This window comes from Mercenaria mercenaria, chromosome 4, assembly GCF_021730395.1.
Source record: "Mercenaria mercenaria strain notata chromosome 4, MADL_Memer_1, whole genome shotgun sequence".
Classification (NCBI taxonomy): Eukaryota; Metazoa; Mollusca; class Bivalvia; order Venerida; family Veneridae; genus Mercenaria; species Mercenaria mercenaria.
In genome coordinates, this window is record NC_069364.1 from 58,180,040 (window position 1) to 58,252,128 (window position 72,089).

At 34.5% G+C, this 72,089-nt stretch overlaps 2 protein-coding genes across 3 annotated transcripts; one reads left to right on the forward strand and one right to left on the reverse strand.

Annotated features, from left to right (window-relative positions):
• Window positions 1–22,930: 22,930 nt before the first annotated feature.
• On the forward strand, window positions 22,931–34,044 carry LOC128556398 (uncharacterized). Its single transcript, XM_053541400.1, has 3 exons — window positions 22,931–23,077; window positions 24,957–24,985; window positions 30,758–34,044. Exons 1-3 carry the CDS (start codon window positions 23,005–23,007, stop codon window positions 31,199–31,201), a joined length of 546 nt encoding a protein of 181 aa, XP_053397375.1. The 5' UTR covers window positions 22,931–23,004; the 3' UTR covers window positions 31,202–34,044.
• Window positions 34,045–38,892: 4,848 nt separating this feature from the next.
• On the reverse strand, window positions 38,893–64,698 carry LOC123551855 (T-complex protein 1 subunit theta-like). Of its 2 annotated transcripts, none has more exons than XM_053541401.1 (14): window positions 64,578–64,698; window positions 52,409–52,499; window positions 48,160–48,371; window positions 47,764–47,833; window positions 47,180–47,308; window positions 46,571–46,632; window positions 45,847–45,984; window positions 44,940–45,011; window positions 44,406–44,579; window positions 44,056–44,143; window positions 42,701–42,981; window positions 41,273–41,344; window positions 40,839–40,958; window positions 38,893–40,147 (listed from the first exon to the last, which is right to left on the reverse strand). In XM_053541401.1, exons 1-14 carry the CDS (start codon window positions 64,635–64,637, stop codon window positions 40,079–40,081), a joined length of 1,638 nt encoding a protein of 545 aa, XP_053397376.1. In that variant the 5' UTR covers window positions 64,638–64,698; the 3' UTR covers window positions 38,893–40,078. The 2 variants fall into 2 exon arrangements, with proteins under 2 accessions (XP_053397376.1, XP_053397377.1); XM_053541402.1 differs by lacking the exon at window positions 64,578–64,698 and adding an exon at window positions 64,229–64,265.
• Between the last annotated feature and the right edge of the window lie 7,391 nt (window positions 64,699–72,089).

Here is a 72,089-nt window from a genome sequence, read left to right on the forward strand (position 1 = left end):
CTGTTAACGCTCTAGAGTTTACAATTTTGGCCAAATCGTACTGAAACTTGGTCAGAATGTTACCCCTCAATAAAACCTCGGACGAGTTCGTTACTGGGTGATCTTGGGTCAAAAACTAGGTCACTAGGTCAATTAGTAGGAAAACCTTGTTAACATTTTAGAGGCCACATTTTCTACCTCATCATCATAAAACATTGTCAGAATGTTTGTCTCTGTATAGTATAGGTCAAGTTTGAAACTGGATTAACTTAGATCTTAAACTAGCGAGGTCATAGAAAAAACATGTTAACACTAGAGACCACATTTTCTACTTGATTATCATAAATCTTTGTCAGAATGTTTGTCTGCATGAAATATAGAATGAGTTTAAAATTAGATAACCTGAGATCAAAACCTACGTCACAAATTCAAATAATAGAAAAATCTTCTTAACATTTTTAATTGATCTTCATAATACTTCGTCAGAATGGGTGTAGACCTGTGAATTCTAGGTTCAGTTTAAAACTGGTTTACCTCAGGTGACAAACTAGCCACTAGGTCATATCATGGAAAAAACAACACTGAAACACTGTTAAGGCCACATTTTCCATTTGATCTGCATAAAAAATTGTCATAGACATTTTTAACGCTCAAAATGCCACATTTTCTACCTGATCTTCATGAGACTTGGTCGGAATGTTTGTCTGTTTAAAAATTAGGATAGATTTATAACTGGGTCACTTGAGAAAAAAACTAGGTCATTAGGTCAAATCATAGAAAAACATTTTTAACACTTCAGAGGCCACTTTTTTCAACTTGATTATCATAAATCTTTGTCAAAATGTTTGTCAGTATGAAATCTAAATGAGAAAAACTTCTCCTTGGTCCAGTTTACAGTTTATTCAGTGTACTTCACAATCTTCGACATCTGTAAATGTATATAGTGTTTATTAACTTAGCATGACAATAATGATCATATAATCCTATATCTCCCCCCAAGTCGTTGGGTATGCAGTGATTCTCGGTATAGATCAAAGACTGACTAGATATTTAAGTATAGGTAAAGTTCAAAAGTGGAGTAGCTGAGGAGAAAATCTATGTGTCTAAAGTCTAAATAATGATCTAACTAGATGATTTACATTAAACATGGTCAAAATGTTTATCTCTGTGAAATCTAGGCCAGATTAGATACTAGGTTATTATCTACAAATGGTTAATATAAGTGTTATCGTAATGATAACTTTATGCATACCTCCATTTTTGTCAAAACGAACTGTGGTGATAAAATCTATGGGCGGCGGTTACCGACAAAACTAGTAAATATAAAATCCATTCATACACTAGTCAGTCAGTTCATAGCATTTCAACTCCGTCTAGTCTAAAACTCCATCCCGTAAATATAATGAATTTTACCACAAGTTCGGTTTTAGGACAAATTTTAAGATATTCTTATGTAAAACTGATCCAGAATCTATATTTATAACAGGGCAAACTTATGAACTGATAGTCTTATTAACCTTTTACAATGCACATACTTGTGCTCCAAATCACACAACACGGTTTCAGTATGCATTAGACGGTGCCAAGCTTTAATGAATCGTTTCATTTTACACTGCACGAACTCATGTTGCGTTAAACGTCTTCACATTGGACTACATGGCATCAAGTTTTTATACACCACTCTTAATTACACAAAGCGGTTTCAATATGCATTAGACAGCGTCAAGTTGTAATAAATTATTTCATTTTACACTGCACGTACTCATGTTGTGTTAAACGGCTTCACATTGAGCTGCATGGTATCATGTTTTGTTGGATGATTTCATATTACGGTGCATCGCAACAAGTTTTTCAATGCATCGTTCCAAGTTTAAATGGATGGAATTAAGTTTTGCATTAAATAGTTTCAAAATACAATGAATTGAATGCAAATATATTGGACGGGATGGAATTTTAGACTAGACGGCGTTGAAATGCACTGCACTGACTGACTTTTTTATGAATAGATTGTATATTTACTAATTTTGGCGGTTACCGCCGCCCATAGACGAACGTTTCCCGCTTTCCTCCGCACAAAGCGTCTGCCTTTTCATCCGCACAAAGCGTCTGCCTTTTCATCACATTGCAAAGTGTTTGAGGAAAGTACTGAAAAGGCAGACGCTTTGTGCGGATAAAAGCACTCATGCTGTCTTCGACGCTCTTTATCGTCAAGTAATAAGAAAAATATACGTTGATCTTTCTTAAAGGTAGATCTGATGACAACTCTTCTGTATAATCAGATTTTCAATATTGCTATTTTTTCCCCCACCAATCTATTTTTATTTGAACCAATCAGACGACTTGTTTTAACAAGCGTTTGGCTAAAAGGGACAGGACTCAGTTTTTGACTAAAATAATTTTTCTTTAGAATAAAAGTTTCATTATATTATGAACATAAGAACATAAGATTTTGTTTCTAAACATCGATGGTTAGATATAAAGCTTTATAATTAAGGCAGTTTACCTCCGGTACCCCTTACAAACGCTTTTCAATTTTGAATGGGAAAAAATATGAAAAACAACTAATTCTCATGTGTGTCTATAGAATTATATCTAAATCCGTACATCGAAAACTGGAATCCAAGGTTAAATACTTTTACTTTCACTTTCAAAATGTTGAAAACAAGGGTGAGTCTCAATAGCCTGTCGTCAGATCCAATGCGTAGCGTTAATTGGAGATTGTGTTTTCTCCGTGTGTACGAGATCCAAAAGTCACATGATCTTTAATTTCTGGTGATAAATAATTTTGGAGGTGATACCTTTCCATACTAATCTGTTTGGCGCCATACCTGTCTTAATCAAGCGTGATTTGTTGACTCACCAGTAACTCATTTGCTTTAAAAGGATATAACACGTCACTTCGTGGTTTCCCTATCGCAGGTAGGTGATGTCTTCTTTAAAATCGAAATATTTAAAAATTAAGCTTTATTTTTTTTAAAAAAAGCACAATCTGTTTGTCTTTAAATTTTCTTTGCACATGTTTAAACAAAATATATATGCAAAAATTATGTGTATTTGCAACAGTGCTTGGCCCTAGTTTAAGTCTCGGGTAATTGAAACACGTGGCTTGGATAGGGAAAATGAATGTAAGTTTTACAGTCACTTGCAAACTATAATATATATAGAAAACTTTCAAACACTACCCGCTTCATCGGTTGCCTCACGCATAATTATGTGTAAAAAGCTACCTGTGCTGATAAGCCTCCAGTAGTAAATTTCTACCTGACATTGTTAAACTTTCAAGATCAATTTGTAGCGGAATAAAAATATAGACTTAAATCTAAATAAAGTCAAAAAAACTACCGGTAAGTGCATTAAGTATCTGTTGGATACAGATTGAAATACAATGTACTAAGAAAAAAAAACGTCACGGATAGGAAAAATGTAAATAAAAAAACAACTGTAGTTACATACTATAATATAATTTTACCTAGCATTTAACGTGTTTCTGTCTTTGGAAATTTTCGGTTCTATCTCAAGAAATTTGGATGAGATGGTTTTGATGTCCTCGAGTGCATATACATTTATGAATATTTTGCTTTTTGTTGAAAATACATGCAGATGTTCTCTTTTCTAATGCTATGTTGTAAAAATGATCCAATGTCAATTTGTTACCTTCATGAAATTAAATGTTTATCATCATCATTGTCATCATAATCATTATTATTATTACTATTTCATTTTCGTTAAAGTGTACGTAAATAAACAGTTTTGAAATTAATATATCATTTCAGTTAACAATGATTTTTTTCTCTCTCTCTTACAGATATTCTTAAAATGGCGTATAAAGCAGTGGTAAGAATAGCCTTTCATTCTTTATCTGTGCTAGAAAGTTCTGGAACAACCCATAGACAGGCCCTTTATTCGTTTACCTGTCATATTTATCCAATTTTTCCCAAACGCTGTCACCAGTCAATAATACCTTTTTACCTTAACTATGGAAGGCCGGTAATTGTCAAATACTTATTATTCATGCCAAATACTAAATGCTAAAGTCAAATACTATATATATGCTAAATGGCAAAATGCTGCATGCGTAAGGCTAAATAGCTAAACGCTTATAATAAATGTCAAATATTTGATATTTAAACTGCCAAATAATGCCTGCTTCTAATTGTAATAATTCTTTAACATTATGGGTTAAGGATCTGTGTCCCTGTATGTTTAGCTTTTACAGTAAATCAATGTAACCTTCAATATTTGAATATATATTCTGTTCTACCAGACTGGTATGAAGCAATAGCATGTTCTATCGTTCATGCGAATCTAGGACCGAAAGTTGACGAAGTTATGTAACGATGTTCAATGGCTATTTCAAAGATGCATTATCTAAAACTCATACAACAATAAGCATTTGGAATTCAGGCATTGTTCCGCATTTCGGATTTTACAATTAGCAATTTTCATTTTGTAATTAGCATTTGAAAGTTGGTTTTTGACATTAAGCATTTTGGCAGTTAAAACAGACAAATAAATATGCTTTAAAGGTGGATAATCAGATTTTGGCCATGTAACGGATTTGTTTGAAACTTTAATGTCTGATCATTTACACCCATTTATGTTCTCTTAACGCTTAATACAAGTTAGATTTTCACTGGAGGTATTTTTAAAATTTAATTTTCCTATCCTGGTTGCCCAACCAAGATAGAGTTAATTTATCATAAGTATAAATTTGATAAACATACTTTGCCTAAGGAAAGGTATAAATATTAGACATATTGTAATATATTTGTAAAATATTTGCATTAACAATTATGTATTTAGTTGTTATTCATTAGAAACGCAAGTTTGAAAAAATATTATTATCTCCCTTTGTCTATCTTGGTTGCGCAACCAAGATAGATTGGAAATAAATGAATTCCGAACATACACACAGCTTTAAAGCTTGCCTTTTGGTTAGGATTGTTAAATACTTAATATGTCTATCAAATGCAAATATAAAACTAGAAATTGTATCGAAATAAGAAGAAATATCCAGCTTTTTAAATACTTTCATATTAAAGGGGAGTAATTACAAAATTTTATAAAAATTAATAAAATATACATTTCCAATAGGAATCTATCTCTATGTAATGGGTCTTTTGTTCCTTAAATAAATCTCTACCAGAATATACAAAAAGTAAAAAATGTCATAAAATGTTGTTTAAATATGATTGACCACCTTTAAGACAAGTGTTCAACTTATACTCTGCGATTTATAATCTAATGATCATAACAAATTCTGTATTTTTCGAAAATACCTTAATAAGGTTATACTTCCGGATTCATTTTCACACATTATTTTATATCGCCTGATGGTTTGCAGTTTTGATAACCCGATATCATATTTAAGGAAATAATTGATTAATGACATTCAAAATGACCCTTAATTTTTATAAATTCTGATAAATGAAGTGTCATAAACCCCAGCAATAGTAATCCAAGTAGTCACATTTTAGTGACTTTCCGTATGTTGAAATTGTTCTGCTGGAAGATCCTTTTCTCGATTTTCTCATTGAGATTCTGAAACGTATCTAGTATCATTTTATTGACAAGCTTTGCCGCCTTCCTAGAATTCTAAATCCCCATTACTGTATGTAAGCAGTGTAAGACCTCAGACTTCCATTTAATTAATCTGATAAGATATCAGTTTCAGTTTCAGTTTATTGGCAAATCAGCATTTACGCAATGCCTTTGGTGACTATATCCTTTGCCAAGCAAGAAAAAGCCAGGTTAAATTAATCTGTAAGAAGACCCTTTTGAATCAACAAAAAAAGTATTAGCAGTCTTTCTCGGTCTATTTGTGGTAATGAAAAATGCACTCCCACCCGTGCGACCTCCTCTAGTACTGACTTAAGCGGAACTCTATTATAAAATCATATTGAACAGACTTTAGATTCCCAAATGAACAGAAATAATAGTCAAGACCAAGCCCAAATATTGGGCGTCCTTTTACAGCCGCCACTCGGCACTTAAAGGGTGATGTGCTAATAAGACGATAAACGCAACCAAGCAAAATATAAGCAGAATCGGTTTGAGTCTTTCATGAGGAAACGCCTTTCACGGCGTGCTTTTTAGTTTAAACATTTTTTTTTAATTTGTAGGTATCTACAACATAATATTCAACAGTAAATAAAATGTAATTATATCTAAGAAAACACCCTTAAAGGGATAAATGCGAAATATGGCGAGGAGAATGGGGGCGGGCACTTATAATGAATTTTATTAACAGCAGAAAAGCCTGAATAAGCACGTATTTATTATTATGCGTTTAAAATAACATATCATGTTGTCAATGATTCATATTTCTTTATGTATTGTACTCCCTACCCTGTCTTTATAAAATATACACGCTTTATTATAGCAGGGTTTGGTCACATGTTACACACCTGAATTGAAAACAGTTTTGGGGCCATTTTGTCATTTCACTTAGTTTGTATAAAACCGGTTTATGTGTTCTTGTATTTTAATTAAGTTTACAGGTAAAATCTGAGAAAAAAACCCACATTGTTACACATCTTATACAATAATTGTTTGTGTAGGGTATATCGATGTAGTTGATTATTCCAGTTTTAAATAGATGTAGGTAGGTTGATTTTTTAAGTTACGATAAAAAAAAAATTCAAATCACATTATGTATACTTCATAACATAACACGCAGGTGGCGCCAATGCCCGCCAAAACGTTTGTTTATTTTACACTTCTGTTTATCATTGTTCGACACTACTTCCTGTTGTAAGATATCAAACGCTCGTGGGAAGCACAATTTCTTTTTTAAAAATCCATGATGACGGCATTTCCAAAAATAGACTGACCTCAAGATTGGACGCCATGTTATTTTTGTTATCCTAGCACCTTTTGAAACATGAAATGAATACTTTAAGATGTCCCCTACACTAAGATGTGATAGACTAGAAAATTAATGTATAATGTGATATTTTCTAATAGCAAAACAGGACGCTGACAAGCTTAATTATCTTGACATTTCAAGCGTATATATGCGCCAAATAACGGTTACGACAGAATTCCGATACTGGGGCTGTTATACTTTACATCTTCAGTAATAATCTTTTCGGAGATAATTATGTTAAGTATAGGGGAAGCCACTATTTAAAAAAACAACAAAAAAAAAAACAACAAAAAACGATACTACTTTTAATAGAGCTGTTTGGGATGTTTATGATGGAGAACTATATAAAAGTCGACAATAAAACGAACTTTTCAATAGAATGGATTGTATTCCACAATCGTTTACTGAGCTGACAACGTGTCCGAAGGCCTAAAACGAGAACGGCATACGACAAAATATGGAGTGGAGTCTTGGAGTGGAATCTGGAGTGAGATCTTGGAGTGACCCTGGAGTCTAATTTTGGAGTGAGATTTTGGAGTCAATTTAATTGTGGTTTTTCATTCAAAGTTTGAAAAGTTATTAAGATTAAAATTAGTGGTGTTATTTAACGAAACACAATAATGATTAATGTATGTTGCTGTTGCAAACAATAATAAGAATTATGATTTTTGGTATATGAAGAATCAATTTTTTTTTTGTATATGAAGAATCAAATTCAATATAATGTGAGACTGGTAATTATACTTTTGATTATGGGAATGATGATGATTTGTTTTATATGATTATGTTAACAACAAAAACTATTGATTAATGTTTGTGTCTTAAAGATGAAAATGTATATCAACAATTATGTTACGGTCATCATTATCGTCATCATTAATATCCTGAAAACCAATTTATCACCCTTGACAGACAAAATCATCGTACACTCTTAAGGAAAAGAATTGTCTAAATTTCAATCATCATTTTTAGTAACAACAATACAAAAACCTCTATCACTATAGACATCATCAGCAACAATAACAACAACAAACAGTTATCTTCCGATCAAAACTGTTTTTCATCTTGTTCATCAGCAAAAAACATCAGTAAAACTAATGATGATGTAATGACAGATGATGATGATGATGACGATGACGACAGTGATGATTGTTATGATGATGTTAATGATGATTATGATGGTAATGTAACGATGATTATGTGGAGGTGTTGTTGTTAGTAATGATAATGATGGTGACGATGATGGTGGTGATGATGATGTTGATGATAGTGGTGCTGCTGGTGAGGATTGTGTTTGTAATGATGACAATTGTCGTTATGGCTGTGATGATAGTGGTGATGATGATGATAGTTGTGGTGGTGATAAATTTGTAGATGATGATGATTGTTGAGGTGGTTGTGATGATAGTGGTGGTGATGATGATGATAATAATGATGATGACATTAATTAGAATAACGTTATTCAAGTTTCTGTGACACCCCAATTCGTCAAAGCATAAAGGATTACATATGAGTGGATTTTATAAGGCACATACTAAAGAAACAATTTGCAGGTGTAATAACTGAAACATGTGGGAAGTGACAAAACAATTAACCTTAAAACCTTCTAATGGTCCTTTTTTCACATCAAGAGCAAATTTTATTTATTATTGCCTGTTATCTTTCAAAAAAAATTCCCTGATCAGAAAACATGGTAATTAGATCGGTGATAAAGGAGTAACCAAGCACGCAGTAGTGGAATAATGCCGTGACTTGCACTGATAAGGCTAGTGAGTCCGATGTAGAATATAAACAAGGTTAATGTTTTCATACCTCCAAATTGGCAAGATGTTTTTCTTTCTTTGGTTGAGAAATTCAAATCTGATATTAAAATAATTTGAAAAATTCAAAAGTTCCAATTATGAGCTTTCCAGTTCAATATTGCTAAAAAGACCATGAGGATTTTTCTGATCCTGATGTTAGTGATGATGATGATTTAAAAATTAAAACCTAATATACAGTTATTTCATTTAATTGAAGTATCACTTCAAAACAAATGACAACAATATAAATCATCATCATTATCATATACATGCCATTCTTATTTCACTGACAGCATTAAAATGAAAAATCTTCTTCGCCATCAACATAATCAAAAACATCCTGTCATCTAAATCATCATCATCATCACCATCATTATCATCATCACTAGCAGCAGCAATAAAAAATCAAAACAAAACCATCATAAAGAAGCGGCATAATAACATATAATTCTTTTCCCTCATTTTCTCAATTTAACAAAATAACAACAACATCATCATCAGTGCTGTTAACATCATCAGCTGCATTTTCATCATCAGCATTGTAAAAAAAACATCGACAAAGGTATACTTCGCATAAAAATCATCATCATACAACGATGCAAAAATTATCATCACCATCATCATTATCAGTAGCTGCTCTATTTTGAACAGCATTCTCGTTCCACCACTTTCCATCTTTATATGACCTTCATCATGTAATCAATATATCTGATATGAAAAAAAAACCCATATGATTTTGACTCCAAAATCTCACTCCAATTTTACACTCCAAAATCTCACTCCAGACTCCACTCCAAGACTCCACTCCATGACTCCACTCCATGACTCCACTACAAGACTCCACTCCATTTTTTTCGTATGCCAACGAGAACGGTATTTAATACATTATTGATAAAATCAAACTTGAAAAAGCAAGACAGGTTTAATATTCAGTCAAACGTTTTTTTGTTTGTTTTTTTTTTTCTCAGAGTAAACCAAAGATGTTATTCAAAACCTAATAAGTAAGATAAAGAAATACGTCTGTATTGAGTGATTTGTTTTAATAAGTACAATTAAGAAGAGCAGTTTGTATGGAACGCCGCAGCTGTCTTATGTCGGGACATTTCATGTTATCATGTCAGAGTGTGGTATTAACTTGTCAAACAGTGTATTAGCAATAATTTAGCAGGTTAAAAAACCTTATTATCATGTCAAAGTATGGTGTTAACTTGTTAAAACAGTGTCTTATTATGTTAACTAGTCATGTTATCTTCTCAATGTGTGGTGTTAACCTCTCAAACAGTGTCTTATTATGTTAAAAAGCTATGATATCATGTCAAAGTGAGATGTTAACTTGTCCAAATAGTGTCTTATTATGTCAAAAAGCTATGTAAATATGGCAAAATACAGTGTGATCTTGTCTATATAGCGTGTTATTATGTTAAAAAAAGCTAGACAAGATCAAATGATACTTTAACAAGATAACACAGCTTTTTAACATAATAGCATGCTCGGTAGACAAGACCACACGGTACTTGACATGATAACGTGACATTTGTACCTAATAACACGCTCTGTAGACAAGTTAACATGATACTTTGACATAATAACATAATGCACTTACCATAATAAGACACTGTTTCGACAAGTTAACACCACATTTTGACATGATAACATTGCATTTTGACATGATAACATAGCATTTTAACATAATAAGACACTGTTTTGACAAGTTAACACCACACTTTGACAAGATAACATAGCTTTTTAACATAATAGCACGCTCGGTAGACAAAATCACAAGGTACTTTAACAAGGTAACATAAATTTTTAACATAATAACACGCTCTGCAAACAAGATCATACTTTGACATAATAACATGGCCAGTTAACATAATAAGACACTCTTTGGACAAGTTAACATTACAACTTGACATGATAGCATAGCTTTGCAACATAATAAAACGCTGTGTCAACAAGTTAACACCACGCATTGACAAGATAACATGGCTAGTTAATATACATGTAGATAGATAGGTACTTTTATTTCCTCCATAATATGAAGAGCACAACATACATTACATATTATACACAGACAAACAAATGAATTAAACATTAAATTCACAATACAATACATGTATACTAAAATACTACATGTATATACAAAGAAGTACCCATCCACAGTGAAAGCACCTATTTCATATATTTAAATAATATTGCTTCAATCATTCCTACATCTGTAATGGTAATGACAGATATGTGAGACTGTATCTATAATCTGGTTGCTGATCAATCATTTCAAGAGGTATAAGGTTTAGTAAAACGTTGTTAAATTACCGAACGATACTCGAAATTTCGAAAGTGATCGACAGTAGTTCTTAACCAAGGGAAACTGATCGATTTGAGTCCCTTAGAATTATTGAGAAAAAAAAACTACAACAAAAAACCATACAACCCAAAGTAGCATAAGCTTGTGTACAGCAACCTTAACCCGAAACGAAATGGTAAGGCTCCTACAAGCTTGCGATGAAGATTATCAAAACCTCGCCTTGAAGTGACAAAACAAATATTATATCATTACTATCGATATTTTCGAGCATTAATCGGAAAACATTTTACAAAACAGTTTTAGCAATGAGATATGCCGTAATTGACCACTGAGCTCGCCTAGAGTGCATAAATTAATAAATGCCACGAGCTGTATTCGTGGAGGTTTGCCCACAATATCATTGTATGCCTCTATACCAGCCCAATCTATCATACACGACCATAGTTCACGTCTCAGCGTATCCGTAGAATGGCAAAAACACAGTGCATGACTTATAACATCTTCAGTAAGTAATTCACAATTTTGACATGATAACATGAAATTTCCCACCATAAGACAGGTGCGGCGTTCCCATAAGTTTGACTCAAATTTTACTTCCTAATTTTGAGCCCAGTCATAAGCAAAATTGTAAAAGATCTGCTATTTATGTACATATATATATTAACTATATATTTGATACCTGAGCCATAAGGGGCATAGCCAGCCAAAAATGTATGTTGAGGGATAAATTAGGGTGGGTTCGGGTGAATGCTTCCCCGGAAAAAAAACTGAACTGTACATGTAGCTCTGAAAATAATGTGCAAGCCCAAGCCTTTAGACCTGATAGATAATTATGCTTTTAGCTACTCTATACAAACCTGTATGGCGCATCTGATGTAAATTCAAGCAAAAATGTCTGATAAAGTTCACCTATATTTTTAATGATTGCTTGAAGGTAAAACAAGGGTCATAACTATTTAGACTTAATGCAAGGTATAAGCGGTCTGGTGGGTAGGGAAAGGAAGAAGAAGCAAACTTTCTTGTATAACTAAGAGACAGGGGGTCTCCTGGACTTCTGCTTAATATAAAACCACTGATACCAGGTTTGCGAGCGTAGTGAGCAGCAAATTTCTTTTAAAATGTTCCGAGGTCTTTCAAAATAAATGCTTGCCTTTTGTAGGTTGGTGCGTTGGGTGCACCCCTCAATCAGATAGTGTGTACACAGTATTCCTGGGTGTAGGAGTTTCTTCAAAGTTTGTTGACCAGGGTGGAGAAGATTGCGTAAGGGGGAATCCCGTCCTTCAAAATTCTAATATTTCAAACGCTCAATCCTGCATCCTGTGTGTTTTAAGAGAAAGAAATGTCTGTCATCAAATGTTTTTAACAGAAGAAAAGTTTGTAGTTTAGCTGATTTTTATTATAAAGACATAAATATTGTTCATTCAGTTTTTCGGTCTATCTGTTTGAGAACTGTTTCCAATAAAATGGTCATCTTATTTTGAAAAAAAAGTGTTGCAAACTTTCTGACATCTGTATGAGGCGGGGGTGGGGTCCTCCCCTAGAAATTTTTTGAACTTTGTCCATGTCAAATCCTGAATTCTAAGAGGATTTCAACACTGAAAATATGGTTTAAGTTATTTCATGACCAATTATCCTTGAAAAAAAAATTTGAGTAGTAATTTTTATTAGGGTGCTATATAGGAAGCGGTACGATTAATGATTGTTTCAAAAGTCAAATGCAGAATTCTAGTGAGCTTTAAGGATAAAATTATCTGTAAATTCTTATAAATAATACACTCAAAGGTGGTGCTCTCCTCCCCCACCTCCATGCTCTTATACCTACTACATTGAAATGATGCAGCCAAAACTATATACCCTTTCAATTAATTTCGCGCTCTTCTGCAACAGTTTGATATCTAAACGTTGGTGTAAATGCTGTTCTTCATTAATAATGAAGAAAGAGTGTTGTGTAATATTATACTAACCTTGTAATTATAACGTATTAAAGCTAAAAGCGATTCAGAAAGCAAAGAATATGGAGTAATGGAAATGATTTATTTTTAAAAAATCTGACCTGGAGCCAGAAATGCTTTTTTTCAGTGATATGAGAGTCAGAATGTGTTTTTCTGAATATTTTGAAGCAAGAAATTTTTCTCAAGCAAATCCAAAGTGAGAATTTTCTTTTAAAAAATCCCAAACATGCCCCCCCCCCCCACCACACACAGGGAATATCAAATTGTCGAAACTTTAGATATTTTTATGAAACCTTTTACAGACGGCATTGAATACAGCATAAAACTACAACATCAGAATGCGACTGTCATAAATACTCACATATACTTAACCGCTAAATTACCAACCTCCGCGCAGGAATATAACATTGTGTTTGGAGTTTGCTAAACTTGATTGCATGGCCGTTTCACTATTTATTCAGCGACCACAGGAAATACTTAAAATACAGAGATATCTTTTTAAGGTTTAAGGTATTAGGCCCCTAATAGTAATGTTTAAAAAATGGCATTTGCTGGGTATATTCTTACAGTTGACCATGCTTCGCACATAGTTGCAAATTTTAAAAAAAACTTTTACCGTGCCGTTTTTATAAATTTTGTGTAATTTATGGTATTTCCTCAAGCTCAAGTAGAGATAAATTCAAATGTGGTGGCCTTTATCCAAAACGTTTGCAGAGAATTCATTATACCATTACTTTTTATGAAAGAAACATCAAACTATTGGTAAACAATTATAAAACTTAAAATAAAAACTGTCAATATCATTTTTGCTAGAGTGCCTCGAGTAAACGGATTTAAGGAGACAGAATTTTAACTCCAACATTGAAAAATTAAGGTCAAATCCTGCGGGTTTGTTTTGAATTTTGCTCACTTCATTCAAAAATAACCTTGGGGCAGAAGTAAAACCTACCTACATTTCTTCCACAATATGTAATCTAAAGAATGAAGGCAAAATTGAGAACTTTTACCGTATGTAACTCAGTATTTTTAGAGATGTCTAACTCTACCCCTTCTGTTTCAGAGGTAAATTCACTTTGAACAGCAAGAAATCGCTTAAAAAATCATTTTTTTTCCATTTTTGTAAAATAAATCAATAACAAGTATTGAAAGAAGTAAAAACTTACTAGAAAAAAAGAAAATAAGGGGGAAAAAATTGCTCCCAGTGGGGGTTTAAACTACGCCCCCCCCCCCCCCCCCCCCCACCTGAAAATTGGAGTCAAAGTAGGCTTATGATAGGAATTGAATACTCTTCAAAAAGGAGGTACTCTATTATGGGCCTAATACCTTAAGATAAAGAAACGTTTTTTCAACTTCAAGATATAGCACAACATATTTCAGAGATTGCATTACAGTCTCAGAATGCGTTGTCTCTTACAGATTGGGCGTATAGAAAACTGGAGTGAGTGGGTTCCGATTATGGCGCCAACTTCGAAAAGAGGGTTTCGAAGCCGAGGTAATCATCCTGGCTATAGGAATAATGCTCTCAACGATTTCTGGCCAGACCAATGTGGTATTTATGAATTGGCATTAGGAACAAATTTGGCTGAATCAGCTACTGTCTATATTGGAAGTACATGCCGCAGTAAAGAGGGCATGATATTGGCAAGAATCAAAGAGTATTGCAGCAATGGATCTCATATAGCGGAATGCATTGATGACGCATTGAAGTATGAGTACACTATCTATGCACGGTTCAGAACATCGCATCCAGTTAGAAAAGAGCAAGCAGAAAATGACGAGAATAATTTACTGAGACTGTTTGACTACCCATGGAATCAAAGGCTTAATGGTGGCAAGATAAGAATGATTCATCCATAAATCAGTTATAAATATCCGCCGGCCATTAGTTATGCATGGATGTTGTCATTTTAATATTCTAGCATTTGTCACTGTTCTTTGGTTTAAAATAAGCATTCTTGTCACCAAGGGACTGGCTGCCAAAATCAAAACGAAAACATTTTACACTTCTCGGTGTATTTTTCTGGTCACCTTTACTTTATTTGTAAGACACAGCAGATAGATTATAGGTTATAGTTTATATAATTCAAATTATCATTATACGATGTAACATAATGCAGTCAAAATTACATACTTTGAACTTCTTCAGTAATGTTTAATATTAAAACATGGATGGAAATAGTGTTCTTTCTTAATAACGACCAATGAGTGTTAGGTTATGATATACAATGTACATTATTGCAATACATTTCATGTTACAAACAGAATATTTATGAAATGTTTCACATGTTTAGAACAATATGTTTTTGATAAAATATTGAAATTGCAACGAAATTGAAAAAGGCTATGTTATCTTTTCATTTATTTAGAAACCCCAACCCATTTTTACAACATCAAGAAAATACATATTAAAGTCTATACAATATAATAAATCAGCGTAGATCATGATCAGAACATGATCTGCACTGTTCGCCATTCAGTCAGCATCTTTTTGGTGAGCACCCCTTTTAACAGTTAATGGTACTGTCCAAGTTGAAAGATTGACAAGTTCATTATAGAAATTTAGCAGGGTAAGGGTTAACGAGTGGTAAAAACTTTCAAGAACAGAAACCATACAGACCCTGACACTGCCTGGAATACCTTTCGGGACAAAACAAATGAACAGTGTTTCATATTCATCCTGTCAAAGACTTCCAAATTGAGAAGCCACCTTCCTTGGATAACTCCTGACATACTATATACAAAATGTTTGTTTTTAATTTAGCGCCATTTTCACAATAGTATTTCAGTTGTGTTAACCTAACCAGTGTAACCTCTGTTCCTGGATTCTATACCATTTTGAACATGTTCCCAAGTAACTGCCAAATTCTCCACATGAATAAGTGGTGGAGAACGAAATGAATGAATCAAATTTTCACGGAAAACTTACGGGGATCGAACTTGCGCCTTCGCGATCCGTAGATGTGCGATCTCCCTTTTGAGCTAAGCGAACGGGCTACTTACAATAAGACGACGGGACAAATTGTATTTTAAAATATAAAACAACAGGTCAGATCTAAAGTCACGATTCTTTCTAAAAAATCTTTAAATGCGTCCATACAGAAAAACAAGCAATCTTATTAAAAGATGGTCGGCGCAATTCGAAGCGAGGAAAGATGTTGCAAAGTCTCAAGATTTCTGTCGTGCATATGTACAAAGACACATTAAAAAAAAGTACATGGAAATTCTTATTGCTATATTGCTCGCTGTCCACGCACGTTTTAAGAAATCGCTCCTTTTGTGATACTTTATGAGATTATGAGCAGGTGCCCCCTCGTGATGAAATAATGCACGGAGGGGTACCTAGGGTCTTCCTCCACCATCAAAGCTGGAAAGTCGCCATATGACCTATAATTGTGTCGGTGCGACGTTAAATTCAACAACAACAAAAAAAGAAAAGAAAAATAAAGTTGTTTGTTCTTATAGATGTTCTCCACAGAATCCTCAACTCTTACCATGCTGGACACGATTGGTTCTGCCTTTGCGGCCAGTGTAGATCATGATCTGCAACTTCGCTATTCAGTCAGTATCTTTTTGGTAAGCACCTCTTTTAACAGTTAATGATACTGTTGTCCAAACTGGAAGATGGACAAGTTCATTATAGAAATTTAGCATGGTAAGGGTTAACTTAACCCCGCGCTTCTGACACGTGTTGTGTAAAGCGGCAGAGGAAATGAACAGAAGAAAAGTTCAGAATATTTTCTATATATGGACTGTAAAAATGACCTATTTAACGATTTTAAGAACGACAAGTTCCATATCAACTAACTCATAAATCAGGATTCCGAAACTAATTAAATGGCACTCGATAAATATATACTGGATGTAGCCTCACACTGGAATGCATTTTATTTTTGAAAACACGCTACGTCTACAGACAAAAGATGTGTATTGATTTATACAACGAACAATGAATATATTCGGTTTTAAAATGCAGTCGAATACCGTTACCTCGATATTCAAGGGACTGTAAAAACTGCATCGACGTATCCGAAGTTCGTCGCAACGATATCGACTATCTGGGACTACTTTGTACTTGTGTCGGACGTCTATATTGTCATTATATCCAACGCTTTGTTTCAGAGGGTTTGAAAGGGGAAAGAAATAATATAAAACGTAAATACGATTTTAATTTTATTGACAAATAAATCGTCTTAATTAAATACATACCTACAACGTTTTAATTTTTTAAAAGATACATTTAAACATTAGCATTTTATTATTTCTTCTGGAAACAAGTCTGAATGCAGCAGTAATGTGCCTAGTTGGGTAGTCATTTTGACTGTGCTTCGATAACGAAAATTTGCCAGTTGAATACGCATATTGTTACTCAGTCCTAAATGACAGATTTTCACTCCGTCAAACAGAAAATGTTTAATCAAAATTAGTTGTTATATTGGAAAACAGCTTTGCTGCTTGCACACTGTTTTATAAGACTAATTATTGAGAATTAAATGCAAACTCGCTAACATTTAAACTGGAATAAAGACTAAATAACAAACAAAACAAACAAGCCTGATTATAATAAATACATCAACGGACAACAATATGTTGATTTTCACACCTTACCAATAACATGGATATTTTTTGACAAGCTATGATATAGAAGAAACCAGGTGTAAAAACAGTAAGGTAAATTGACGGGACTGGAAAATCTCATCGAGCTAAACAAATATCCAGCTAATCATATCGGGCTAATGATAAATAATTACATTAAGATAAATAGGGAAAAATCGGGACCGACTCAAACACATCGTGCTAACCGGAGTATCGAGCCAACCGATATCGAGGTAACGATATTCAACTGTATATGTAACTTTTAGCCAAATAGTTGTATAACCACTCTGGCCTAATGTACTGCCTGCTTTTGTCTCTAATGGTCTCCAGTTGTGTTTTGCCACTGCCTGTTCAAAGGTGGTTCCCTATTACATTGTATGTTCCTTCTTTATGTTTTTTATCTATGTTATTATTGCATCTATTTGTTTTAAAGTGTTCATGTCCTTAGCCATTTCGTACGTGTTTACGGTTGCACATAACGATACGTCCGTGGGCGGCTGTTCTCTTCCTGTTTGGCTTTTGTCCTTGTTTTTAGTACTTTGTCAAGTGCTTACGTCCACGAAAATTACAGAAATTGGGGAAACCATCTTAAGCTCGTAACAATGGCTTTCAAGTCAGCCGAACATGAGGTAACTGGTGCAAGTCCGAACAGAATGATGCTCACTCCCCATAAAATACCATCCTGTTAAACACAGATTACCCGTATTTTCCTCCTCTCCTATGAGGGCTTATATGTATATCCTAGAGAGATTCAGTTAAATAAGGCCTACAATGATGATACAATTGCTTCTTTTTAGATTTACATCTGTCTATTGATAGTGGTATTATAACTACGAAATTATATGATAAGAGAGATGACTGTCATTTTGATATTGTCAATTTCCCTCTCCTAAATGGAGATGAACCCCGTGCAACATTTTATGGGGTTTATGTATCACAGCTAATAAAATTTGCCAGACAGAGCCTCTTATCATGTTGAGTGTTAATGCCAGTTAGCTTCCTAAATCGCAAATCGTTTGCTTAACACCATAATTAGGAATAGGGACTGAATTCAAAAGTAATCTAAAGACAGTCTCTTCTGCGACAGCTCAGGTTAAGGTCAAAGTCGATGACCTCTAGACTGAAAATTGTTTATTTCCAAACCATTGGAGAATGCTTTAGCCTAGGATTAATGGTTTTCAAGGCTGTATTCAGTGGAAAATTGTTTTTGTTTTGTGGGTCAGTAGGTCATGACATTGAGACTAAACGTAGTTTCATATAAATAGATGAAAAATACGTTTGCCTATGATTGTCTATAGTCAGAACATGGTGTCTATCGATTAGGAGTAAGAATGTCAAAGGTCAACGTCGAAGTGATCTTGAATTGAAAAATGTTTTAAGATGTATAGCCGGGGAATGCATATGGTTAACAAACGTCTATAGTCAGTTTATGACCCGTATTGTTTGAGGATGAGTCAGTTCAGGGTCAAGATTAGGGCATACTCGAGAATAAAAACTACAAATGGAGTTTGATCCAGCAGGTCATCATGGGGAGCAGATTAAAAAAGCAGGAACATTTTTGTCCTACAGAAACATTTCTATATTGGTCGATAATGTAGCAGCTTGGGATTTTATGGCTACAAAAAGAATAAATATTTCTTGTTACTATGAATATCACAGAGAAAATGTACGTTACATTCCAATATATCCATGACATAATATGAAAATAAAATGAGGAAAAGGAACTGAAACTGTTATGTTATGTGTAACTGAGTGATTTCATAATTTTAAAGGTCGAAACATAAATAAAAAAAAATGTTTTACAGTTTTGCTTATGCATACTTTAGTTAAAGTGCAATCAAGCATTCAGGCAAGGATTCTTCACTCCAGATATGTGAACATCTATCAAATTATACATGATAAGAATAAGTCATTTAAATGTTTCTTTTCTTCTGTTTTAGTCCTGGCAGTCCCTTCTCTTATCTCCCAACACAGTTCAGTCAAGAGAACTATTAGAACATACTGGGGGAAGGGCCTATTAATGATATTACAGACCACTTTTGGTGAAAAATCATCAAGTATTTTATGTTTAGAGGATTTCCAAAAGGGTTTGCTACATTATACTCCAGCAGCCTTTAGGTGCAAGCAAAGCAGAAGCATTTGAACAAACTTGAGACAGATCAATCAAGATTTACCAAGCTGTTCATGAGAAAAATTGTTTGAAGATGTTTCTTCTTTAATTCTTGAAGTGCCTAAATGTGGTAAAGCAGATTCTTTTGAATACATTTGATGAAGGTCAGTACAATCATGCTTCTAAACAAGTTTGATGAACAAGAGGTTTATGAGAAGAAGTTGTTTAAAGTTTTTTTTCTAATTTGATGTTTGGCAGTTACAGGGTGTAGTCAAACGTATCTATTTCAATATAAATTAGGAATGGTCCAGTTAAAGAAGCTAAAGACCAAGTTTGGTTAAGATATATCAAACGGTTCATGAAAAGAAGGAATTTAAGTTGTTTTTTTTTAGCTCTTATAGCCCTAAAATATAGTAACGTAAATTCATTTAAACAAACTTGATATAGGTTTTGTTTGCAAGAATTCTTCTTGCCAAGTTTGATGTTTTATGTAGCCCTAAATCAATCACCACAAACCTTTAGGGAATAAGTTATATGCACAAACTTGCAAGCATAATTTTCATGCCTCGGGCTTATTAAAAGAGGCACAACGCCGAGTTCTGTCATACGACTCACTATTACCGTACTAAACAAACGCCAACATTACATCGCCTCTATTGGATGTACGCACGTATTGAGTGCACAATATACTGACTGGGGGTTAGGGTTAGGTTTAACATAGGTTTAATAGTGTACATTCAATGCGTGTGTACTCTCAATGCGGGAGAATTAATGCCGACCACTAAACAAACTAAAGGTTACATTGCAGTAAACATCCGAAATCTTACCATAAAAATGTTTATGGCTATAGTTCTATTCGCATTCAATGCTTTCATCCGATACAACGAAATAGCTTTATCAAATCTTTTACAATTGGTGGATATCAGGTTAACCTATAAAGAAAATAAATCGAGAACAATCAAAGTTACTTTTCCACATGTACTTTCATTTTCACATGGGTAATACAAATATTTCATCACTTGTGGCACTGCAAATTTAGGACAAGACGACCGTCTGTTCGTTAAAATTACCTTCAGGTTCACCAGTCCCGCGAAAGAAGCTTGCATTGAGTTTAAAAGTTTGCGGCTTTCGTAGCAAGAAGTACAAATCCATCAGCTTCAGAATAGGAAAGGCGGCTGACTGTACCAAAAGAAGCTATTGCGGCGCTAAAATAAGGTCCTTATATAGATGGAACAGGAATGCATTTCCAAAATATATTAGAAACTCTGTGTAACGCTCTGGAAAGTACAATAAAAATCAGTGAATTTGTATCCACTGCCGAATAGGATGTTTTTGTGAATGTGGAGACTATATTTTGAATGAGATTTAATTACATGATATATACAAATAATGTATAAAAGGACTGTGTTCCGGTTTGTTTATTCCTATTTTTACAAAATCAAGTGGAAAATCTCTATAGTAATCTATACTTTTATTAAGTTTTATGAAACTCCATCGAAAGGTTACTTTGTTTTGTGGAAATTATGAATTTTGGGGCAATTAAAGGGCAATAACTCTGCAACTGCAGAGATCCTGATGAAAGATGTGAACGCGCCATTGCCCTATGGTGATCTACATTTGTATTGTATTAAATTTCACGAAGATCCATCAATGAGTTACTTTGTTATATGGGAATTCATGGATTTTAAAACAACTGAAGTACAATTACTCTGGATACTAAAGTGATCCTGATAAGAGTTACATGTGCGCGACCGCTCTATAGTGATCTACATTTGTGTAACCACCCAAAGGTTACTTAGATACAGTAAAAAATCTTTATTTAAAAAAAAAAATCAGGAGGAAAACTCTGCATTTACTGGGTCAAGGGGGTAATAATACTAAAAGTAAGCTATTTAATAATTCTGTGAGGTTTGGTGATTTAAGCTAAAATTCTTATTGAATCAGAATCATTTTCGGGTTTCTTTTACCAAATCAAGGGGGAAAGCTCTGCTTTTACTGGGTCAAGAGGGATTACACTAATTGTTAGCAAGGAATAATTATATGAGGGTTGGTGATTCTAGCTAAACCACTTTCTGAATTATAAGTATTTTTAATTTCGGACGGACGGACAGACGGACAGTTGGGCTTGTGGCACAATTTTTCAGATGCTAGGTATATACCACATATCTATTACTATTTCTTGCCCTGAGCAAACTAAACATTCGTCGTATATATATATATATATATTGAACCTGCCCGCTTAGCTCAGTAGGGAGATCGTTGGTCTACGTATCGCAGGGTCGCGAGTTCGATCCCCGGGCGGGGCGGATGTTCTCCGTGACGATTTGATAAAAGACATTGTGTCTGAAATCATTTGTCCTCCACCTCTGATAAATCATGTGGGGAAGTTGGCAGTTACTTGCGGAGAACAGGTTTGTACTGGTACAGAATCCATTAACACTGGTTAGGTTAACTGCCCGCCGTTACATGACTGAAATACTGTTGAAAAACGGCGTTAAACCCAAAACAAACAATATATATATATATATTGTGTCGAGTCAAAATATCTGAGGTCAGATCGTCTGGGTATTATATATATATCGACACAACACATCATTAATATTAATATACATCCATCATACAGAATGGTGCTAGTATCCGCTCGGTAACGTGGTTATTTGTTGTCTATCGCAGACAGCTATTTTCATTTGATACCAGTTTAATATATACTGATCAAAACAGCTAATCCGCCATTTGTTATTTTGCCAGTATCTTGTATCTTAAAATTACATTATTATTGTACTCTTAAAATACTTTATAACATATCAGAATTTCAAGAAAATCTTATCAAGCAATGATATGATTTTATTCATTTTACTTCCTCATCCCATTTTCAAAAAGTCACAAAAACGTTTTGTTTTTATGAAACGAATTTATTTCGGAAAACAGAGATAAAAATATTGACGTTTCACTTAACATAAAAAGTTATGCTCTTTTCAATGAAATTATTTTGTTTTTGTTATCATTTTCTACCTTCATAACGTTATTCTCCCGTTTGTAAATTCTAGATATTTAGGTCATTTTTGTGACTTTTTAAAAAATGGTTTGAAGTCGTAAATTGAATAAAATGATATGATGACTTTACTAGACTTTGTGGAAATTTTGAAAGGTCATTAACAACATATTGTTCTTAAAGTACTTTTAATTCTTAGAAAGCACTTTTCAATGATGTTTAAGATATTGGTAAATTTATACAGGGTTTGGTAGAACAATGAACGTGTAGATTTAAGTACTATTATTATGTTATCACAAATTTGATTTATCAAGCCATACATTTTACCGTGTTCTATTTCAGGTTTTTTCTGTGTGTATATTTCCTCTTGCGTACGACTAAACAAATACAGATAACTTGTATGTTCGGATCATTTATAATTATTTATCATTTAAAAGGATATAACAGTTCATTATGGTTTAAAGGCAAAGCAGGTGAAGTTTCATTTGTTCCTTATCGTAAAAATGTATTCAAAACATTCAATGTAGAATTCTAGGAACATGGTCTACCTTACTTTTAATAAAAATTAGATGTTATATTTATATTTCTTATTATCATCTTTCTAAAGTTGTACGACAGGAAAATTAATCGAAAATGCGCTACTTCCGGTCTGAAAATGGACAGTTTCAATATGTTTACACATCATAATCTAGTGTCACAGGTTTGATGTATTTTACATCATAATCTAGTGTTACAGTTTTTTTTTGGTTGGATTTAACGTCGCACCGACACATGATAGGTCATATGGCGACTTTCCAGCTTTAATGGTGGAGGAAGACCCCAGGCGCCCCTCCTTGTATTATTTCATCACGAGCGGGCACCTGGGTAGAACCATCGACCTTCCGTAAGCCAGCTGGATGCAGTTTCGATGTGTTTTTACATCATAATCTAGTGTAACAGTATTGATGTGTTTATATATCATGATCTAGTTTTGGAATGAACCTATGAAATCAGAAATCGCGAGTCAGTTTAAAGAATATCTTAAATATTATCTCTTAAATGAAACTATGTAAGCAATCTGTCTTTTACCCTATTGATCTACTCTAGTTCCTTAATCAAATCTAATTTACATGTTAAATGCTCCATGGGTATTGTAACCTCATGGGATAGTGTGTTGAATTAAAAAAAAAAAGTGATAACACCATTAACCAGGGGGTTCGAACCTCTATATGCAGCCCATCTGGGCGTACCGTGTAAGGCTTTAAGCACTGGTATCCGGCAATAGGGGTAAGATAGCCTCTGGGGGGGGGGGGGGGGGGGGGGGGGGGGGAAGGAGGTGCTGTTATGGGATAATGGCTGCTCCTTTACTTACTTCCTGATTTGTGCATTCTATTTCCCTGATCACAACCTCCACAATATCAGTCATTGATTTATACTGGTCATTCCTCCCATTCAGTTCATTGTAAGTGCTGTGCAGATTATGCTGTCCTCAGTTTAGAACTGCAACTGATTTACAAAATCTACTTGATATTTTTGATACTCGGTGTATTGAAAATAAAGTGAGTGTTAACGATGATAGACCTAATGTAGTCCATTTGCAAGGTAAAATAACATGTATGTATTTGTCAAAGGGTTAATATGATACTCGTATTTGACAAAGGATCTCTAGGGTCGGATGTTGGTGGCTTTGCTACAAGTGTAATAATACAAAAATTAGAAAATATTGATACATTTACTCAAACATAACAAAGTATTGAATAATTTCAATGCATTAATACGTTATCGTGTTTTCAGAAAAAAATAATTATGATAACTCTTGATTACGATTACACTGGATCTGGTAAGCAGTAGACAATTGTTAATACTGTGACTAGTTATAACAATACATCTCACTATGTTTAAGAAAAATGCTTTTGGGTAATCAGATCAAATAAAATCAAATCCTAAGTATGATTTAGGCCTCCGATCCTTACACTATCAATCATATGCATGAGTATGTATGTACAAACATAAACAGTTAAAAACAACAACTATGATAAGAGATGACCAAGTAAATTTTATCTATTGTATGTACATATCTTTCATGTCAGTAAAAAATGTTTCCGAGAAAATAGGTACATAATTTCTAACTATGTATGCTGAAACGAAATTAAAAAAGACACAGACAAAATAAATATAAACCCGCAATTTTGTGATTTATGCCCCGATATAGGCAATACCAATATCTTGGCAATAAAGAAAAAAAATTAAAACTTATACAAAACACAAATACAGCAGCCATGACATATGTAAAACATACAATTTTGCCTTGAAAGATAAAACTGTAGATACGTATTATCATTTTATGTTTATCAACTCTTTTTTTTTTTACAGATATTCATAAAATGGCGTATCGCATAGGGGTAAGGACACTTATAGTCTATAGTGTAATACGCTTCCATTTCTTGTGGCGTTAACGTTTTCTTATGCTTGTTATTCTCTATATTCATATCCCATTTAAACGTTTTTGGTTCTGTTGACATTTAACTACATGTATAAACTGAACAGCTGTTTTGTAACATGTATTCATTTGCCTCAAAATGCCTGGCCAGAAAATGTCTTAATCATTAAACTTATGTTAAATCCAGCAATTCCGGTTTTATTTAATTGTGACTTTATTTCGCAATATTAAGATAAATACTATACATCTTACTAACCCCTGACTACAGTTGTATGAACTCTTTGTGTCCCCGACCCTAACTCCATTTTTTATGTGGGGGACACATAGAGTTGTTCTTGTTCGTCGGTGCGTCCTTCTGTCTGTACGTTTGTGAAGCATATATCTTAAGAAGTATTTGACCTAGGATTGTGACACATTATAGGAATATTATCCAACATGAGAAGTTGTGCACAGTCATGAAACCATGTAGAAATATTTTTTCAGCATGTGAATATGTGCACCTGAGTTTGATTTCGATTTCACTCTTCAGAATCAAGAATATGCTTTTGGCTTAGTCAAAAATTTGTATAAAGGGCATTGAAGTCCGTGTCCCATGTAATCTGGAAAGTAAAAAAACACACAGAATTGTTATAAAGCATGTTAGGTTGTGCACCTAGTGTTCTGACTCAGCCGCCAGACCAGAGTTATGAACTTTGATTTGATTAGAAATACACATCAAGTGCTTTAAAGATTGTTTTATTGACACACATCAAGTTTTATTTTAGGATATCTTCAATATTGTCCGTTTTATGGCCGATGAAACATTTTGAAAATTGTTTAAATACAAAGTCAAAACTAACTTTGTTTGCATCAGTTTACAATGATTTTAATCGATAAACACAAAAATAAAAAGTTCCCATTACCACCCTAGCTTTTCTTTGGAATGATGTAAAGTAAGATTAATGTATTGTATTATATTTAAAGAGAAATCAAGCAAAACACATTGATACATGAAAGGAAGATATTTATTAAATAAAACACGATAGTCTCCACAAAGATCAGATGGTGATGACTATAGTTCAAGACACTATGGAAATCTGTTTGACTCTGTTTTAACAGACTGTTTTATACTTACCTGGTTAGTACAACCTTGAGCTTTGCACTCTGTTTATCATCTCATTCCTGTACGATATTTACATTTGTAAAAGACATGTCTTTGTGTACAAAATTAGAGGTACAAAACGTTTTAGAATGAGTAGTAATTACAAAGAAAAGGTAACCATTACTACAAACAAGGCTGAATGAATGTCCTAATAAGTAAAGGGCAATAAGAATTTCTGCGGTCTAGCCATTTCAAAAATCAACAAACAATTAGGAAGTAGAAATATGCCTTAAATTTTGTCTATAAAATCTTTTTTTCATGAAAACATATTACAATTTTGTTGTTGTTTCCATCACATTTACCAGCTTTATATGTACATTTTGTATAAGAAATACTTACTGTCTTTGTTTATACAGCTCCTATTACAACTGTATATTGGTTCTTTTAATATCCAATATTTTAGAAGATGTGGCGTCTCTCTGAACATCAGTTGTATCCTACCAAAATATATTAAAAACGGCGTTTCCCTCCAAAGCATATATTTACAGCTGTAGTTTTGAGACATGAAAGTTTAACAGCTGTAACTTTCGACTTTTAGACTTTTTACAGCTGTATTCTTTAGTGAATGCTTTACACGGTATTTCTTGTCACTTTTCACTTACAGGTCTTTTACAGATGTTTTACAGGTTCTATTTTTGTACATGTTGTCGAAAGTATCCTACCATATAATAAGATCCTTAAATATGTTAAAACGTTCACTCTAACATGATCTAAATTGTCGTCTAATAAAAAGAGGGAAAAGGACGTCCGATTCGTTACTAGATCTGTAATTGTAGAATTGTAATAACCGGGTGCTAATTTGTAATATGAAAAAAGCAATTGATCATTCAAATAACCAGAAGCAAGAATCGTCGTAAATCAACTATTCCATATATATCACATATTATAAAGTTGCATTCAACCGCATCTTTGTTCTTGACATTTAGAAAAATATACAAATAACGAATTCTTACTATAGGTACAATTAATACGTCATTTTTTAAAGTTTTGCTTGATTATCTTTGGTCATAGATATGACTTTCTTTCACTCCTCCCTTTTCCATCCCCAAATCGATTATGTATTAAGAAAAGTATCACATTTCTATTCCTGTTTGCAGATATAATTTGAGAAAGGAATGTTTGCTATTAAAACTTTGTACTTATTTTAGTCTGCAGAAACTTCTTGCAACTACTTGTTTGTGTGTTTTCTGTCTGCCATGTTGAGTGGTCTTTTAAGCGTCTGCTTAGCACTTGCCACTTTTTTTGCTGTATGTGCCAAACTTTTACTATGCTTTCTTTCAGTCAGAAGCAGCTATCGATGCTATTTTCAGGAATACCTTTTTAAGCGTCAATACAGATTACAAGATTGTCCCGTAGTATATTTGTAACCCTATACTGTTATCTGAATAGGAAACAAATTCAAAGTTGCAAGATCTCAATACCTCATTTAGGTAACCAGAGCATTTACCGCAGTGTTAAGGTAGTAACACGTTTTGAATTTCTGGTGAAAGACATATAACAATATTTATCACATGTTTGACGTCGCGGGAGTGTAATAAAGCCATTAAATAAAAATGATAATACACTAGTGTAATAAAGCTTTGACGTCGACGTCATTTATAGTAAAGGCGACGTCGGTCAAATTGTCTTGTTTATATAGTAAAAGAAAGTCGATTTTTTGATGTTTCGACAAGAAAGGTTAACATGTGATAAAAAGAATATTACACTTGTGACTTTCCATATTGAATTTATTAAACTCGTTGAATAAAATTGATAAATTGCTCGGCAGAGCCTCGCATTTTATAATTTTATTCAACTCGTTTAATAAATTCAATATGAAAAGACACTCATGTAATATCCTCTATATAATATATAAAAATATTCTTTTTTTTCCCCCAAAAATTCAAACTACATTTTTTGTAATACTTTTCTTAACCCATCAAAAAGGAATCATTCAAGATCGATTTTCGATACCCTTATAAGTAGCATTACATGACTTCAATTAGTTCAACAAAACAATTTATAGCACAATTATTGATATGGAATGTACTCTTATGTTACATATTACAATTAACTACCAGGTTTCTTTCAAAAACAATGCATATGAAGAACTGAGAGATAAAACTAATTTTGACAGATCGTGAAAACTAATGACAAAATTTGACAGGCGTTACTTAGTTAAAAGATTGCTGTCATTTCTACCGTCCAGTTCGATTTAATTTTCTTAAAACTACAGTAATGAATGTCCTACCGTGCTCGGGCTCCAACCAACTCCTTGAGATTCTGCAGATGTTATAATACTAATTAAAAAACATGCGCTTGCTCTACACAATAAAAGTAGTGACTGTTAACTAAGTGTTGTTTTCTCTAATCAAAGTCCAGTAAGAATTCCTAATGTTTCAATCGTCTGACACCAATTAAAGCCATTCAAAACGTTGCAATTAGTCAACTCAGATCCCTTATTTTCCCAAATGTATTAAGGATTTATCTAATGAAATCAAATTTTGGTGACTGTTGTGTATAACAATAATGCTAAAATATTTCATTCGTGATTTGTCTTTAAAATGTTTTCATAGTAATGTAATTTCTCATAATAATGATATTGTTTTACAAATATATCTGCCAACAACATTCTATCCATTAAAACATTCTCAGTATACGTGCAAATACCAATGCTCACGCAGTTTGAATTTTATCGCTCTGTATATTACATGTACAAAACGTATATTTCCTAATAGAAATGGTTTCACGAATATTTCTGTCATCTCTTAAGCAACTAAAATTCCAGGTCGAGTCACGTCTTGCTCGAAAGCAAAACTAGGAAGGTGTGACGTCTGGATTTTTATATATTTATGTGTCGCCAATAGACGAACACCAGACAAATAAATACATTAGATATACAGAACGTTATATTTTTACTATATAATTATAAGTAAACATTTACTATATTCATTCATAGAGATTATGCATTGAAACAATATAACGAAATAAACGTGTATCTACCAAACGTAGTAATGTTGCGTATACATACACTCAATGAGTCTATTAGCATCTTTATATATTGTTATAAACTATGGCTCAGTTACTAATCTTATACAAACGTAAGATGTTGATTTCTGAAAACTGTTGCCTTGTTCTAACTGCTTTTCAAATGCTTTTTCTACATATGCACTTAAGTTTCTTGTGACACGTTTATTTTCTGTAATGATAAATTCCATAAATTGCTATTTGGTCGCCTTAAATAATAGACTGGTATAAACTGTTTTCTTAAATCATAGTACAAAACAAATTCTTAAATAAAATAACATTAATCCTCCAATTTGTTACATAAGTTACATTTTCGTTCGTTTACTGGGGTGCTTACAGGTATGGTCAAACGGCCAGTTTTAATGAACAGTCTATGAGAAGATAAACGTAAACGTGATAAATAAATACGAACTTTATTAACATTAACAATATCCAAATATTGCTGAAATCTGTGATTCGAAATATATCTGTAAAACAATGCTGCTGTAATGATTTTACCTACCAGACCAATTTTGTAAAAACTGATCGTTTATTCTTTGTCTTACATTATACAAGAAAATCGTAGAGTCTCCAACGGTCTGAAATAAACATACTTCATGAAAAGCAAGAATGCACAATAAATCTTTTAACAATGAACAACAGTTTTTGTTCTGTTAGATTGATCCATAATATCTTATTTCAACATTAAATACACCTTTTTAATGTATCTGTTTTCACTTTATCCAGACTTTGTACTTGTAATATTGTAATATCTCATATTCTATAATGGCATTCTTTCCAATTCACCGTATATACAATCATTTTGTGTATTTTTCTTTACATCTAACCATCTGCTAAAATTGTTGAAACTATCTTGATTTGTAAAAAAACTGAAATGCTATTGACTGACATAATAACAAAGTAATTATACTGTCATATACCGACTTACAATATTTATTTGTAGTCTGTATTTAATTTTGTGAAAAATGGCTACCTTGAGACACGGCAAGATTTTCTCTCTGAATGTCAAAGATTTTTTTTCAGAAATGTTTCTCTTGGTGAGCGTTCTAGGGTCATCGCGGTCTTCTTGTTAATATTAGATGGATTATTTAGAATTTTTATCCGAGTGCCAAATTGAATAACTGGTCCACACAAAGAAAAAAGCTAGTAAATTTTACTATTTAAACCAGTAAACTTACTGTCCATTGTATATCTAATTCTGTAGTGCTTTTACTATATATCTTGTTTGAATAGTAGCTGTACTACATTTCAATAAATATACATGTATTTAAAAGGATATATTATTTACCCCGCATGGTAACAGAAGTGAGTATCCGCTTGTGACTTTATAGAACTAATTATCATAAACGGTATTAAATATAATATCTTATTTACTCTTGCATGAATAATACTTAGTAACATTTTCGGCTAAAGCTCATTTTTTTAAGATATCATAGTACGTACTTTAAATATCATCATCATGCCATGAACTTCCTCCCTGTGTTAAAATACAGATTACAGATATTACTCGCATAGATTCATTAAAATAATTTTGATAAATTATTGTTTTGTGTTGATTTACGAATTACCTAAATGTCTCATTTTCAGTCTACTAGTAGCCGAAGACCTAGAGAGAACTACAGGGACAGCTATATACCTGGTAACTGGAGTGAATGGATTGAAATCATGTCTCCTATACCACAGGGAATGTTTGTTGAACGTGATGGCCCTGGTTACAGGAATACCAACGTGCGTAGATATATCAAAGAAAACTGTGGCATTTATGAATTAGCATTGGGAAAATCCAGATATGAGCGCGTTGCTGTATATCTTGGAAGCACTTGTCGAAGTGAGAATATGTTCGCAAGAATTAATGAGTACTGTCGGAATGGATCACATAAAAGTGAAATAATTGATGAAGCCCTGAATCAAGGTTACACAATTTATGTACGGTATAGACAATCGGATCCGGTTGAGGAAACTAGCTTATTGCGCATGGAATATACAGAACAACGGTGGCATGCGAATTTATTGGCCGTAAATCTTATATAAATTTGTTTAAAATTGTATTAACCTTCTCTTTCTACGGAGTATTTTTTGTGCCGTGTGGCGAGACAGTAAAAGGGCTCCCCGTTCCTTCAATCAAAGCTGTTATAATTCGATCAGCACGAGATTTATGTTATATTAGTGAGCTGTTTAATTTTTCAGCTTGAAGATTTCGGTTTTGGTAGTTCCAATACTTTTGGGTATTGTTTAATCACACCTCGATCAGTGTTATTTAAAGCAGTTCTCATGTACAAAACCATATATGGTATCTCAAAGATCCATTCACTTTGCTTTTGCTATTCATTCTAGAACATTAAGGTCATCCTCTTGTCTCCAACTTTATAGGCCCTAACCAAATAGTGAATCTTTCAGAAAAACTTTTCTGTACTCTGGGTCAGCGTTAGAATGGTTACCCCAGTACATACAAAATGTAACTTCAGTAGCTCAAAACATTTTAAATCCTTATATGTACAATGGAGTAAATTTCCCAGTAGCTAGCAGCTCTTGAGATAAATACTTTGCATAATTTATTCTGCTTTTTATCATGTTTTTGTAACATGTGTTGTGTAAATGTATGTATTGCTGAGAGCCTCATGGAAGATCGACTTGTTCAAATGTGTTCCTTCGTTAAATAAATCCTGCTTTTTAATTTTGTCTTTTGACAGTTTCTGTGATATGCAGGATCCATAACTTAAGATTCCCTCTCTAAATTCCAATTTGTTTCGTTCCGCCCATTGTTTTTTGGTTTAGGGAAAAGCCTTTCTTTTAACTGGGGACCATACTTCGCTTATCATCGAATTGCACTCTGAATATCATTAAAGGTTCCATGTGCATCGCTGTATGAATACATCTGCTAATGTCTCTAAATTATATTCTGATACTTATAACATGTGCATATGTTGAGTTCTGCTCAACCCGAGGCTGGAGGGCGTGGATGGTAGCTTGCATTTCCATTAGCGTTCATGAACAGGCTCAATCAAACCGAGCCTGCAACATTTTCATTTATGTCGTGTTGGGCGGCCTCTGGTTTTCCATTTTTTTATTTTTCTGTAGGTATGAAAACATAACTGGCAGAGATATTGACTGTTTAGAGAAACCCATGCAGTTGTGCTTAAAGTCTTTGCAGTGATTTATCATAGCAAGTCTGAACGAAATATGATGAAAAATCTGAAGAAATGAATTGATAATTGTGTAGATGCAAAGTAAACAAGGTCAATAAATATTTTTAATAAAGGGAGAAATCCGAGGTACGCTTCCCCTGACTGATTTTTAAATTGCATGTTTATACTAGTATATGCATGTAGCGGGAGTGACTAAGTACTTTTCTCATAAGTACGTGTCTAAGAAATTCAAAAATATGTGTAAAAAGTCTCCCTTTTTTTTAATCAATTATAAACTTTATTTCATTTCGCCTCTGTTTGAATGCTTTCATACAATACAAAGTAAGTTTTTTTACAACGTTGGAACTATATGTTAATAAAAATCATGTTAACAAAGTAGAATATTATATGTAGTCCTACGCGGCTCCTTTATTTTATATATACAAAGTCTAATTTATTAGACCGTTATTACCTTACATTTCGTTTCGGTAAGGTTAGTGCGGCAGTTTTGAGTCTAGAGTCTTGGGTCTATACAAACGATAGTATCTACCTATTGACACAAATGAAGTTTATTAAATGTGACACTTAGCTTATTTTATGTTTCTTTACAATAGCATATTAGCAAATAAATGTTAAGTTTCACTTATTTTGCTCACCCGTACGTTTCGTAACGGTATAGAGTAATTTGCCATATTCTCAGCATTGACGAATATTGTTGTAGCGTAATGGCCTCTAAAAGCCACATGGCACCAGTGTTACCAGACTTGTAAAACCTAATGAGGCATAATGGTATTTTTGACTTACGTTGGCAGAACCACGGTTGGTGGCTCTGCCGCCTCGCCTCGCCTGAATATCTAGTACATAGACCTTTTATATGCACCGGCCAGACTGTTGATTACCAAATTAAGATGTAGTTTTCCTGGTGTTATGTCTTAACCTGCCCAGAGCTACGCTAACTTGTCAGTTTTATATTTCAACAAATTTAAAAGGTCAAGAGTATGAATATATACTCTCCAAGACATTGAATACTTTAGTCTTTTAAAACAATAGCCTAGCTCCCTTTTTGAAATTACATTATATTGTCCAACAATTTAGATATACATAATATAAAGTTATTATTTAATCAAGCAATTTCATATTGGCCTTGTTATTTGTCCAAGGGTTGTCGTATTGGCCCGAGGACAAATAACTAGGCCAATATGAAATCGCTTGATTAATTCAGCTTTCGACTGTTGGCGGTAAGATAAGATAAGATAAGATTTGTTTTGAGTCGGCAAGACAATTACAAGTACCATAAGCTCTGATGAGCTTTTTTAACCGACTCAGGAACAAGTGTAAGTTAACAAAAGTAAATGGCTACAAGTAAGAAATGATAATTTACATCATAAAACAGTATAAGAATTCTGTGAGTTACCTTATGGCAGCTATGCGCGTTCAGGTGAAAAATCTTGACAAGTTGTTTAGACTTATTTTAGAAATCATAATCATTTTAGCCCGTAAAACACAATGAGTTGTATGTAGGTACTTGAGAATAATTTTGAGAGATATTTTTGATGTGACATAATCAAGAGTAAATAGAGCTTACCTTATTTTTTGAATATTTATTACACACTGTATTAGATCAATTGCAAACGTTATCCACTTATATATATTTCACTGTTCGTCATATATTATGTAAATGTTTGCCACCATGGACTTAAAGTCCAGTGGAATATATAGATCTATGAATAAACTTGAAAAAACTTGTAATATTTCTTATCCTAGCTTCAGCTCTTTACAGTATCATCCAGTCAGGGCCGCGTTAGTTAACTGCAATGAGAAACGACCATTGCAAGACATTTTAGCTCGTGCAGTGTTAAATTAATGGGTCATAATGGCCTTGGTTAGAATGTGGCTGCCAAATTTTTGTTACGAACATAAAATATATTAATTTCGGTATATTCTTCTAAAAAATATTTCAGACTGACCCAATCAGTGTTTGAATGCTACCGAATTGTAAGTACCTAGGAAACTATTGGAAAAAAGATGTCTCCAATCCTAAGGACGTATTCAAAAGCTTTATAAATAAATAGAAAGTTCACCACTTCGCATTTAGACACCCTATTACCCGATGTCAACAACACCCAGTGATGTGTCTACCACAGAGTTCCAAAATCAATAACGCTGAGTAGACTTTACTTTTACTTGTATAATTAATTCTGATTGCTATCTTTGTGAAACAAAGAAGAATTCAACTGTTAATGTTGAACATTTATTAAAAGTGATGCGAAAATCAAATCTCATACGTCAAACGACCAATTATCTGGGGATAATCCTGGCACGTTTCAAGTCTGTCCATACATTTACATTGACGCTCTGGCCCTCCTGGCGGGGAGGGGCTGTTCAAAATATTTCCGGGACTGCACACATTTCTTCATATATCATTAAACTGGATTGTTTGAGCATTAAGAACGTCCATATAATTACTTCTGGTCAAGTTTATTGAAATCCACCGAGCGACTCTACAAGAAGTTAAAAGGCTTTTATATTGTTTTGCTCTTGCAGCTAATAGAAGTCAAATGGAACCCTTTGACCCTGGGGGGGGGGGGGTCAAGATTTGAAATTTTTTTGTAGAGGTCCACTAGGCAATGCTACATGTCAAATATCTAAGCTCTAGGCCTTCTGGTTAATTTTTAGAAAATTTTTGAAGATTTTCCTATGTAAAATCAAGTGACCCCTGAGGCGGGGTCAATTTAGACCCCGGGGGTCATGATTTGAACAAATTTTGTAGAGGTCCACTAGGCAATGCTACATGTCAAATATCTAAGCACTAGGCCTTCTGGATTATTTTTAGAAAATTTTGAAGATTTTTCTATGTACAATCAAGTAACCCCATGGGGCGGGGTCAATTTGACCCCAGGGGTCATGATTTGAACAACTTTTGTAGAAGTCTACTAGGCAATGCTACAAATATCTAAGATCTAGGCCTTCTGGTTTATTTTTAGAAACTTTTTGGAGATTTTCCTATGTAAAATGAAGTGACCCCTGGGGCAGGGTCAATTTTGACCCGGGGGTCATGATTTGAACAAATTTAGTAGAGGTCCACTAGGTAATGCTACATGTCAAATGTCTAAGCTCTAGGCCTTCTGGTTTATTTTTAGAAAATTTTGAAGATTTTTCTATGTACAATCAAGTAACCCCATGGTGCGGGGTCAATTTTGACCCAACCCATTGGGTCATGATTTGAACAAATTTTGTAGAGGTCCCCTAGGCAATGCTACATGTGAAATATCTAAGCTCTAGGCCTTCTGGTTTATTTTTAGAAAATTTTTGAAGATTTTCCTAAGTAAAATCAATTGACCCCTGGGGCAGGGTCAATTTTGATCCCGGGGGTCATGATTTGAAAAATTTTGTAGAGGTCTACTAGGCAATGCTGCATGTCAAATAGCTAAGCTCTAGGCCTTCTGGTTTATTTTTTTAAATTTTTTGAAGATTTTCCTATAGAAATCTATGTAAAATCAAGTGACCCCTGGGGCAGGGTCAATTTTGACCCCGGGGTCATGATTTGAACAACTTTAGTAGAGGTCCACTAGGCAATGCTACCTGTCAAATATCTAAGCTCTAGGCCTTCTGGTTTATTTTTAGAAAATTTTGAAGATTTTTCTATGTACAATCAAGTAACCCCATGGTACGGTGTCAATTTTGACCCCTTGGGTCATGATTTGAACAAATTTTGTAGAGGTCCCCTAGGCAATGCTACATGTGAAATATCTAAGCTCTAGGCCTTCTGGATTATTTTAGAATTTTTTTGAAGATTTTCCTACGTAAAATCAAGTGACCCCTGGGGCAGGGTAAATTTTGATTCCGGGGGTCATGATTTGAACAAATTTTGTAGAGGTCCACTAGGCAATGCTACATGTCAAATATCTAAGCTCTAGGCCTTCTGGATTATTTTTAAAAATTTTTTGAAGATTTTCCTATAGAAATCTATGTAAAATCAAGTGACCCCTGGGGCAGGGTCAATTTTGACCCCGGGGTCATGATTTGAACAACTTTAGTAGAGGTTCACTAGGCAATGCTACATGTCAAATATCTAAGCTCTAGGCCTTCTGGTTTTTGAGAAGATTTTTTAAGATTTTCCTATGTAAAATCAAAAGACCCCTGGGGCGGGGTCAATTTTGACCCCGGAGTCATGATTTGAACAAACTTGGTAGAGGTCCACTAAGCAATGCTTCACACCAAATACCTAAGCTCTAGGCTTCTGGTTTTTGAGAAGATTTTTAAAGTTTTTCCTTTCGGTTGCCATGGCAACCAGAGTTCTGCATGGAATTCAATTCTTTGAACAAGTTTTGTAGAGCTTCACCCAAGGAACATTCCTGTGAAGTTTGGATGAAATTGGCTTAGCGGTTTATGAGATGTCGTTTAAAGTAAAAGTTTACGGACAACGGATGCCGGACGGCGAGTGATCAGAATAGCTCACCCTGAGCCTTTGGCTCTGTTGAGCTAAAAAAACATGGCCTCTTGAGTGTAAAGGAGCATTTTCTTTGATTTGACCAAGTTACCTAGTTTTTAACCCCCACATGACCCAGATGCAAGCTTGTCCAAAATTTCATGAAAACATTCTGACTCAGTTTCGGGAAGATTGGAGCAAAAATGTAGCCTATAGAGTGTACACAAGCTTTTCTTATTTGACCTAGTGGCCTAGTTTTTGACACCATGTGACCCTGATTTGAAATCGTCCAAGACTTCATGATAACAAACATTCTGACCAAATTTTATGAAGTGCCCCCTAGGGTGTAAACAAGCTTATTCTTTGATTTGACCTGGTGACCTAGTTTCTGACCCCACATGACCAAAATAAAAATTCATGCGATATTTCATGCAGTCAAACATTCTGACCAGGTTTCATGCACATTAAATAAACAAGAGTGTTAACAAGCTTTTCCTTTGATTTGACTGGGTGACCTAGTTTTTGACCCAGTTTCAAACTTGGCCTAGGAATCATCAAGTAAACATTCTGACCAAGTTTCAACAAGATAGGGTCATAAATGTGGCCTCTAGGTTGTTAACATGCTTTTCCTTTGATTTGACTCATGACCTAGTTTTTGATCCAACATGACCCAGGCCTAGATATCATCAAGATAAACACTATGTGCAAGTTTGTATCAAATCAAAGCATAAATAAAACCTCTATATGGCTGAAAGAGCCAAAATAGAAAATTTTGCTCCTTTCAGGGGCAGCAACTCTAGAACCCATAATGGAATCTAGCCAGTTTTCGAAAGGAACCTAGATCTTATTGTGACTTAAGTTGTAAGCAAGTGTGGTTAAAATCAAATATAAAATGCCACTTCTATCATGTTCACAAGGTAAAAATGAACAAATTTTGGCTCTTTCAGGGGTAAATCAGGGTCCGTAACTCCTGAACTTTGATAGGATCTGACAGATTCATCATGGAATCCAAGATTTATTGTTGCTGAAGATATTTTGCAAGTTTGTATCAGATCAAACCGTAAATGAAGTCTCTAAATGGCTGCAAAAGCCAAAATAGCAAATTTTGGCCCTTCAAAGGGCCATAACTCTGGAACCCATGACAGGATCTGGCCAGTTTTCGAAAGGAACCAAGATATTATGCCAATATAAGTTGTGTGCAAGTTTGATTACAGTTGATAGCAAAATTTATCTCTATCGTGTTCACAAGCCAAAAATAGTCAATTTTGGCCCTTAAAGGGGCACTCTGGTACCCATTAAGGGATCTGGCCAGTTTTCGAAAGGAGCCGAGATATAATTATGCCAATACAAGTTGTGTGCAAGTTTGATTAAAGTTGATTGCAAAATGTGGTCTCTATCATGTTCACAAGCCAAAAATGGCAAATTCTGGCCCTTTAAGAGCCCATTACTCTGGAACCCATGATGGGATCTGGCCAGTTTTCGAAAGGAACAGAGGTATTATGCCAATACATTTATTTATTTGGGTTTAACGGCGCACCAACACAGTAGTTATATGGCGCCAAACACGACTACAAATTTTGGTTCCACATCTCATTTACATCGAAACAAAAACATATGCCAATACAAGTTGTCTGCAAGTTTTATTAAAGTTGATCACAAAATATGGTCTCCATCGTGTTCACAAGCCAAAACTGGCAAATTCTGGCCATTTAAGGGGCCATAACTCTGGAACCCATGATGGGATCTGGCAAGTTTTCTAAAGGAACCGAGATATTATGCCCATACAAGTCGTGTGCAAGTTTGATTAAAACCAAATACAAAATGTGGTCTCTATCGTGTTCACAAGGAAATTGTGGACGGACAGAGGACAGACAGGTGAGCTAAAAATAAACAACATTACATGGGTTACTAAATATTTGCTAACCGGTTTTGTTTATTTACTCATCAGGGCATAAACGAAACCGGTTGGCAAATATTACATAACCCATGTAATGTAATTTATTTTTTCTTTAAAATTTACTTGCTCCAGCACAGACTTTTATATATATATACCTCTTGCTTGGACTCAAAAGTGACGGACAGAATGATGGCCAGTGCAGGTTCACAGATGAAGTACAACTTGATTTTTGTGTAATCAAAAACACAAGGCACAAAGAATAAACAAATAATGGATTTCAGAATTTCATTTACTCAGTCAATATTAGCGACATTTACAAGAGCAGTTTTATGTATAAAAGCTGTATAAATAAAGAATTATGAAAAATGAGAAAATGCAGAAATCACACTCACAAAACATCATGTAAAACAAACAGCCACTTTGTTCTTTTCAAAACAAACAAAAGGTATAGCACATAATATAGACAATAAAGATCTTTTCATAAACATAACTACTGCCGTCTCTAACATAAAAATTCATTAAACATGATGTCAAATAGAAAAGCTTTATATACTGGTTTTTAGCTTTCTTACATACATGTTTTCCATGTAATATGTTAACTTCCAGATTACAAAAAAACTTGTTTTTTTTTTTTTTTTAATTACCACTAATTTCTAATAAGGCAACATCTGTTTTGGTCATGTATAAAAGCATCTAATTTTATGGATTTTGAAGTACGATAATGCTGTGGAACAAAAATTTAATTTCTTATACACTAAATGAGTTTCTGAACACATCAAAATGTTAGTTTGAGGAGAAACAAAAAGAAATGTTGTTCGATTATTTACACAAAATACACAGCCACAAAGTCAATATAATACCCAATATCATACTAATTTGTACACTCAATATTTCCCTATAAGCAAGTCCGTTTCTGAATGACATTCTCAGCTTTTTTCATGTTCCTAGTCTAATTTTCTGTATAAGCTACTGACTTAGTTTTACATAAAAAAGAAGTTTTAAGAAAAATGCTCTAATTAGAATGTTTGGTTATTAGTAAGACTTTTAAACAAAATAATGCTGTACCAAATAACTTGACAATAATTGTGTATATTTTATAATCAATTAAAAGAAGACTGCAGTTAATTAATTTAAACATTTTACAAAGATTCAAAAACTGCATAACTCATTATAATTAATCACTTGATCCTCCTTGTCAAACAGAATAAAAAATCTGAAAAGTGCTTAAGAGACAGTATTAAGTAAATACTTTCAGAGAAAATCGGTTACAGTATGTGCTCACTCTGGGCAAGCTAAAATAATCTTTATAATTTGCTGTGAAAATATCTGCATTAGTTTCATGATTTTCTGTGACAGTGTGAGTTGGCTTGCCAAATCTTTGAGACAACCTCTGTCCTTTGTGATCTTCCACTATAAAGTTCCTGCTATGACCTACTTATACCTATATGAAATGAGCATTAATCGTCTTCATCCCGTGCTCCAGGTCCTCGTGCTTTAGGACCACCTGCTGCCCTTGCCATGATAATCTGTATTGGGAAAAAGAACAAGTTTTTTATTTGATTAGTCCACTTCAATTAGCATCAGTTGCAGATGTCACAGATCAAAAGAAATGTTAAACAATCTGCCATATTCCACAGTCGACATTTCAAAATCACTTTAAAACACTATTATTTATCTATGCAATATACTTTATAAGAGACAGTCTTTTTAAAGATTTCTGAATTTGAAATGACATGCTAAGGCTATCAAACTACCTGGGAAGTAAATCATTATTATGAGTGATGCTTTTGGAAAGCCTGGCAATTTGTTCTAAACAGCAGACTCAGTCAAACAGAGTCTGCTGTTATTTTCCATGGTTGAGTTCTGCTCTCAACTTTCATGATCTAGGCCCAAGCGTTCCTGAGTTATCATCCGGAAACGGTTTAACTGTTCCCTGTCACTGTGACCTTGACCTATTGATCTCAAAATCAATACTGGTCATCTGCTGGTCACGACCAACCTCCCTAGGGGTGGGGGTGGGAATCCTTTGAGATTCTGTAACCCACTCAATGTTTAAGGATGGTAGTGTTTCGCTTAAGCCTGTGCTTTGAAGCATGAGAGGCAACGCACGTTTCACTTACTCTCGTGAAGAATCAATTAATCTGCTAGGCTGCAAATCAATGCTTCCAAAGGATCTTCCTATGTACAGATTTTATTATTTATTATAATAAGACAAACCTGGTCTACTTTAAGAACAGTACAAGCAGCTGCGGTGGCAAACTTGAGACCCCAGTATTTAGCGAGGTATAGGTCAAATAATCCCTTCTCTGCTGCGTCTGTTACACCAGCACCTTGAGCCTGTAAGATAAAGCATCTTCATTAAAAACACCTGCCCAGGATTCTGGTAGACCAAACAAGTAATAAGAAGACTATATTAGAAGAAGCTATATCAAAACAAAGAAGTTCACAGCTGTCACTGACAGATCTTTTTCTTATTTACAAGCAGATAAACCTAGTGCTTTCACGTAACTACATCGATGCAGTTAAGTAGTTCTAAAGTTACCATTCTAGGTATAAATAACTCCAAGAAAATGGTTCTGTTTAATAATAAAACCACTGTTTGGGACATATAATTTCTTTAACATATTAAAGTAACATACATGTATACATACCTCAATATCAACACCAACATTTTTCTTTCCTTCCTGATGGGCTGCATACAACAGTGATAATACTTCAGTTGCCTGTGGGTGATATAAAATATATGTAGGTATAACTGTGTTATATCCTCGGATAACTTAACTAGAGCTGTCGGAGGACAGCAACGCTCGACTATTCAACAGCCTTGTCAATTGAATGAATACAAAAGTTGAAAAAGGGGCATAATTTTGTAAAATGCAAAGTAGAGGTATTGAACCTCTGTACTGCATGTCATATCATGACAGTGAACAAGTGTGTGAAGTTTCAATCCTTTCCAATTTGTGGATACTGAGATACCAGCTTACATACAAAAACTTAACAAAAAACTGCTAAGTCAAAGGGGCATAATTTTGTAAAAATGCCAAGTAGAGTTATGGGACCTTCACAGTGCATGTTAGATCATGACAGTGAACAAGTGTGTGAAGTTTCAATCCATTCCAATTAGTGGATACTGAGATATCAGATTACATACAAAAATTTAACCAAAAACTGCTAAGTCGAAAAAGGGGCATAATTTTGAAAAAAAAAAGAGAGTAGAGTTATGGGACTTGCTTAGTGCATGTCAGATCATGATAGTGAACAAGTATGTGAAGTTTCAATCCATTCCCATTAGTAAGTACTGAGATACCAGCTTACATACAAAACCTTAACCAAAAATTTCTAAGTCGAAAAAGGGGCATAATTTTGTAAAAAAGCAAAATAGAGTTATGGAACCTGTGCAATGTAGATCAGTTCATCACAGTGAATAAGTGTGTGAAGTTTCAATCCATTCCCACAAGTGGTTACTGTGTTACCAGTTTACATACAAAACCTTAACAAAAAATTTCTAAGTCGAAAAAGGGGCATAATTTTGTAAAAAAGCAAAATAGAGTTATGGAACCTGTGCAATGTAAGTCAGTTTGTCACAGTGAATAAGTGTGTGAAGTTTCAATCCATTCCCACAAGTGGTTACTGAGATACCAGCTTACATACAAAACCTTAACCAAAATCGGGACGCGGACGCCGACGCATGGGCGAGTGCAATAGCTCACTATTCTATGAATAGTCGAGCTAAAAACTTGTACAAATACTCAAGAATTTTATACAGCACGACTCAAAATGACCTTTATAGACAAATGTTAACATAAGATTGTAACAATAAAGAATTTACAAATATTTAGATAAATGAATTTATTTTTAAGATGGTTATCTTATAATTACATGTAGCCTATGATACCTATTTCACCTATTTTCAATATATCTGATCTTTGACAAACATGCATACAGCCTTTCTAACATAACTTGGAACTGGCTTATAATGCATCTTTTTAACCAGCAAAGGCTAACCCGAACTGGTAAGCAAATATTAATTTTTTTTATATAATACAAATTCTAATACTAAACCACTGACATTCTCTCACCTTTACTCCTGCATTTTCAGCTATAGTTCTTGGAACTACTTCCAATGCCTCTGCATACTTCTTGATGGCATACTGCTCTAAACCTGGTGTACTTTCTCCCAGCGTGGTAATCTGCTTTGCAAGCTCTATCTCAGTGGCCCCTGCGCCGGGTACCAATTTGTTATCTCTGGTTAGGGCTTTAAATGTGTTAACACCGTCGTTGATCGCTCTCTCCATATCATCCATGATATTGTCTGTAGAACCTCGGATCATGATGGTTGTGATGGCACTCTCTTCTTTATCTGTAACAGATCAAGGCCATGTCTGCAGTTTTGGTAGCACGGTTTATGGAACAAGATGGTAAAACCTGATAATTTTGATCAAAGGCTTTATATAATCTTTTAACAGGGAAACTGGTGTAACTCATTCACCTGTCATTTATGTAAACTAAGATCATTTTTTCGAACAGTTTTCAAAGTGATACTCTGTGAAGTACATTCTACATAATCTAGTCCAAAGATGCTTATCTAGTTGTATAACGTATAGAGGAACATAGAAAATAATTTTCTCTCTAAACCAGCTTAATTTATGGACTGAGTAGATACAGCCATTTGAACGACATGGAAGTAAGAATGGAATTCTCTATCAAGCTTAACACATCAGTTGATATTCCTACACTGCTGAAGCATTTCAGCATTTAACACTGATACAACATAGAGTCATTTACTTCATATTCATCAAAATACTGTGACAGGAACAAAAGTAGCTGTATAAACTGTGTCCAACATCCAGCTAATATCTCCGCCACTGTCACCTCTTTATGATGAACATGCACATTGACCATACATAAAATTTTGACAATCTTAGCCTATGTTAGTGTACCAAGCGTCAAGAAATAACTATATGAGCAGTGCCATGAGAAAACCAACAATGGTTTGCGACCAGCATGGATCCAGACCAGCCTGCGCATCTGCGCAGTCTGGTCAGGATCCATGCTGTTCGCTAACAGTTTCTATAATTACAATAGGCTTTGAAAGCGAACAGCATGGATCCTGACCAGACTGCGCGGTTGCGCAGGCTGGTCTGGATCCATGCTGGTCGCAAAGCCACTATGTTGGTTTTCTCATGGCGTGGCTCATATGCAGTTTTTATGAAAAGCAGACCTAAACTTAATGCCAGTATTTTGAGTCGACAATACCTTGCTGATTTTACAATTAAAACGGAATCTGTTTGAAGCAACCTCACTTTGAATACAATTCTTCCAATGAAATCTTAAATTGTTTACCCAGACCAAGGAACCTTTCTGCAGTTTAACAGGACAAACTTAAATCAGTAACTTTATGATAGTACACCATGAATCTGTTGTCTGTACTGACCTTGTCTGAAGACTATAACAGGAGTGTCGCCAACTTCATCCACATATACGTTATCACAGTAACCAGACTCTTCTGGGGTAGGTGGAGTCTGAAAATTCATAAGTTTTTTGTATGTCATTAACTAACAACAATACAAATTTTAAATTACAGCATTTCTATAAAAGAAAGTACTTGCCAGGACTCACCACTTTGCATTTTTCTAATTTTTATTTACAATTATATAGCTTATTAATTTCACTAAATTTAACATAAATCTAGAAGCATGGGACCACTGCAACATTTTTCAGACTAAACGAAGTAGTATTATTGGCCGAAGTTGACAAAGTATGTATCAATGAATGATTACTTACAACTCTGGGAAGTGGTGTAGCTCCAACAGCCTTACACAACCTTCGCAGGTCCCATTTTGACATGAGTCTGAGAATGAGGATTTTGTATTTATTACAGAAATGTTGTGCCATCTCACCAACTTTACCTCCGGCAACAATCACAGTACAACCAGTATCTGCTATTGCTTTGATTTGCTGCAAATAATACCTTCATGTATAATTATCATAAAATAACATCAAACTGCATATTTTAGGCTAGCAGCACAGATCAGAGTGCCACTTGTAACATGGGGATTTGATTTCCTAGATTAGCACAACCACAAAACCACAAATATTAGTCCCCCACGAATAATATAACGTCACAGTATTTTCCTCTCCAATAAAAACAAGTGCTTTCTGTACCAATGTAAAACATTAACATACATTTTGTACATGTTACATTCTAAACTATAAAACAACTTTGTTTTCAGCTGAGTTCTAACTAAAAGCTATCACAGGCTTTCAATTAATACTTTTGCTTACTGTAGGAAACTAAAATACTGATATGTCACTTACTTGTTCCACTAGATTTTCTTCTCCTTGACTGAAGTCTACAAGTTCATTAGCACTCTTTATTAGAACTGTACCCTGTAAATAGATCAAAGCAGCCAGTCATCAAAGACTTAATAAGAGGGCCATCATGGCCCAGTATCGCTCATCTGACTCAAATGGGTAAATGACTTCAATAAACATGGAAAGGGCCCCTACACAACGCCACATGCCAAATATCTAACCTATAGGCAACAGGGTTTTAGAAAAAAGATCTTAAAGTTTTCTTATACAAGTCTAGGGTTCTAGCAAAAGCTTTAATGAGGCAACATTGACATTTGTCTTTGTGATTCCTCTCTAAAAACATGATTTAAACATGTGAAAAACACTGCTGCAAAATTGTTACCTAATGTGTATTTTTCATTTAATGCCTGGCACTGTTTCTTTTTAATCAGCCCATGAAATCTTAACAGTAACAGCTGAAACTCATCTTCATATGTTGAATATACAACACAAAACCTGAAGGCATGTCACATATGACGAGTTAATAGTCTGGCGAGAAACCTAATGCCAGTTTATATGAAAGATGTGATCTGTGTGAGCAGAAATGAAAACGTTTCCAGTAACTTAACTTAGATAATAGAAGTAACAGACCAGAAGTCAGAACTCACTTGTTATATGAATAAAAGGCACTGCATCAACTTTCCATAAAATTTATCTGGAAATTTTTCTCAACAACTATCTACATATATAAATGTAAACGTATTTACTGTACTCAACAATTAGAATAAATGCATTTTCATATATCAAGTCAAAACCTTACATTTGCCTAGGGTAGAAAACATTGTTCAAAGGCATAATTGTTGTTTTAATTCTAGATTACAAATATGCCTTATTCTTAAGAATAATCACAGTCAATAGCTGTAATGCTTACCTTAGTTTCTGTTTGCATAATATCCAGTGGACACGAGTATACTGCTATTTTACATTTGCTGGCCTTGGTTACCTCTCCTTCAACAGCTCGTCGGAACACCATACCTTGTACAAGTGAAGACTGGAGAACACCTGCACCCTAGAATCATAAAAGATTTCTTTTATATTTATTAAAGATTAACAACATTTAATTATATTAATGTATACAAATAATTTTTACTGGTGCAAAAGTCAACAAAAGAATGTTAATGTATTCCAAGCACCTATATCTTCTATGGAACAAGAGCTGTCACTAATGGTGACAAATGCCCCTGCAGCGCCTTGACCTTTGAACTGGTGACCTTGACCTTTGACCTGGTGACCCCAAAGTCAATAGGGGTCATGTACTCAATAAGTACTATTAGCATGTGAAGTTTGAAGGTCCTGGGTGCAGTGGTTTGCGAGTAAAGTGCCTTCATGCAAAAAGTTAACGTTGTGACGAACGAACGGACAGTTGAAAACTAATATGCCTCCCTTCGGGAGCATAAAAACATTTCAATGTGGCATCCCCTAACTGATAGACCAATAAATGCAAGTAGGGTAATACTAACTTACACAATTTAATGTCTATCTTTACTGTGAGTAATCAAGTGCTTTACATAAATATGTCAATTCTTAAACACTGTGATAAGTAGTGCATAAAAGATTACAAGAAAAATGCTGAACCATTTTCTATTTATACTTACCAAAATTTTACTGACACGGATGTTGTCTACATTAAATGTGACTTTCTCTGACATTATTGACACTGAAAATGAAAACGATATTTACATCTATATATGGCACTTTTATTGATAGCTTGTTGAAATGTTCTAAACTCTTGTTGTGATAAAAAAGATCTTACATGAGTGTCAGTGTGTTTTCCTACTGAACTTGTCACCTATTAAGACCAAAGTTAATTCGATCAACATCTCAAATACTTAAAAAGGCGTCAACTTCAAAATGTTATTACACCAGTGAAAAATCAAAAATATTTATCTCACTCCAATTACCTAAACCACGTACATGTAATAATGATGATGTAACAAATACCTTTTCAACTTCACAGTAATACGTCCAATTAATTTTTACATTTTTAATGTCTTTAAGGTATTGCTATCCTTCTATAAATAGAATTTTACGAAACTTTAAAGCACACACAGACATAATTTTTAGGCTAACTGACACGGTTATCAGAAAATAAAGTCTCAAAACTGGACAAGAGAAAATACTTCAAATAATTCAAAGATGCTAAAAGAATATGTTTAATACAAATGTACTGAAGCAAAATAAAAGCTGTTGTAAAAGTTTATTACCACATGCATCAGCGACTAACTTTGCAAGGAAATCTTCATTTCCATACTGTTTGCTCATTAAAGATGTTTTGATGGCACGCGCAACTTGTGTTCTGTCACGTAAGTCTTTCTGTTGTTCACATACCAAATCTGAATATAAAATGCAAACCAGTTAAGTTCATAATCTACTGGTTATCTTTATTTTGAGCATATTAAAATCAATTACGGAGTGTGCTGTTTTACATCGATACAGGGCGAAATCACCATCGTAACTAAAATCTCTGAATGTGCTTTGTAAGAGCTTGTACTGCTTCTGATGAACTGGTAAGCATAAGGACATCTACTAAAGTCTATCTCATTTTTGTTTTTGTCAAGTAAATCACCATTTTTGTAAAGAACGTACATTAAGAAGTTTTAAGCATAGCTTTAGCATATAATAAATTACAAGTATTATATCAATGTTTAACTTTAATATCAATGTCATCTTTTGTTGAAATTAATGGAATTACAACTGGTGCTACATTGTATTATCCGAGATGGAGAGCAAGTGAAAGTCTTCAATGACTGCTAGAGGAAGAAACAAGGTACAATAGTAATTTCTTTACCTGGAAGAATTTCAAGAGCTTTCTTTGAAGCAAACTCGTAACCTTCTGTGACCTCAGTAACGGACAGGCCCTGAAACAATATACAAATGTAAAGTGAGTGAGTTGGGTTTTACGGCGAATCGACACAAAATGTAAAATGTTGTTCAGTAATAGTGAAGCAAGAGCAAGGTTTGTCCTAGAAAATGCCAACTGTCAGACACAGTGTGTACTACTGACACTGTATAAAGATGTAAATAAAGGCTATGGTGAGTAGAAATACAAAGTTACCAGGCTATCATCGACACTATCAAACAGATGCGGATAAAAGTAAAAATATCAACAACTGTCCAGAATTCTTACTTCTTACTGCTTCTGAAGTTATAATCTGAATTGGCCAAAAATATGTACAATTATTACCATTCTAAGTAACATTTCAGCATGTTCGAGCAGGGCACCAGCAAACACCAGCACAAAGTTGGTTCCATCTCCTACTTCCTGTTCCTGTTGTTGTGTTGCAAGAACTAGCATCTTGGCTGCTGGATGTTGAACCTCAAGTTCATTTAGAATTGTAGCTGCATCATTTGTAACAAACAGCTTCTCTAGGTGGTTGATAACCATCTTGTTCTGCCCTGTATCATAACAATATTCAACAAACTTTAATCAAACATTCTGTTAAAGGTACCGTATTTTCCCGTATTAACGCCCCCGGGGGCGTTACATTTTCCAAAGAGGGGGCGTTTATTTGAGGTAAAAAAAATAAAAAATGAAAATTTTTACAAAACTTAAAAACATCGTTCAAACTAGTTGTAAAGTGTTTCTGTGTTGTTTAATCCCCCAAAAACGTAATTATTTGGCATCCAATTTAATGCAGTGTGTCTTTTATGCATTTAAATACGGTACCTCGTGTATTCCATGTCTGGCTTTTTGACACGCTCGCGACACTACACATTACGTCATGACCCAAACAGCTGTGTACTCCGATAACATTTTCCTTAGTACATGCGGGTAGCTAATTGCGCAATACACAATGTCAATGGTTTGACACGCTGCTGTGCCTGCTTTTAAATTAAAAGTTCTTAAAACTGCCGAAGAAAAGGGTATATCGTCAACACATTGCTGCAAGTTTGTTTAAAGTCGGCAGGAAGCGTGTGCGCGAGTGGTATAAAAACAAATCAAAAATGTATTTACCGTTTAATTTTCTGTTACGTACCGTACTTAGTACAAATGTTTTGGAATTACGGTACATGGACTGTTTAAAAGTGTGTTTAATTTTTAATACATTGGACTTTAGTACTGTAAATTACTTATTATGTGGACTTATAAAAATGAGGTAGGTGATTTTTTCCCGTTCTTGTTGACTTTTTTCCCCTCCAAAATGGGTGGGGGGCGTTAATTAGAGGGGGGGCCTTAATTCGGGAAAATACGGTAAGTCATTTCTCGATCAAGACAAAATGTAAAATTCAAAGTTAAAATTTACAATAATTGGTTCTTTCTTTTTTTTTTGGAATACATACTGAGCTATCCGGCATTTACAGAATTAATCTACAGGTCTTTTTCACCGCTTTAGAAATTGTGCCATATTAATTCAGTCTAGAGATTTGGTCAAATGAGGTAAAGCAAACTGTTTAAGACGTTCTTAAAGTTTTTTTCCTCACAAAATTTAACCTTTGTTTTTCAATGATGATACAAACAAGAGGGCCAAGATGGCCCTAGGTCGCTCACCTGATAAACACACCATAACAGTGTAAACATGTTTGACATAGTGATTTCATGGAAACAAACATTCTGACCAATTTTCATTAAGATTGGATCAAAAATGTGGTCTCTTAAGTGTAAACAAGCATTTTCTTCAATTTGACCTAGTGACCTAGTTTTTGAGCTAAGATGACCTACATTCGAATCTGATCTAGATTTGATCAAGGCAATCATTCTGACTAAATTTCATCAACCTCAGTTAAAAAATACTGCCTCTCGCATACAAAACATTTTTCTTTGATATATCCTAGCGACCTAGTTTTAGACCCCAGGTGACCCATATTCAAACTTGATCTTTATTTCATCAAGGCAATCATTCTGACCAAAATTCATGAAGACCAATCAGTGACTGGGAAAGAAATTTTGTCCATGGGACAATGGCTCGTCATACACAATAAATTATGTGACATTTAAAAATTTTATGTGACATTCAGAAATTTCTATGGGACAATTGCGACTTGTAAACTAGGAACTGGCATTGTAGTATGTACACATTTCAGATTAAAGAAGCTCTCAGTAAAAAACAAATATAGTAACTAAAACTGTGACAGCTTCACAACTTGTCAATAAAAAAAATTATTGAAAACTGACAAAAAATGAAAGTCTAGAATAAAATACGATGTTAAAACATGTTTTTAAACACTGGAAGCACTTTGAATCTGCACATTGAATACATTCCTTTGTGTAAGATTTGCACTATTAAATAGTTTCATCCTTTTGCATTCAATACAATTTAGCCATGTGACACAGGGCTCATCAGCATTAAAACTTATGAGACATTTTTCATTTTTATGTGACTATGGCTCATGTCTCATGGGTTTCCCAGTCACTGCCAATTGAAAAATACAGCCTCTATCGCATACACAAGGTTTTTCTTTGATTTGACCTAGTGACCTAGTTTTTGACCCCAGATGACCCATTTTCGAAACTGGCCTAGATTTCATCAAGGTTATCATTCTGACAAAATTTCATGGAGATCAGTTGAAAAATACAGCCTCAATCGCATACACAAGGTTTTTCTTTGATTTGACTTAGTGACCTAGTTTTTAACCCCAGATAACCCATTTTCCAACTCGGCCTAGATTTTATCAAGGTAATCATTCTGACCAAAATGCATGAAGATAAAATGAACAAGAGCTGTCCGTAAGACAGCCAAGCTCGACTATTCGAAATATTGTCACAGAAGCAGGAAATTATAACCCAAAATGTTAAATATCAAAAGAGTTTTAAGTTCGAAAGGGTACATAATTTGACCAAAATACATATCAGAGTTATGGGACTTGATGCTATCAACTAGTTTTATAACCCCGAAGAAACATGTTAAGTTTCAATTCAATATCTGCATTAGTTTTGGGGATAGTAACTTGCATCTAAAACTTTAACCAGAATTTCCTAAGTCCAAAAGGGGGCATAATTTGCTCAAAATACATGTTAAGAGTTATGAAACTTGACCCAATGAGGTTGGTAATTGACCTAGAAAAAGAATAAATAAGTTTCAAAGCTATATGCCTTTTGGTAATAGCTGTATGTACTTTCACGCAAAACTTTAACCAGGATCTTCTAAGTCCAAAAGGGGGCATAATTTGCCCAAAATACATGTCAGAGTTATGGGACTTGGTGCTATTAACTAGTTTTATAACCCCGAAGACACATGTGAAGTTTCAATTTAATATCTGTAGTAGTTTTGGAGATAGTTACTTGCATGTAAAACTTTAACCAGGATTTTCTAAGTCCAAATGGGGGCATAATTAGGCCAAAATACATGTCAGAGTTATGGGACTTGACCCAGTGAGGTAGGTAATTGATCTAGAAAAAGAAAAAATAAGTTTCAAATCTATATGCCTTTTAGTAATAGCTGTATGTACTTGCACGCAAAACTTAAACCAGAATTTTCTAAGTCCAAAAGGGGGCATAATTTGGCCAAAATGAAGGTCAGAGTTATGGGACTTGGTGCTATCAACTAGTTTTTTAACCCCGAAGACACATGTGAAGTTTCAATTCAATATCTGCATTAGTTTTAGAGATAGTAACTTGCATGTAAAACTTTAACCAGAATTTTCTAAGTCCAAAAGGGGGCATAATTTGCTCAAAATACATGTTAGAGTTATGGAACTTGACCCAGTGAGGTTGGTAATCGACCTAGAAAAAGAATAAATAAGTTTCAAAGCTATATGCCTTTAAATGATAGCTGTATGTACTTGCATGAAAAAACTTAACCAAGGTGTGATGCTGACGCCAGGGTGAGTAGAATAGCTAGACTATTCTTCGAATAGTTGAGCTAAAAATACAGCCTCTATCGCATACACAAGGCTTTTCCTTGATTTGACCTAGTGACCTAGTTTTTGACCCCGGGTGACCCATTTTCGAACTTGGCCTAGATTTCATCAAGGTAATCATTCTGACAAAATTTCATGAAGATCAATTGAAAAATACAGCCTCTATCACATACACAAGGTTTTTCCTTGATTTGACCTAGTGACCTAGTTTTTGACCCCAGATGACCCATTTTCGAACTTGGCCTAGATTTCATCAAGATAATCATTCTGACAAAATTTCATGAAGATCAGTTGAAAAATACAGCCTCTATCGCATACACAAGCTAAATTGTTGACGGACGACAGACATCGAGCGATCAGAAAAACTCACCTGAGCATTGCTCGAGCTAAAAATTAATTTATTTATTGTTACGCAATGAAAGTCTACAGTTAAACGTTTGCATTTACAGTGCTGTACATGTATGTCTGATAACAAATTATCTTTCACTGGCTTTGTATAATTTGTAACAATAGAGTTACAAGCATACATTGGTGAAATACCGGGACCTTACTTTTTTTTACAGTTTTTCTCAATAATGACATCTAGAAAGTTAAAAAATTTGGAAATTTTCTAACAAGTACATTATGTTACATACCAAGAGGTCCAAATGCAGATCTGGTGGTCTTTGACAACTCCTTACATGCATCGATATTTCTGTAGACAGCTTCGTCTAAACCAGAATAATGCTGCAAGTACAAAAAATAATTCAAACTGGTAAGACCATTTCACAATAAATGTAAGTAACAGGAGCAGTATACTGTACATTAATGGCTGCAGATCGTTTTAGTCAGCAGAAAACACAAGTCTGCAGGTTTTTTTTCCTTCTATAATAGGGGCTGTTAACAGGCTGCTTCCCCTCAGAAAATTTCATGTAGTGTAAATTGACTTTACATCAGGTTTTTTATTCCCCTTTGCCCAAAAACATAGCTATTTTTTCGCCAAATCATAGGCCTGGGCCCATTCCCCTCTTGGTAAAACAAGAGCTGTCGGAGGACAGCAACGCTCTACTATTCAACAGCCTTGTCGCTTGAGTGAATACGGAAGTCGAAAAAGGGGCATAATTTAGTAAACAAGAGGACCATGATGGTCCTGAATCGCTCACCTATCCCCACATGACCCAGTGTTGAACTGAGTATGAAGTCGTTATTTCTATTATTTGTCATAGTGACCTAGGTTTTGAGCATATGTGACCTAGATATCATCAAGATAAAAAATTCTGACCAATTTTCATGAACTCCATTGAAAAATATGACCTCTAGAGAGGTCACAAGGTTTTTCTATTATTTGACCTAATGACCTAGTTTTTGAAGGTACGTGACCCACTTTTAAACTTGACCTAGATATCATCAAGGTGAACAATCTCACCGATTTTCATGAAGATCTCGTGAAAAATATGGCCTCTAGAGAGGTCACAAGGTTTTTCTATTTTTCAACCTACTGACCTAGTTTTTGACCGCACATGACCCAGTTACGAACTTGACCTAGATATCATCAAGCTGAACATTCTCATTAATTTTCATGAAGATCCATTGAGAAATATGGCCTCTAGAAAGGTCACAAGGTTTTTCTATTTTTAGACCTACTGACCTAGTTTTTGACCGCACGTGACCCAGTTTCGAATTTGATCTAGACATCATCAAGGTGAACACTCTGACCTATTTCCATGAAGATCTCTTGAAAAATATGGCTTCTAAAGAGGTCACAAGGTTTTTCTATTTTTAGATCTACTGACCTAGTTATTGACCGCACATGACCCAGTTTCGAAACTGACCTAGATATTATCAAGGTGAACATTCTGACCAATTTTCATAAAGATCCCGCGAAAAATATGGCCTCTAGAGAGGTCACAAATTTTTTTCTATTTTCAGACCTACTGACCTAGTTTTTGACCGCACGTGACCCAGTTTCAAACTTGAGCTAGAGATCATCAAGGTGAACATTCTGACCAATTTCTATGAAGATCCATTGAGAAATATGGCCTCTAGAGAGGTCACAAGGTTTTTCTATTTTTAGACCTACTGACCTAGTTTTTGACCCCACGTGACCCAGTTTCGAACTTGACCTAGATATCATCTAGGTTAACATTCTGATCAATATTCATGAAGATCTCTTGAAAAATATGGCCTCTAGAGAGGTCACAATGTTTTTCTATTTTTAGATCTACTGACCTAGTTTTTGACCCCACGTGACCCAGTTTCGAACTTGATCTAGATATCATCAAGATGAACAATCTGACTAATTTTCATGAAGATCCATTGAGAAATATGGCCTCTAGAGAGGTCACAAGGTTTTTCTATTTTTAGACCTACTGACCTAGTTTTTGACCCCACGTGACCCAGTTTCGAACTTGACCTAGATATCATCAAGGTGAACATTCTGACCAATATTCATGAAGATCTCTTGAAAAAAATAGCCTCTAGAGAGGTCACAAGGTTTTTCTATTTTTAGATCTACTGACCTAGTTTTTGACCCGACGTGACCCAGTTTCGAACTTGACCTAGATATCATCAAGATGAACATTCTGACCAATTTTCATGAAGATCCATTGAGAAATATGGCCTCTAGAGAGGTCACAAGGTTTTTGTATTTTTAGACCTACTGACCTAGTTTTTGACCCCACGTGACCCAGTTTCGAACTTGACCTAGATATCATCAAGGTGAACATTCTGACCAATTTTCATGAAGATCTCATGAAAAATATGGCCTCTAGAGAGGTCACAAGGTTTTTCTATTTTTAGATCTACTGACCTAGTTTTTGACCGCACGTGACCCAGTTTCGAACTTGACCTAGATATCATCAAGATGAACATTCTGACCAACTTTCATAAAGATCCCATGAAAAATGTGACCTCTAGAGTGGTCACAAGCAAAAGTTTACGGACTGACGGACGGACGGACGGACGCACGGACGACGGACGCCACGCGATCACAAAAGCTCACCTTGTCACCTTGTGACAGGTGAGCTAAAAAGTAAAATAGGGTTATGGAACCTGCATAGTGCTTATCAGCTCATGACAGTGGACAAGTGTATGAAGTTTCAATCCATTCCCATTAGTGGGTACTGAGATACCAGCTTACATATAAGAATTTAACCCAAAAATCCCAAGTTGAAAAAGGGGCATAATTTTGTAAAATGCGAAGTTGAGTTATTGACCTTTTGTACTGCAAGTCATATCATGACAGTGAACTAGTGTGTGAAGTTTCAATCCTTTCCCATTAGTAGATACTGAGATACCAGCTTACATACAAAAACTTAACCAAAAATTTCTATGTTGAAAAAGGGGCATAATTTTGTAAAAAAGCAAAATAAAGTTATGGGACCTGCTTTGTGCATGTCAGATCATGACAGTGAACAAGTGTGTGAAGTTTCAATCCATTCCCATTAGTGAGTACTGAGATATCAGCTTACATACAAAACCTTAACCAAAAAATTCTAAGTCGAACAAGAGCTGTCGGAGGACAGCAACGCTCGACTATTCAACAGCCTTGTCAATTGAATGAATACGAAAGTCGAAAAAGGGGCATAATTTAGTAAAAAAGCAAAATAGGGTTATGGAAGCTGCATAGTGCTTATCAGCTCATGACAGTGGACAAGTGTGTGAAGTTTCAATCCATTCCCATTAGTGGGTACTGAGATACCAGCTTACATATAAGAATTTAACCAAAAAATCCCAAGTTGAAAAAGGGGCATAATTTTGTTAAATGCGAAGTTGAGTTATTGACCCTTTGCACTGCATGTCATATCATGACAGTGAACAAGTGTGTGAAGTTTCAATTCTTTCCCATTAGTGGATACTGAGATATCAGCTTACATACAAAAACTTAACCAAAAATTTCTATATTGAAAATGGGGCATAATTTTGTAAAAAAGCAAAATAAAGTTATGGGACCTGCTTTGTGCATGTCAGATTATGACAGTGAACAAGTGTGTGAAGTTTCAATCCATTCCAATTAGTGAGTATTGAGATACCAGCTTACATACAAAACCTTAACCAAAAATTCTATGTCGAAAAAGGGGCATAATTTTGTAAACAAGAGGGTCATGATGACCCTGGATCGCTCACCAGAGTAATATGTTTCAAATGTCAAACTGATGATTTTCAGAAATTTTTTGGAAAATTTTCCAATGTACAATCAAGTAACCCCTGGGGCGGGGCCAATTTTACCCCGGGGGTCATGATTTGAATAAAGTTTGTAGAAGTCGACTAGGCAATATTTCACATCGAATATCTAAGATCTAGGCCTTCTGGTTTATTTTAAGCAAATTTATGAAGATTTCCCAATGTACAATAAAGTAAACCCTGGGGCTGGGTCAATTTGACCCTGGGGGGTCAAGATTTGAACAAATTTTGTAGAGGTCCACTAGGCAATGCTACATGTCGAATATCTAAGCTCTAGGCCTTCTGGTTTATTTTTAGAAAATATTGAAGATTTTGTTATGTACAATCAAGTAACCCCATGGGGCGGGGCCAATTTGACCCTGGGGGTCATGATTTGAAGAAATTTTGTAGAGGTCCACTAGGCAATGCTACATGTCAAATATCTAAGACCTAGGCCTTTTGGTTTATTTTTAGAAATTTTTTGAAGATTTTCCTATGTAAAATCAAGTGACCCCTGGGGCGGGGTCAATTTTGACCCTGGGGTCATGATTTGAATAAATGTTGTAGAGGTCCACTAGGCAATGCTACATGTGAAATATCTAAGCTCTAGGCCTTCTGGTTTATTTTAAGAAAATTTTTGAAGATTTTCATATGTAAAATCAAGCGACCCCTAGGGCGGGGTCAATTTTGACCCCGGGGGTCATGATTTGAACAACTTTAGTAGAGGTCCACTAGGCAATGCTACATGTCAAATATCTAAGCTCTTGGGCGTCTGCTTTTTGAGAAGAAGATTTTTTAAGGTTTTCCTATGTAAAATCAAGTGACCCCTGGGGCGGGGTCAATTTTGACCCCGGGGCTCTGATCTGAACAAATTTTGTAGAGGTCCATTAGGCAATGCTACATGTGAAATATCTAAGACCTAGGCCTTCTGCTTTATTTTTAGAAATTTTTTGAAGATTTTCCTATGTAAAATCAAGTGACCCTGGGGCGGGGTCAATTTTGACCCCGGGGTCATGATTTGAACAACTTTAGTAGAGGTCCATTAGGCAATGCTACATGTCAAATATCTAAGGTCTAGGGCTTCTGGTTTTCGAGAAGAAGATTTTTAAGATTTTTCTATGTAAAATCAAGTGACCCCTGGGGCGGGGTCAATTTTGACCCCGGGGTCATGATTTGAACAAACTTGGTAGAGGTCCACTAGGCAATGCTTCACACCAAATATCTAAGCTCTAGGGCTTCTGGTTTTTGAGAAGAAGATTTTTAAAGTTTTTCCTTTCGGTTGCCATGGCAACCAGAGTTCTGCATGGAATTCAATTCTTTGAACAATTTTTAGAGAAGACCATCCAAGGAACATCCCTGTGAAGTTTCATCAAAATTGGCCTGTTGGTTTAGGAGGAGATGTTGTTTAAAGGAAAGTGTGAACGGACGGATGCCGGACGGTGACGGTGAGCGATCACAATAGCTCACCCTGAGCACTTTGTGCTCTGGTGAGCTAAAAAGCAAAAAAGAGTTATGGAACCTGTGCAATGTAAGTCAGTTTATCACAGTAAATAAGTGTGTGAAGTTTCAATCCATTCCCACAAGTGGTTACTGAGATACCAGCTTACATACAAAACCTTAACCAAAAATTTCTAAGTAAAAAAAGGGGCATAATTTTGTAAAAAAGCAAAATAGAGTTATGTAACCTGTGCAATGTAAGTCAGTTTATCACAGTGAATAAGTGTGTGAAGTTTCAATCCATTCCCACAAGTGGTTGCTGTGATACCAGCTTACATACAAAAACTTAACCAAATCGGGACGCGGACTTATGGGCGAGTCCAATAGCTCTACTATTCTATGAATAGTCGAGCTAAAAATGATAATCTACTGTTTCAAAACTGTGGATTATCACTTTTATTTCACTGAGGAAACTCTATAATTCACTGGAAAACATAAAATAACAAGAGTGCAAGAATGTCACAATATACGCCCGTCACAGCAAATTTCTTTACTCTAGCACCTGTATTTGCAAATGGAATTTTAATTTTGTGGTTGTTTAGTAATAACTAAGTGTTTTGTTTTCTAAGTCCACAAAAAAACTCCTTACCAGGTAGAGATACCTTAAAATACACCTAAAATTGGAAAGCAACATCTATGTTGTACCACAGAAAAGTGGTCTTGGTTTTTCCCTACGGTCAATTATAAAAAAGTTACAATATAAGTTATTTATAGTAACAACTAAGGGAAGTTAATCTTAAAAAAAAAAAAAAAAAAAAAAAAAAAAAAAAAAAAAACAATCAAAAAAAAAAATTGTAAGTCCTCACAAAAATCTTTACCAGGTAGAGACTGGTCAAAATACACCTCAAAATTGGATGTAGCATGCATGTTGTACTACAGAAAAGTGGTCTCGATTTGTCCCTACGACTAGTAATGAAAAAGTTACAATATAAGCTATTTATAGTAACAACAAAGGGAAGTAATTCTAAAGAAGGAAACTGCGCATGACACTTCGTCTCATGATGGTGTATACTTGTGTCAAGTTTACATCAAAATCCCTCCATGCATGAAAAGAAATGCTTCGGACAAGTCATTCTTGTATCGACCTTTGGCCTCTAAGTGTGGACCTTGACCTTAGACCTAGGGACCTGGTTCTTGCGCATGACACTACGTCTCGTGGTGGTATACATTTGTGCCAAGTTATATCAAAATCCCTCTATGCATGAAGAAGAAATGCTCCGGACAAGGTTTCATTCTTGTATCCTTTGACCTCTAAGTGTGACCTTGACCTTAGACCTAGAGACCTGGTTCTTGCGCATGACACTCGCCTCATGGTGGTGAACATTTGTGCCAAGTTATATCAAAATCCCTCTATGCATGAAGAAGAAATGCTCCGGACAAAGTTTCATTCTTGTATCCTTGACCTCTAAGTGTGACCTTGACCTTAGACCTAGGGACCTGGTTCTTGCGCATGACACTCCTTCTCATGATGACGAACAATTGTGCCAACTTTCATCAAAATCCTCTATGCATGAAGAAGATATGCTCCGGACAAAGTCATTCTTGAATTTGACCTTTGACCTCTAAGTGTGACCTTGACCTTAGACTAGAGACTGGTTCTTGCGCATGACACTCCGTCTCATGATGGTGAACAACTGTGCCAAGTTTCATCAAAATCCCTTCATGCATGTAGAAGATATGCTCCGGACAAGGTCTGTGGACGCCGCCCGCCCGCCCGCCCGCCAGGGGCGTTCCCATAATACGTCCCGTTTTTCAAACGGGCGTATAAAAAGGGATAATTTTATAGATTGAGCAATTACTTTTGTTTTGAGAATGATTTTAAAAATGGTTGAGAAGATTAAAAACTATTTTTGATTCAATGTGATATTAGGATAGACTGGTTCATGAGCAAATTGCAGAAAAAGAGATTGAAAAAAAAAATGGTATGTCGCCCATCACAGATTTTGAGCCATTGGTGCAAACTTTTTTTGAATGGCAAATTTGTTGGCGCAAAGTAAAACTGACCCAGAGGAAACCCTGAAGATGTCATAAAAAAGGAAAAAATGCCTCGTATATTTAAGGTGACAAATTTACCAAAAGGGGGACAAATTGACCAAAAGGAGGACAAGATGACCAAATTTTATCATGAGGGGGATGAAATGACCAATTTTGGAGGACGAAATGACCAAATCGGGGACAAGTTGACTACCTGTTTCATTGGGATTGGGGCCTAACTTCAGCCCCAAATACAAAAACAAGAGCTGTCTGTAAGACAGCGCGCTTGACTTTTCTCAGTGCTTGACTCTGAATTAGAACTTTGCCAGTAAAAAAGAAATCCAAGTTAAAAAGGGACATAATTCTGTCAAAATTAAAATCAGAGTTATAGGAATTGTGTCTCCTGGTGAAGACTTTGATAGAAAATAACTATTTTGAGTTTCAAGTCAAAAGCTTTAATAGTAACAGGGATATTTGACTTTATAAAAAAAAAAAGAAAAAAATTCTAAGTTAAAAAGGGGCATAATTCTGTCAAAATTCAAATCAGAGTTATGGGAATTGTGTCTCCTGGTGTAGACTTTGATAAGGGGCATAATTCTGTCAAAATTCAAATCAGAGTTATGGGGATTGTTTCTCTTGCAGTGTTCACGAAAGACCCTGAACATTCACAGGACAGTCGGTCTGGTAAACATGATTTTTTTACAGGACCGGATAATATTTTACCAGACCGATTTCTTTTTAATGAATTTGATATCTGATCTTTAAAACTGGTATTACACATAGTCTATATAGACAGCATTACAAAAATTACATCCTTTAAGTTTATTTCCACGTCATATTAATTGAAACAGATCTTCAGACATTAAGTTTTCAGGCTGTAAAAAATCTCTCTGTATTTTCTGGTCCTTTGGGACCATGGAGTCCATTCAACATATGTGTAATAAATCTAGAGTCCCGCTTAAGCCGTTGCTAGGGGGCGTGAGAGATGTTGCACATTTCATTACCTCTCGCGAAGACTCAGTCAACGAATCTGTTGTTATTCTTCTTGGTTGCATTCTTTGCTTCCAAAGGATCTTTTAGTAATTTTACAGATTTTATTCATATTCATTTGCTATATCATCGCTGTTTTTTACCCCACAAGTCTATTGTTTGCACCGAGTCACGTTGATGTTGACATAAAGAGAATTTCTGGAAATTCCCGTCTGGTTCCTGCGTACATAAATCGAGTACCATCCACGATAAGTACGCATCCAATGATAACGCGCGTTCTTAGAATTGTCGTGACGTTGTGAGGGGTTTCCACTGTTTCTATTTTAAGTACCAATGAAACAGGCGCTTACTAAAATATAGTTTTACATCAATTTCTCGGGATTCCATTTTACAATTTAATGATGAAAGTTGAACTTTCGCGAAATCGTGGAGGACTTTCTTCTTATTTTATCATATTGACCTGCAATTTTTATCGGACACTCGGTCTTGTGAACTTGATATATCATGCCGGACCGGATCAAAATTTACCGGAAATGTCCGACGGTCCGACGGCTTTCGCGACCTCTGCTCTTGGTGTAGACTTTGATGGTAAATAAGTATTTTAAGTTTCAAATCAAAAGCTTTGACAGTAACAGAGATATTTGACTTTATCAAAAATTTTAACAAAAAATTCTAAGTTAAAAAGGGGCATAATTCTGTCAAAATTCAATCAGAGTTATGGGGATTGTTTCTTCTGGTGTAGATTTTGATGGTAAATAAGTATTTTAAGTTTCAAGTCAATAGCTTTGACAGTAACAGAGATATTTGACTTTACCAAAAACTTTAACCAAAAATTCTAAGTTAAAAAGGGGCATAATTCTGTCAAAATTCAAATCAGAGTTATGGGGATTGCTTCTTCTGGTGTAGACTTTGATAGTAAATATCTATTTTAAGTTTCAAGTCAATAGGAGAGATAGTGTTTGTATACAAATCCATTGTATATTCTATTTTTAGAACTGATAAGACAAAGACCGGGTGGGCTGTCGCCTAGCGTCCATGTTTTTTTGTAAACATTGATGTTTTTCTAATGGCTTAAACTTTCTTAAATCATAAATGATATCAATAATTTTTTGATCAATGGAAAGGATATAAAACAAGCAATTTATTGATAACTTTTAATTTTTATTTCGAAATAAATTCGATTAATTATGAACGCTTAACTTACCAGGCCTCGATCTTGACGGTAGCCCGGCAGCCCGAGGCTACCAGTTTTTCAGACGGACTACCGAATTTCCCAAGCTGGGTAGTCCGTCGGGCTACTAAGTTTTCAAACAGGTTAATAATAAAAGCGTGAAATTTCACCGATTTATCTGATGTTTCCTTTTAAATGACAACGATATTTTCGGTCCGCATAACACCGGTCGGCCATTTTTCCGAAATTTAAATCCCTTAATTTTCACAATAATTACAAAAAGAACTTCATGAATCTGAAATGTACATCCTAAATACTAGCTTTCGTATATTTATGCATGTATTGATGACTTCAGATTTGCAATATATAAAGTAACTTTACAAAATTCAGAAATTACATCCCTAAAATTTACCTGGATTGACTGGAATTTACCCGCGAATCGTAAAGATATCAAAACGTCATGCCAGTAATTTTCCATTCCACGAGCACGTGCGACCTATCGTATAGCCGTTACTTAACTGTTTATCGACATGTACACAAATAACGCTTGTAGTGCATTCATTTTTTAATATAATCGCTTCAAATTTTCAGCACCGCTTTAGAAATAATACAGTTTGAATTCTATAACGATTTTAATAAGATGTCGACAGAAATGTAGACAAAATTCTATAAAAACGATCGAAGTTTCATACAATTATTTGTTAAATTTCAAACAGCGCGATCTTAATTATTGATTTATTTCTAAAAGTAAATAAATAATACATACTATGGTCATAAAATTCAGACTTTTGACAAGAAAGTACAAAAAACAGAATTAAAAAATCTTAAATAATGAAAAAGCGGCAGCAATTTAAATACATCGAGTAAAACGATTTTTGGCAAACAGATTTCTGCAAGTGCGGATGAATAGGTTACGGGACCTCGTGAACGTAAATAAAAACAATGAATGTTTTAAAATAAAGCAGTATGATGTCGCTGTGGTTTTTAATAAGTTTAATAAGTAAATGAATCTTTGTACATGTCTTTTTTGACTCGACACTATGTCAGATATTCTTTTCAAACAATAATGTAAATTCCTTGAGGGCAAATAGGTCACAGAGGTAGGATATCGTTTGACACATTTACCTGTCAGTTTATACGGGATATTGCGCATTCGCTTTTAAAAAAAAATTAAAGAAGACACCTTTTTACCGATTTCTTCTCAGCAATTTAAAGAACCGAGGCCGTACGATCAGACAGTGATGTGTCACATGGCGCGAAAAGATGACGTAATGCCATGACAATCTCGGGCAACTAAACCCCTTTGATCTCCACTTTAGATGCCATGATACCGACCCATTTCTTTTAGCTCTTTTGAGGGGGTTTTAATTGATGATGAAAACAAGGCCAATTACTTGTTTATCAACAGAATAATTACCAATAATTGTTAATGGTTTTTTTTCGCTTTAAACACGGGTGGGTTGATGATGATTATTGTGTCCACGTCGCCCCTGACTGTGATAATAGGCTACACTTACTTGATCATAATGCAAAAAAAAAAACAAAAAACAAATACCGACCTACCGACCCTACTTTTTTTGGCCATGCCACCAGAAACACAACATTATTATTTTTTTTGGGGGGGGAGGGGGGTGGGGGAGGGGGCTTACCAGGCTGATCCATTATTGCAGTTAAATTTGAACAGCTACACTATATTTTAAAGGCCCTGGCTAAAAAAGTAACTTTTAGAAGGGTAGTGCAAATTTGAACCCCACACCTGGCATATAACTAGATACTGATATAGGTCCTACTTTTTTTCTACAGTTTTCTCCCATAATTTCTGTCTGCTAGTTACTTGAATATTGTAACATGGTTATCCACTTACGTTGGCTTAGCCTGCCCATGGATAGTGTGGGTAGGTTTGTTGCCTACCATTTAAATAACTGAATGTTGAATCAAGCATAAACTAAAATACATCATATTTATAAACAAAATGTTTTCGGGCAATTAAAAATGTTTTCTGGCAAATGGTTTTCTTAACTTACTTGCCCGAAAGGACAATTGCTGAAAAAAAATTAAGGTGAAGACTGTAATATATTTTTTTCTTTTCCAAAACGGGACTACCAGAAGCCTGGTCGGGCTACTTGATTTCACAAGTTGGTAGCCCTGCTGGCTACCAGCAAAAGTAGGTTAAGATCGAGGCCTGCTTACAGTGTTTTTTCTAAAAGTTTGGAGCATCGCTACGCCGCTTTTAAAATCATATGTCATTTAAAACGATTATTAATTTTCAAAAGTTATTTGAATACAAAAATATGAAAATCGTAAGCATTTCAAAACTTTTTGAATTTTTAAAATCCATAAATGAACGAAAAAGTTATTAGAAATTAAAAATTCCAATCCCATACACAAACAATGTAAAAATATTTGTTTTGCCCACCGTCAGATAAACAGGTGATGTGTGACGTCAGGGCGATCTCTCCTATAGCTTTGATAGCAACAGATATTTGACTTTATCAAACACTTTAACCAAGAGCGACGCCGGGGCGAGTGCAATAGCTCTACATTTTCTTCGAGAAGTCGAGCTAAAAAACCTTCGAGTTTTATTGCCATCGCAAAAATATTTTAGCCAGTCTGTGTGCCCAGCTGAAAGGGCCTGGGGATAACCCTGAATAAGTGCAATAAGCTTCTAATGATTCGTAGATACCCTCAATCCATACAAATAAATTTTCTGCTGTTATCCCTTGATTTTCATTCTATACAGACCCGGCCTAATATCACATCATATCTGGGAAATCTCTATTGACATTTGATTTTCAACATAATGAGATTGACAGTATCTAGTCTATGTCTAAGACTATATTGACTAAGAAATCTCGAATGTTCCACTGCGAGTGAACGAACATGTCAGAACTATTCCGCATAATTCATAAATCACATGGAAAAGTATCTTTGCGACCACGAGATAAAAACCATTAATACATCAATCAAATATACATTCATATGTTGGAAAAGTAATTTATTTCAAGACTGATATATCAAATATGTCATTATACCTTCGCCCCATCCTTTAACATTTGGGCAAAGCCCGGAGCTTTCGGAACGTGCATCGCCATGTTCGCTAATCTGTTTGTGGAGTACTTGGTTACTATATCTTTTACGGAAGAATACGTTCAGAGGTGTAAGGGCCACAGCGATTTCAATTCTTCATTTCATAAAAAAAAATCATTCTTAAGACATTATTTTTCCTAATTTGGCGGAGCATTCCAATAATTAAAAAAAAAAAAAAAAAAAAAAAAAAAAAAAAAAAAAACACATACGTCATAGTTAGTGTACCGGCTAGACACTTCCTTCCTCAAAACCGGTTACTTTGGTTATTTCTTTTTTTTTATATATATTTATTGGTAATTATACACTAACTATGACCTGCGTTCTAGTCGTCCGGTTACCGGACGGCTAGCAAATCCTCAGGGGATTTTCTAGTCGTCCGGTAATTGATTTCTTAATGAATAAGTAATGATTTTATATAGTTTTAAATGTTATTTACTTAAAATATCAATACTTATCTGATTTTTCTGTCGATTAAACGCAAGAGATCGTGTTTGTTTACAAATCCGTTGATATTCTATTTTTAGAAATGATAAAACATTGATCGCCGAACGTCCGTATAGTCTATAGTATGCTATTTTGTAAAAAGTTATGTTTTTTTCTAACGGCCTTAACTTTAATTATTAAAACACAAATTTATATATATATTTTGAAGAATGGAAAGCTTAAAAAAGCAATTCATTCATTAATTTTGACTATAATTATTTCAAAATAAAATGGATTAATTATGAACGCTTAACTACTGTTTTTCTTAAGGTTTTGAACATCACGCTGCCGCTTTTGAAATTAGATGTCATTTAAAACAGTTATTCATTAAAAAATATTTGAATACTAAAATTTGAAAGTACTTAAAAAATCCTGTGAAAAAGTTGTTAAAATTTAAAAATTCCGTTCCCATAAAAGCCTCCAGATGAACAGATTTTAATAAGTGACGTCACGTCGATCTTGCCATTATTGAGTTCGGCAAACTTCCATTTTATCGGCTGAATAATGCAATGATTTATTGTAAATGTTTATAATATGTATTTACACAAAATTTTGTTTGCAGATAAGTATCGATATCTTAAGTAAGTAACATTAAAACTATATAAAATCATGTCTTATTCATTAGGAAATCAATTACCGGACGACTAAAAAATCCCTTGAGGAAAATTGCTGTTGAGCAACTATGCGTATTTATTGAGTAGAAATATGTAGATATTTGCACATGAACAAAACTAAAACCTGCTAAAGAAATAATATATTCCGAAACAGCCATTTGACTTTGAATAAACTCTTTGTTGGAGTTTAGATGCAAAGGAAGAAAGGGGGATCACTGCTTGAAACATACCATTTAAAAATTTTAGCACGATATCAAGGATTGTTATTTGCGTACTTGACGACATCGATCAAATATTTACCTTTTTTGCTTTTTTGTGTGATTTTCTTTTCCAGCTGGCTGCTATATATGCCGTTTGACATTTTGAAGTACTAACAGTGAATTTGTTGCATTATATCACAAACTATTAGTCTTCTTTGTTTAATAGGAAATATATTATTTCGTGTTAGAATAAAACCGTATCGAAGAAAGACCATAATACAAGATGTTGTCCACAAAAGCATCATTTTTTCTAGGGATTTGTAAACATAGTTTTCTCCGAGCGGCATAAAATCGACATACGCAATGTCTGTTTTAGTTTATCACAAGTCAGCGGTTTTCCTGAACTAATGAACTATTATAAGGTCATTCAATAATTAAGTTATGCAACACACTACCTATTTTAAGGTTTCAAGTTTCATGGTTTTAATAAAGGGCGCTCAAAGTATAGTGAATCGATCAATTTTATTTTACTGCATTATGCTGCAAAACTCTCTCATTTCCTTTTGATTTACTTAGCAACAGTGTCACGTTAAACTATCAGTTTTTAATTTCTTTAAAATATTGCAGTTGCCGGAAACTTTGTCATATATATATCTTTTAGATATTTTTACATAGGAGCGTACTTATGTAATAAAATAGTTTAAATGTAGAAATAGAACACAATATCATTTATAGTAAGAACTTATCTTATTTTGGAACTAAATAATTTGCAAAGACAAGTGTTAGAGAACATCTTATAAAATAGAAAAAACTTTTTTCACTGCTAAAATCGGCGAACATTATATGCCAAGAACCGCCTATCAACAACTCTCAGAATTGCGTGTCGGTAGTAATGACCGGCCAATATATTTTTGTTGACAACTTTCAGATCCATCCCAACTCGTTTTATCTACATGTATAACCGCTGTATGCTCGCTCATATGCCTTGCACCTGCCTCTCACACCTGTCGTTCTTTCCATGCCTTAAATCCAAGGTTCCCTAACATTCTTCAAAAGGGTTTGTTCACAATATCCTCTTGCTCTAAAATACATTGCGATCAGTTACCTTCGGCATATAAACATTCTTTTGCTTTATTTTAATAAATAGAAAGTATTCATTAAAAATTTATGGACCTCTCATTGAAAATATCAAATGTCATATTTACAGCTACTGGTAGCAGAAAACCGTTGATGAAATCTAATAAAATATGTTATTACATGACTGTATTCTATCGTTTCTCTGATTGGCTGAAAACGGTTCGAAAAGTAATGAGTACATATCATATCAACTTAGCTTGGGTTATAAATAGTATGAAAATAAAAATAGATCGAACTAGGTGCTTGGAAAACCAATATCAACCTGACTTGATCTAAATTTATTCCTTATTTCTTTATTAAAGATACAATTGTAATAACAAGACTGACTATACATTTATTCATGTACTAAAACAATTATTGACTTTTTCATAGGTTGATATCAGGATTTATCAACCCTCAAAAAGTTATATTCACCTCGCCTTCGGCTCGGTGAATATAACTCTTTTCGGGTTGATAAATCCTGATATCAACCTATGAAAAAGTTGATATATGTATATAAGAAGATCGTTTGGAAGCATAGAATGCAACCAAGCAAAATAATAGCAGACTCGGTTTGACTGAGTCTGTTTATGAGAGGTAGTGGAAAGTGCAACACCCCATACCCGCTAGCATCGGCTTAAGCAGAACTCTATTACCAACAAATATTTAGTGGACTACATGATCCAAAAGGACCAAAAAATATAGAACATTAAGATGCAGTGAACAGGAATAATTTGACGGCAATTAATAGATTGACAATTACTAATAAAGTAATCAAAGATTTATCAAAATCTGTAAATAATCGATAGCGACGGTTACATTATACTCTCGCATCTTAGATGTTTCTATGCAACCAGCAACAAAGCCTTGCTGATATAAGTGTTTCTATTAGCATGTACTGCGTATCCATTTATATCAAGGAACCCCATTGTTAATACAGAATTATAATAGTCTTTTACATTTTACATAAGAAATTGTGAGAACATAATTCTCATATATATTATGCAGCTAATTGTTAATTTATACCATGATTTCATGATCATAATTCTAGTGTGCCTACAACGTCAAAATTAATCTTTCTTGATAAAAAAATGTTATTCTCACACGACCAACAAATAACCTATATACACATAGGAGAAAATCAATCAATGGTTATTGCGCGTGCAAAGGAGTGACGTCATCCTCTATGTATAGAATGATCCAGGTGCGTAGCACGAAGTGTAGTTCATGTCGTAAAAAGTAGTTACCGTTTTTTTCTAACACTGTTGATACTAGTATGCCGTGTTAGAATCGAAATAAAACGTTCCCAAGTGTGATTTATCGTAGAATAAAAACAAAGAAAAATATCAAACAGGGAGTGCCACGCACCAAAAGCGCAGCCTCCTCAAAACGAACCCCCCAGCACGCAAACGCGTGCACCACACACACACTCAAAGCTTACACATCAGGACAAAACGAACAACACACACACACACACACACCCAAAGCCAACACATAAAGACAAGACGAACAATAAGCATACACACACGCGCGCACACAAAGTCAACACACAAGGACAAAACGAACAAACAAAGGAACACAGTGGGGCACCGCCTTGGAACTGTCAGTCGCAAAAACACCACTGGGGAGCTTAAACCGGTTTATGGTGCACACCCAACCTCACTCTTACCCCCACCATGTTCCAAAGACATGGGACAGTGTAAATAAAAGTAATCCCCTCCAGGTGAATCTCTAACACACGTAATGGAAACAAAAAGGCATGGCATGTAAAACACAAAAATGCTCGTGTATAAATATATAAAAAGCAAACCTTAAGAACCAAAAACGTATGTACTCAATGCCTTTTCAGAAGACAGAGCAACAAGAGAAACACCCTTAAGGGCCCGACAAAACAGGCCAGAAGACAAATATCAAAACAGTTCAGTCCTGGTAGGATTTAAAAACTGCTCATCATAGAGTCCTCCCCCTCTTCCGTCAGACGCAATCAAAGAGGGAAGCGTAGTGTCCAACTGTAAACGGGTTGAACACTAAACATGCGGTATGTCTCAAAACAGTTGGGTCGTAACCTCTTTTAGTAAAACGTTTGATAATCTTTTCAAATACATTTGGAAAATTACCATGACCCAAGATCTTACGAGGTTTGTAAACCACATCCCCATAAAAAAACGGGTTTAGAAATACCTTCTCGCAGAAGTGTCTTTAAATAACTATTGAATTTTAAAACTAAATCAGAATTACGATAATAAAATTTAGTAAAATATTTACGCAATTTGTAATAACGGTAGCCTTGCAGAAGAAGTTTACTTGTAATATATTGATTACGTTCATTGAAATGCTTGCAGCTAATACGTACGAGAAAAGTTTCGACAGATGGGTTATCTGTTCCTGTTTATTTTTGTCATAAAATTTAGTGCCCTGAAACCGATATTTCAATTGTCTGTTTGCGTTCTGTACTCCCAAAGGATCTTCCTAGTATATAGATTTTGTTTTTCGTCATATACATGTTTATTATTGGTTGTAGTAAATGTATAAATGACAAAACTATAACAGACTGAAAATGACTGCAGTGAAGTACACTGGCCTGTCATTTCTCAAAATTACATTTTATTACACATTTTTTTCGGCGCATTATTGAAATATAAGTGCGAAATGCCAAACAAAACAATATCAAACAATTAATTGTATATCAATTATATACTAATTCTATACTGTTAAGTACATGAATACTATTACAGTATGCAATTAGTATAGTATTGTATTGTATACTATTTGACCATCCATAGTATATCTCTTTATTTGCTTGAAGTATACCATTAGTGTATTATTATGCGTTAACATTTTGTAAAGATTTCATATTTAGTATCTTAGTAAACATAACTTTATAAGTTATACCATTTGCATAGATTAGTATACTATAACACTTAGACAATCCTGAGCAGTACACATTTGGTGTCTTTAAAATAATAGGTATGATAGATTTGTGCGCCAACTGAGAAAATATCTATTTTCATGAAATTTAAATTTGTATTGTTCATTTCTTCTTTATGCAGCTTTTACTCCTCTAAATGACATTGACATGATTTTGACTTGGGATTTCTTTTTTTTTTTCGAGTACAATTTAATTTCTGGAATAGGCATAAAACGTTTGACTTTTTTCAGTATTGTTTTCTGAAACAGAACAGTCTAACCTTTTTCATACCTATCCTAAGTATATTAAGTCTTTGGAAAATGTGTAGCAAATTTTAAATTGTGATTTTTTTATTGTTTGCTAATAAAAGGTAGTCAAGACCCATTACACAGAGTTAGATCCACCTTAGAAGTTTACGTTTTATTAGTTTTTATGAAATCTTGTGATTAACCACCCCTTTAATATTTTGGTTGCAATATAATTTCAGTTCTTACTTTAGCATTTGGCAGTGCGACAATTTCGTGGTGTATAGTGTACTTTTCGGACACCAGATCATGTATTGTACTATGTTGGAGATGGTTACTTGTGGTTGTTTTTTGCTTAGTTTTCATAGTTCATGCCGGGTCCCTCTTTAATTCTTACTAAATCATTTTGACGGGGAATCAATAAATTTGGCTGGCTGGCGGAGATCATGCGGTGTGACCGGAGATCTAGGCGGATAAGTGGGCTGGAGGCTGTTGGTCGATGAATTTGCTTAAATGTTGGGAGGTTTTGCTCAGAATTCGGACGAAATCTTGATATGTGCTCGAAATTCGGAGATTTGTTTTTCATAGTTTCTAGTCTCCAAAAAATGCCAAGATTGTGTACTTGAGGTTAAAGCCTGTCTGTGCCCGAAATAATGCTGGAAGCAACACCTTGGATCTTTCTTCCACTTTAACACTAGAGTATTGCCATAAAAACTGATAGTTTAGCTGTGACTTAAAGTCATTCGAACAAACAAACAGATTAACTAAATGAAGAAAATTTGCCATTTAGAATATTGCTTGCCTGTTCAAATGCTGCTAGCTAAAATAATTCTAGCAATAAGATTTTAGAATGAAAAACAAAAAAAAACGAAAAAAAAAAAAAAAAAAAAAAAACTAATAAGAACACTGTGATAAGTTTTCTTCAAGGATCAGTTAGTTTTGGGATTTTCTCATGTAGCCATCATTTACCGTCTTGCTATGCTGACATAGTTATAGAGCCTTTTCTAGAAAATGCAGGATAAACAGGTATGTATTTGTTTAGGTTGGCGTGGCCCTTATAGACAGGGACCCTCACCCTGTATTCATGAATCTTGCAACATCAAGCCGTTATAATGAAATGAACGAACTGGCACGCAGAAAATGCCATTCAAATATTCCAGATTTAAATGTAAACACAAAGTCACCGCATCCGAATGTTCAAATGAAGTAAGTGTAATTTACTTTAGTTGAGCACTACAACACTAATGCATCAAGCACCACCACAATCCGATAATATTATAATACAAAATTAATTCAGAATTAACAGTTCTGTCAGTTCTGTATTCACTATATTATTCAAGAATTTTAAAGGTGAACTTACGTTTTTAAAGGTGTAGCACTGTTGAAACAAAACTGCATGTCCCTTTTTACTAAAATAATTAACCTTGATTCATCTTAAGATAGCTGTATTATTTTTAAGGTAGAATTCCACAGACAGCAATCTGCATACATTTTAAGGTATTGATATTAATTTTTAAAGTAGCAGTCCTAAGGTAGTGAGTTTTATATATTTTAAGGTATTAATTTAATAGGAAACGAAAATAAAGTAAAATAAGGTGTCATGCATTCTTAGCCAGCACTACAGACACTATCTTTCGGTTCAGCCTGTGCTGGAAAAAAAACAAGAATATATGACATTATACATTCCTTGTGAAAATGTAGTGTATAGTATGAAGAACGTAAAAATTTACGTCCTTGATAGTATACTTTTAACAATATATTTACAGTTTACTATTAAACAGTGTAGTATACTTTTGGCAATACATAAGTAGTATGCAATTAGTATGATACTGGAAAATCTTTTTGCGTATCATTCCACAGTTGGTAATTGTACCTCGATATTAGTTTGCTG

What these genes read in the sequence shown, in the direction of transcription:
- LOC128556398 (XM_053541400.1), top strand. Translation starts at nt 23,005, where the DNA reads ATGTTCGGATCATTTATAATTATTTATCATTTAAAAGGATATAACAGT. An exon ending in ATGGTTTAAAGGCAAAGCAG is followed by an intron (nt 23,078 to 24,956) that starts GTGAAGTTTCAT and finishes TTTTTTTTACAG; the next exon opens with ATATTCATAAAATGGCGTAT. An exon ending in AAATGGCGTATCGCATAGGG is followed by an intron (nt 24,986 to 30,757) that starts GTAAGGACACTT and finishes TCTCATTTTCAG; the next exon opens with TCTACTAGTAGCCGAAGACC.
- LOC123551855 (XM_053541401.1), bottom strand. Translation starts at nt 64,637, where the DNA reads ATGGCGATGCACGTTCCGAAAGCTCCGGGCTTTGCCCAAATGTTAAAG. An exon ending in AAGAAAATCTAGTGGAACAA is followed by an intron (nt 44,580 to 44,939) that starts GTAAGTGACATA and finishes TATTATTTGCAG; the next exon opens with CAAATCAAAGCAATAGCAGA. An exon ending in CTGTTCTTAAAGTAGACCAG is followed by an intron (nt 40,148 to 40,838) that starts GTTTGTCTTATT and finishes TTCCCAATACAG; the next exon opens with ATTATCATGGCAAGGGCAGC.